Here is a 64,303-nt window from a genome sequence, read left to right as displayed (position 1 = left end):
CCTCCGGACTTGGTGCAGCATCACACTCACATCCCAGAGGCAGGGGAAGGGGTCTCCCCACATCCCCCTCGATAACCCCTTGGCCCTTTTGGAGCCTGATTTGCAATTTGTCACTATTTGAAGCTGGCCCGATGCCGCTCACGAGCATCCCAGCCCTCCCGCCTCTCTCACACCCTGTCACTGCCCTGTCCCTGTCCCCACGGGGCTGTGCTGGCTCTGGCCCCACAGCCCTGCAGCAGGCGGCAGCACCCAGCCGGTGCAGGCTCATGGGCTGTGCCAAGGGCACCCCGTGGCACACCGGGTGGCGGATGGCAGCACGAGGACCTGCGGTGCGCACATGCCTCTTCTTGCCCATCCCAGTGCACGTGCGTTCCCTCCCACCTCCCCACGTGGCACACACATGTCCCTTCACACCTCCCTGAGCCACACATCCGTGTCCCTTCACACCTCGCTGAGTGGCACATCTGCGTCCCTTCGCATGTCCCTGTGTGGCACTTCCTTGTCCCTTCGTGTGTCCCCACGTGGCACATCCGCGTCCCTTCACGTCTCCCCACGTCCCTCTGCGCCTCCCCGATGGCGTGTCCATGTCCCATCACGTCCTCGTGAGGTGCTTGCGTGCCCCTGGTCCTGCCCAGGCGGGACACAATTATTGTCAGTTACTGCGAGGATTGCTGCTACGTCACCACGGACACCAGCGGCTGGTCGGACCCCCCTCCCAGCGAGGTCGCACCCATCCTGCCCCACCATACAATCTGGCCCTTTGTTTCACTCTTTTGCAACGCGTGCTTTTTCTGGAACCAGTTCCTCGTGCTCCTGGAGCAGGACGTAGATGGGGAGAGGTTTCACCACCGCTGTCCTTCCCATCTCTCGAAATCCCTAAGGGGCATAATGGGCTCTTTGTGAGCACAGACTTGAGGTGAAAATTTTGGGCATCCTGGGGTGCAGGCTTCCCCCTAGGTAGCCTTTCCTCCAACACACGCAGGGTTCAGCTGCCTGCTGAACCAGACACTGGGAACCCCATGGGGTCTCCACGAGCTGTGGCATTTCTGTGACCCTGGAGGAGGTGGCGATTGCCAATGCTCCTGGTAATCATCAGGCAGCAATCACCTCTGCTGGGAAATGCCACCTAAGCACAGCTGGCAGGCTTCCGGCATGCCGGCAAGTCCTGATCTGCAATGTCTTCCTTGGCTGCCTGTGCTAGCTGTTAGGAAATGATGTGCCAGGGATGCTGCCTGTGATTTTGGAGAGGTGACCAGGGTGGGATGCATCCCCCAGCACCTACAGGTTGGGTCAAACACCCCATCTCCATCCAAAGCCAAACATTGGGGCAGATGTAGGAAGGAAGAACCACATTCCCATTGGGAAATATCAGCTTTGCCCCATGGAGACCCTCATTTAATGCGCTCAGGAAAAATCCCTCTTTCCTCATCTCCACCAAGAACCCCAAACCTGGGGAAACCCCTGTGCTGTCATGTATCCACTATTCTGGCTCCCCACAAATGTCTCTTTTGGCGTTTCCTTGTTTTGCACTAATGAGTTTGGTGTGTCCTCTCCCTTGTTAACCCCAGGAGCAGTTGGTTCCTGGAGACAGGCAAGAAATTGCTGCCTGGGCGTGCTGCGTGCCGAGAAGCCTTGCACAATTCCCAAGGTTATCACCCCAGAGAAGATTTGAGGGTGTCACAAATCATAGCTCAGGGAGGGTATAAAAGAGCCCTCTCCGGCACTGTGCAGCCACCGATCCTGCCCGCTCCTCTCCTCTCCATGTCGCTGTCAGAACAAGCCAACCCCAGGGCCACCCCTCGGTGAGTAGTTCTCCAAACAGGGGCTCCTGGAAGCAGACAGAGCCCACCCTGAGCTCCTGGAGGGGATGGGTATCCATCTCCTCTTTTAATGTTTTGCTGTTTTTCCTTCTTTAGCAAGATGAAGACCAACCTGGAGCTCGCGCTGGAGTGCGCCATCAACATCTACCACCAGTATGCCATCAAGAACCCCCGGGATGACTACCTGAGCAAGTCGGAGTTTACGCAGCTGATGAAGGAGACCGCCAAGACCTTCCTCACCAACACCGTGCCGGTGAGAGCCGTGCAGCTTGGGTCTCCTACTGCTGGCGAGAGCTTGCATGGGTGATGGCTTCCTTGGGGCACAGGGTGGCCGAGAGCCTCTCAGAGGGGAGGGAGGGTTGATGGGGTTTTCCTGAAGCTGTGCTGTCCCTGCATGGACCCTCCCCAAACCAAGGTTCTTTGCAGAGATTAAGGGAATTGGAGAGCTCTGTGATGTAGCTGTGGGGTGGCAGGGGACCCAGGGCCCCACTGTGCGTCGGGCTGACTTGTCCCTGTTTGTCCTCCTGCAGCCTAAAACATCCATCGACGCCTACATAAACCAGCTCTTTGCCAGAGCAGACAAAAACCGCGACGGCCGCCTGAAGTTCACTGAGTTCCTCACCACGCTGAACCTCGCAGCCATTGATGCCCATAAAAGGTCCCATGAGCCTCCCAGGGTCCATGGCCCACATCCAGCTGGTGGTCACGACCATGGACATGACCATGGACATGACCATGGACACGGTCCCCAAAACTGAGGCCGTTCCCAGGGTGGCTGTGCCCACAGAATTGTGCTCTTCCAGCAGCATCATCTCTTCCATTTGCCCACAAGCATATAACCAAAGCTGTGTTGTCTGCTTCTGCCTATGGCATTGAAATAAAATTTCTTTCTCCATGCACCAAACGCATCTGTGCTATGTTTCCTGCACTCTCTGGGGGGACGTGACATGCACCCAGCTCAGCCCGCAGCCACGGGGGGTTAAATGCAGGTTGCCCTGGGGAAACAGCAGGACAGGGAAGGCAGGGGGGAGTCAGGCCACTTGTCCCTGCTTCTGTCCCTTGGGACAGAGCGGAGCCACACGCCAGATCACATGGGGCTGTTTCACATAGCAGGCTCCCCATCCTGCAGCACTCAGTCCCCAGCAGGGTCACCACCACCTCCCCAAGGCTCACGGGCTCCTTGCTTGGGATTGCTTGGCTCAGCAGCTGGGTTTCCTGGGCAGGGGCAGCCAGGGGGGTGCACAAGAGCATCCTCACCCCTGTGCTCCCAGACCCTCCTTGCCCCAGCTCTGGGATGCTCCGTAGGTGAAGCATGGCCGGGTGCTCGCGGGGTGCTGCTGAGCCCCCCCAGCGCTGACCCCGGGTGGGGGCACTGCTTTTGCAACCTGCAGAGCAACTGATGTTTTCCTTGCAAGCCCAGCACTGGCACAATGAACAGTGCAGAGGGGCTTTGTGGATGCAGTTTTAACTCTACACGATGAAGCCTCACACTTTTGTTAGTGTTGGGTGACAGCTCCTGGGCTCCCGGCAGGTTTAGGAGCCACAGCAGGCTCTTGGGGGCCAAATACACAAGCGGAAAAGAGCTGGGGTGTTTGTGGGGAGCCATGCACTGAAGGGGAAATCCCCAGGATCGTGAGGTTCTGGTATTTCCAGCATCAACTGGAACCAGGAGCCCACGCTGTATGAAACTGAGCTGGGAGAGGAAGCACAGGGCTTTTGCGTGGTTATGTGCACTCAATGACACCAGTCGTCGCTCTCCGACGCTGCAGTTTTGCCATCAGCGAGCAGCCCTTGTCCCCCATCTGGGTGCACTTCATCCCCCTGCTCCGTGCCAGCATCCCTGGGCATCATTTGGGCATCACTGTGGGTTTTGGGGAAGAGTTGGGAACTCAGAACCACAGCTCTGCCCCCGAGGGGACAATGCAGACACACAGGACAAAACCCAGCCAGGCTAGTGGCTTGCAATGACAGCTAGGGAATGAGGATGCAATTTGGGACTGCTGACGGGCCATAATGAGAGAAGAAAAGAAACAATAAAGTGAGTCAGGGATACCAGAATAAACCTCCTGCAACAGTTCTCGTTACTGCTCCTGAGACATGCGAGGAGCACCCTCAAACAGGAGTGGTGACCCGTTTGTTTTCGTATCCTCACCCTCTTCCTGGAACCTATTGTCTTGTCTTTACACCTTTTCATAGTCTCCTCTTCATCCTTCTAGCACCTGCTCTGCTAGTGTCACGGGGGTGGCTGTTGCAAAACATCCCAGTTAATGCTCCAGACAGCAAAGACCACGACCTTGGATTTTCTCCTTGCTTTGAGCCCAGTTTCCTCCACCAGGTTTCTGGAGCAAGAAGGAAGGTCTGGTGCAAGTGATATGAAATGGAAAATAATGGAAAATAATCTGGAAAACCACCTATTGAAATGTAGACAACACTTTCATCTTTGTTAGCATTTGTCCAGTTCATAATGTAGCAAACAGTTTGCAATCACACTAAAAACATATCCACATCTCTCCGAAAATCCCATCTTTCTTCTACACCGGCATGAAAGAGGGAAACATTTTCAGCACGTTGCAAAACCTGCAAATTTTTGTCAAGTCCTGCCAAGGCGGACGGTGCATTTCCGTCAAGGTGGGGGGAGTACATCCAGTGGTTTCCCCATTCTTTGCCCAGTTGGAGCCAATGGTGGGGTGACAGGACAGCATTTGCAAAGGCCGGTGGGTGCAACCAGGAACTGTGAGCAGAGGAATGAGATGGGGAGGGGCTCAGATGTTCCCACCTTGCAATTTCCAGGTGCGGGAAATGCTAATTCAAGCTGTTGCTTGCAGCAGGTGTGTCACCATCTCTGACGAAAGAGAGTCTCAGATGCATATAAAAGGCTGCCCAGACACCTGGGTCACTTCAACAGACCCATCTTCTGCAAACCCTCTTTGGACACAAGGTGAGTAGCATTGCAATGGTTCTTGCAGCAAGTAAGGCGAGGGAGAAGTGATTTTGTATAGTACTTCATCTCTATAATACTTCGTATTGTGTCTATTTTATCCCAGTGCTTCCCACTTTGGGGAGGCTGGTTTTGGCTGCAGCAAGGCTTTGTGTTAGTATAAATTAGTAGTATTTCTGTGCCATCTTTAGTGGGGTATAGTTGTTTCTGCTTTGTGGCGGCACACAGCTGAGAGCAGGGTCTCCCTGTGTTTGGTGTCCATGGTCCAAAGGGATGACGAGGAGGAGGTCAGGCAGAGCCTGTAATGGAGCTGGTATCAGAACCTTAATGACTCAAAGCCATCCCTGCCATCGGTGGCACGGTGCTGATATATGGGTTTGTCTGTCCTGCCTGAACAATGCCTCCAGGTCAACCAGAACAAGCCGCTTCTTGGGCAAAGTTAATAATGTGGTTGGGCTGTGCTGTAAAACAGTGAGATTCCTAAAACCTCTCATTACCTGCTCAGCACTGAGGGGCTGCCGACCACCCCTGGGTGCTGCCAGCCCTGTGGGATGGGGCAGGTCCTTTGCACACACCAGTGAGGTGCAGCTCAGCCTCAGGGTGCCCAGGCGCATGGTGTGGGGTGCTTGGCTCTGTCCCCTCCAGGACCCCTCCAATGGCTTTGGGGTCTCTCGGCAGGTACCCCGAAAGCTCAGCCATGTCTGCAAGCACTGCCACCACCCTGCCTGGGCATCGGCAGTTCCCAGGAAACTGCACGCTGGAGATGGCCCTGAATGCCATCGTGGATGTCTACCACCGCTACAGCATCCGCAAGGGTGAACTCGACCTCCTCAACTTCAACGAATTCAACACGCTGCTGAAGGAGCAGGCGCCGACCTTCCTGGAGGCCTGTGTGAGTGCCGTTGGGGAAGGAATCTCCTGGGGTGCTGGGGCTGATCCTCAGGATGCTGTGGTGGGAGCAGGGTGCCCTCATCCCCCAGGGGCTGTGGTCCATCAGGCCCAGCTTGTGCACTGGGGGTGCTGCCCATGTTCATCCTGCCTGCTAGCACTAGGGTGCTGAGCAGCCAAGGGGGCTTGGGGCAAGATCCTGTCCATCTGGGGGTTTTACCCACAAAACAAAAGAGGGGCTCAATGATCCCGTGGCTTCCAAATGCTTCCTGGGGTATGCGAGAGCATAGCTGGCTTGATTTCCACCAGTGGGAGCTCTGCCTGGGGAGGGGGCACGCTAACACGCTCTGTCCCCCATTGCAGAACAGGAACCGTTCCGGCTACCTGCAGGAGCTCTTCAAGGAGACGGACTTAAACAAGGACAAAGAGCTGTCTTTTGAGGAGTTCACCATTGTCTTGTCCAAGGTGGCTGATGATGCCCATCGCATCATCCATGGGGAAAACAGATGTAAACCAGAGAGCAACTGAGATCACACATGCCGTGGTGTCTGGCCCCTGTGAAGGACCCAGAAGGGGCTGCTTGTAGGAATAGGGCTGTGTCTACTTTCTGCCTGCTTGGATTGCTCATAAGACAATAAAGCATCACTTGAAGCCCACTGAGTCCTTCCTATCTCAGCACTCACTGCCCATGGATGGACAGGGTGGGCACCAGCTGCAGAGAGCATGAGGTCCTGCAGCACCCCTGGGAGAAGAGCTTGCCTGAATGGGGAACCCCAAAAACCCCTGGGGGGAGAGATTTATGGCAGATGTGGTGGGTGGGCAGGCAAGAGCTGTATCACTCAGTGTCTGGCCCAAGCCAGTAGGGCTGGGAGGGAGTGAATGGCCTGAGGACCAGTGCAGGACACTGAGCTCTGTTCTGTTTGAACCACAAAACTTCAGCAGAGCAGCTGCTTTGGAGGCTTTTCTCCTGGGTGAGGAAAATGCATTAATACCCCTGACAGCAGCAGGACACATTCTCATAATGAGAACAAGCCAGGGAGCTCTTAGGAGAAAAAAAAAACAAACCACAGGCAGAAGTCACTATTTGTATATACAGCTCCCACCCCGTGTGGTGCTAAAATCTTGGCTCAAGCTAAAGAAAGCTTTGAAGGTCTCCAGGGAGTAGACTCCCCAGCCTCTCTGCACAAGCTGTGCCAGGGCTCTGTTACCTGCACAGCACAGATGTGCTTCCTGGTGTTCAGGGGGAGCCTCCTGTGCTCCAGGTTGTGCCCAGTACCTCTCAACCTGGCCCTGAGCGCCTGGGGATGCCCAAAGGGTCCTGCATGTGGACCTGCAAAAACCCAGCCCCGAGGGGCTGCTCCCCAGCAGGGTTTGCAGTTGTGGGCATCTCTCACACAGACCCTTACTTGCTCAGGAAGTATCTGCCTTGCTCAGAGCAAGCCCCTGATTTCCCCAAGCTAAAACCACATCTAGCAACAAGAACCTATTCCCTACCCGGATCTCAGGCTAATGCCTGTTGTAAACTGCAGTGCACCTCACAGCGACGAACCCTGCCGTGCCCTCAGCCAGCTGCCTGCCCTTTGCTTCTCCCTACTCTTAAACCTGTATTTTGAAAGCACTTTTGCAAATGCTGCCAAGTGCAGGGTGCCCGGTGAAGGCTCGGCTCCTCGAGGCACAACCAGTCCTGGTCACCTGGAACCAGATTTTCCGTGTCGTGCGATGCCTGCATCCCTCTCCTTCCCCTTCGCCGCTCCAGCAAGCGGATGCTTGCTCAACCCTGGTGGCCTTGGGGTCAGGATTGCAGCTCGCTGCAGCTGCTTTGGCATGGCCCGCGGGCACGGCCGGGCTGGAAGGCTCCTCCTGCAAGGAGAGACCTGCAGAGCCGGGTCAGGAGTTGTGCCAACACATTCCCGTGACCCTGAGTGGTACCCAGGTTCCCCTGTCGTTTTAAGGGCTGTGTTTGAATTTAAATGGTAAATGCTGCTCCTGGGGGCTCGTTGCTGCTGCCTGGTGGGCACAACCAAACATCTAGCTACTCTCCCTGCTCTGAAACCCCTGGCCCATGCCATGCCCTATGTCCATCCTTGCCCTGTCCACCTCCAGGATGATAAAATAGCCAAAAGCTCAGTTTTGTGAAATTGCTACAAAATTCTGCAACTGAGCTGATGGTCCCCAGCACCCCGTTGTGAAACACCCTGGCCCTTCCTCAGCTGTTTCGTGCATCGCGGATCTCCCCTGTTGTGAAATGCGGAGCATCCCCAGCAGTGAGGGCAGGGGCTCAGGGCTATGCCCCCCAGATGCTCCCTGCACAGTGCTGTCCCACGGCCACTCATCTTGAGCTCCTCTGTCCTGTTTTGGCCTGCACTTGGTGCCTCAGATTAGCATCACGTTCGGCAGGTTGAACAAATCCCCAAACAAACCTGCTGAATCAGCAGGGAGGGGATTTTAATAAAGCAGCACTGGAAAATCTTGTTTTGCTCCTGCTCTTCGCTGCTCTGAGCCGATGCGCCTGCGCCCAGTCTCTGCTGCACCAAGAAACAACAAAATAAAATGCCACAAAGGGAGGACATGGATTTAAAAACACAAAAATACACCTTTTAGCCCCACCCCGTCCCTGGGGCTTGGAGCATACCGCAGGTGGGGGAACCGCCTCGGGCACGGGCTCTGGTTGACCTGCAGAGCTGAAACAAAGCTCCTGGAGTCACACCAGGTTGGGAAGCCGCCCCATGTTATTTGCCTTTCAAGAATAGGTGCTTGCTGCAGGCAGGGGATGGTCCCCGGTGCTGGGGCACAGCTCTGTCCCCATGTCACACAGGCAATCCTGGTCACATTGGGGATGCTTCTGGGTGCACCAGGGCAGGGATGCTGCAAGGCTTGTTGGGAAAAGGGCAGATGTGATGCCGGGGGTCCCTTTTGCCTCATGGCACAGCAGAACAGCTCCACAGAGGGGAGCAAAACAGGTCGGAGGGAAGCAAGCAAGGGAGATGGACTTGTCAAGAGTCAATGGGAAATGACAGCCCTGATAGCCACGGGGACACGGCTTGGGGGACACGGCCGTGCCCTGGCCACCTCCCTGCCACATAGAGAACATGACACACAAACATTACAGGAAAAGCCGCAGAGCCCCCTTTTAAGGAACTACCCCGAGCCTTAAGCAACATGAGTATGTCATGACGATGGACTGGAATTGGATGAAACGGACATTTCACAATGGGGGGGGGGCAGCGCAGGCAGACAGGCTATAAGAGGTGCCTCGCTCCAGCCCGGCCACAGGTCAACCCAGGACGGTCTCGCTGCTTCGTCAACATGAGCAAGGCAAGTCTAAGGGTGTTGTGGGCTTTGAAGGTCTCCGTGCTCTTTTCCAGGTGCAGGTCGGGCCACTGGAGGTGCAGGGACCCACCACAAGTCCTGGCTGAGGGTGACAGCTTCCATCGGGGATCATCTGGGCATGACCACGAGGAGAGAAGTCTCGTGGAAAAGACTTCCTGCAGCATGGCCTGACCACCGAGGGGGCTCGTGGATGTCAGATCTCATGCTCAGCGCCTACATCTCCACAGGGGCTTTTGGGGAGCCTTGCTCCAGCAGCACCTGCCTTGCAGAGGAACATTCTGGGGAAAAAAATACAGCTTTCAGATATTCTTGGTCGCACATCCCAGAGCTGAAGCAAAGAGAGGCTGCAGCCCCCTTCAGACTCCCTCAGCTTGTGCTAGATGAGCGCAAACCCAAACAGCTCAAATTTAGCCTGAAAACAGAATGACTGCAAGCCAGGCTGCATCCTCACCTGGTGCAAGGCAGCTGGCTGTAGGGGAGCCTGCTGGTGGGCATCAGATGCATTTTGTGGCCCCTGACGTTACTCAGCTATTTGTTTCTCTTCCAGGGCTGCCAGACCCAGGGACCGCTCTCCGAGCTGGAGAAGTCCATAGATGTCATCATCGATGTCTTCCACCAGTACTCGAGACGGGAGGGGGACAAGGACACCCTGACCAGGAAGGAGCTGAAGCTCTTGATTGAGAAGCAGCTTGTGAACTACCTGAAGGTGAGCGGAGCCAAAGCAGGGCTTCTCCTGCCCAGCGTGGGGAGGAAACTGGGTTGGACCCCATTGCCCCACTGGTCTTTACCAGCCCAAATGCCCCCAGGGACCAGATTCATCCCAACAGCTCCCTCCTGCTCTCTTCTCCTGCTCCAACTCCTTCTGCCCAGACCATTCCCTTCCACCTGCCACTTCCCCGCATGCTCCATGAGATGCCGTAAAGACAGAAGGAAACCCACCTCGGCTCAGGTGTACCCGCAGCTGAACATTTATCCTCATTACCTCATCTGCAAAAATCAGAACCCCGTTGCCCAACAGCTCCTTTGCCATCTCAGGGTGGTATCAGAAATACAAACCCAAACACCCATTTTTCCATAACTCACTCTGCTAAGGCAGAAAGTAAGTGTTTCTAGTCTGACATGCTACGAAAGCAGCTAGTGGCGACAAAACTCCACCGCCTTCACTGGCCTCCTCGTTGCACAGTGTTCCTGCAGCGATGTTAGCCTCCTGCTCTCCCATTGCTTTGCTGCAGTGGGTGTCATTGCTGCACCCAAAGCAGCTCCTGATGGCACAGGGATGGAGCCAAGCACTGGGCTGGGCTGTTGGAGACCCCAGGAGAGTCCCAGCGAGGCTGGGGGGACCTCTGAACTGTGACCGGTGGGACTTTGTCCTCACCCCAGCTCCTTCCTTGCAGCACGTGAAAAACCAGGTCTCCATCGACCAAATCTTCAAGGACCTTGACACCAACAAGGACGAGCAGCTGAGTTTCGGCGAGGTGATGCTCCTGATCATCCGGGTGACTGTCGCCACCCACGAGCACCTCCACTTCTGCGAGGACAAGCTGCACCACCAGCAGCACCAGCAGCAGCACCAGCACCAGCACAACCACTGAAGCGAGCTGTGCTCTGTGGCCGAGGGCTCCCACCCCGTGCTTCTCCCCTGGATTCTCCCCTCCACCCCTCTGCTCCCCCTCTCCGTTCCTCTCTGCCTGCCTCCCTCCCTTCAAGTTGGATGGTTTTGCTGCCAAATAAAGATTTGCCCTGAGGCTGTCAAAGTTCTTCTGTTTCTGCCTGAGTTTTATCATCTTGCCCACTCCCAGTGGGGCTTCAAACCAGGAAATTTGACTTTGAGGTTTTGAAATTTGGCTTTGGCTGCAGGTTCCTAAGGCGATGTGGCCTTCTGGGGACAGCAGGGCTCACTGCAGTGGTGTACCCCTTGTGGTGTCCTCCATAGGCCCAGACAGACAGCACAATCTGTAAGATCTCTGCATTTCCACCTAAAAAGTCCATTTTGGCCTGGAAGTGCTCTGCACGTCCCCTAGAACTCAGCTGCAGTGGTGGGTGACAGAGCTGGAGGAACACCCTTGTAGGGCACTTTTGCTCTGCGTGGCCCTGGCATGGGGCTGGGTGATGGATGCATTGCATTTTCATGCCAGGGTGCCACTGACAGCAGCGAGGTCTGGGTGCTGGGTTTCACATGGACAAGAACTGAGAACAACCCCAACACGTTTCTCCGAGCATCCGGGGTTTGCATCAGGAGGTCTGCTCTGAAAAGCTGCTCTCAGGGGCTGGAAATGCCCGCGGTGCCTCCGTGCAGCTTCACATCACGAATGCACAGAGCCCCGCTACTGATTTGCATGTACCTTTTAGAGGGGAAAAAAGGAACAGTAGTGATTTCCTAAGGGTGAGTCAAACCCCTGAAATTGCCCTGCTCAGTGAAGAAACTGGCCACAAGCTTCCCAAAAGCAGCGGCACTGAAGCAAGCCCCCTGGCTAACACAAGACTGCCACAAGTTTGCTTCACTGCCGCCGGCCAGGTTGCTTCAGCTTCCTTTAGAGTTGATTTTGACATTTGAAATATGTCAAACACCTTCCTACAAGGTAAAATCTGCTGGAGTGAACACAGGTTCTGCTCAGCTCTGCCTGGGGGCCTGCATAGGGTGGCGTGTCCCAGCTGGAGCTAGATCCTGCACCCCAAAATGGGTATTGCACCCCAGGCTGGGTCATGCACCCCCATCCTACAGCATTTCTGTGTCTCCACAGCAGGGAGAGAGCAGAGCAGGTTCACTGCCACCACCCTGCAAGGGCAGAAGCACATCGTACCCGAGAGCAGAGCAGTCCCATGAGGACATGCCCATTGTGGGACAAGCTGTTAGGGTCCTAGCCTGCAGCAGCTCAACTCCCCAGGAGCTCAGCACCCTTCCAGTGGGTGCTCAGCAGCAAGGGGCTCTCCCTGTGCCGAGTCCAAGCGCACAAATCTGGGTGCTGGAGGCACCCAAGGGCCATCCTCGTCTCTTCTACCAGGAACCACTGCTGATGCAAGAGGATATTTGCCAATGCAGCGGGACTTCACGCAGCCCTGACAGCCGGGGTGCGGGACTCCTCTTGTGTCACCTGCTGGGGCTGTCGGACCATGGCAGAGGAGATGAAGCACGAGCCACATCCTGCTCTCAGCACAGTGGGACCAGGGCACCAAAGCAGGGCTGCAAGCAAGCAGAGGAGATGGCTGGCTCCTTCTGTAGTAGCTGAGCGGACCCCAAACCCGTACACATCCCATCACTCTCCAAGAGCTCCCAGGTCCCAAAAAGAGAAAAGACCAAAGCAATGCAAGGAATGTGTTGGATACACCCCGACAATCCCGTATCCCATACGGCAGGAATATGCAGTCAGGCTGAGCAGCTCAGCAGCTTTGGGTGCGCTGCTGCCCGTGGGACGTGGTCATGGTCCTTTTGGGGATGGGGACAGCACCTGAGCCCCTGCAGCCCCACTGCTCCGGGAGCAGCAGCAAGCAGCAGGAGAATGCGCGCTGGAGGGACAGCCCCTGCCTCCTCGCATCCAGCCCCAGGTTGTAGGGAAGGATTTGGCCTCCGGATACCGAGGCCGGGAGGTTTGGGACAGGCTCCGGCTGCCACCTGGTGGCAGGGCCACCGCCAACGAAGGCAGCGCTCATCGCACCCTGCTCCTACCGCACCGGCGCTGCTGCGGCGAGTACGCTTATTATTCTCCTCCACGCGTCTGAAAGAAAAACTGAATTTCTGGGCTGAGCTGGGGGGCACCGGGACGTGCAGCAGTTTGCAGCCACCCACAGCGCTCCTCTTGTGCTGCCCCTGCTCAAGTCGCTGCGCAGTGACACCAGCACGGGCTGGCTTCTTCCCCAGCACGGTCACATCAGCGATCCTCACCTGTGTCCCACGGCAGGCAGCAGCAGGAGAAGCACCGCAAGCAGCAGGTAAATGGTGGCTGCAGGTAAATGCCAACCCCAGCTCCCCCTTCCCTGCTCGGGGGCTGTACCCCACAGCCCCCTCCTTGAGTTTGCCAGTGTTTTGCATTCATATGTTGCTAAATGGCCCAGCCCAGCCCACACCTGAGGACTATCTCTCTCCTATTTGTCATACTCCCTGTCCCATAAAAATGCCCTCAAGGTATCCCAGCCGTCTCCTCATGCTGCAGACCTCTCCCAGAGCTCCCAGGCTGGAGAAAAGGGGCTGCAGCCTGCAGGGCCGGGCTTTATGAACGACCCTGTAACCAGGAGATGTGGCACAGCAGTAACATCCCCCTGCCCCCTGCTCTGCCCACCATGGACCCCTCTGCCCAACGCAGAACCGCAGCCTGGCTGAGGTGGGAAGGGGCCTCGGGTTCCCTCAGACCCTCAGTGGGAAGGGACCCCTCGGGTCCAACCCCTGCTCAAGCAGGGCCACCCAGAGCAGGGTGCTCAGCACCACGTGCAGAAGCTTTTGAAGCTCTCCAAGGAGGAGACTCCACAGCCTCTCTGGGCAACCCGTGCTCAGTCCCCAGTCAGTACAGAATTGTTTCCTGGTGCTCAAAAAACCCTCTTGTCCTGGCCCTGGATGTGGTTGAGATCTTCACCTCCAGGCTGAGCAGCCCCAGCTCTCAGCCTCTCCTCCCACCAAAGGGATGAGGGATGAGCCGTGACAGGGTAAAACTGGTTGGTCCTGGGGTGCCAGCGAGAGCTGTGGCCAGGATCTGACCCGCGCCCATAGCCCAGCGGAGCCGGCCCGGCGGGGGGCTCAGGTGCTGCTGACACTGCTCTGGGTGGGGACGTGCCACCGCGGGATGGCTCGGTGGTGGCAGCTGGCTGGGAGGGAGGAACCGGTGGAAGGGAATGGCTTGGAGTGATTCAGAGCAATTTTCCTCCTAATTCCCTCCGTTCCCAGGGCGGACGTGCGCTAATTGGGGTGGAGGGAGGAGCGCGGCAAGTGGAGGTGCCATTGCCATGCGTTGCCTCCTGTCCTCCTCCACAAACACGTCCTGCCGCACCGCAGTGTTAGGCCACCCCTCCAGCACCCCCTGCTCCGTGCCCAGCTGCGGGGCCAGCCCCGAAGCCTTGCTCCTTGCCCCATCCCGACCCAAGGCTCCTCCAAGAGCTCCAGCTCCCAGGGACCACAAGCAACCTGTGGGCTGCTCCGATTTACACCAAAATCAGCCGTGTGCCAGGCAGCCTTTGCTTTGCAGAGGGCCTGCAGCAACTTGCAGGGCAAAATTTAGCTCCAGACCATGCTCTGCATCTTGTTTCCAACCCACTTAATTGCAGAGGTGCCTTGTGCCGTGCTGGCGGTATCGGCAGCGACACGTGGGCGGCCGAGGATGGCTCCAGCAACCCCTCCTCTCCCAAACACGCCGCCTGGGAAGGCTGATGCAGAGCGTGATCTCACCTGGCTTCCGACCAGATCTGGTGATCTAGCTGAAAGCTGGCACACCCTGCACGCAGGGAGGGCTCCTGACAGCCCTGTCCCGGTGCGCAACCTGCGGGCTTCGGCTTTCCCGAGACCACACGGGGATTCAGGCGTCCTGTCCCAGCCACCTCGCTGCGTCCGTCTGTCCCCAGCCCTGTGCCATGCTCTGTCCCCAGCAGCCACCAAGTGGCTTTCTCGGGGGAGGGAGCTCATATCCAGACCCATGGGCACCCAGGAGTGGCATCACTCAGGGTGTCCCCACACTGCCATCAAGCAGACAGCGTGGTCCTCTTTCTCCTTCCTTGCAGAAGAAACCACAGCTCAGGTGCTGATGGCAAGGCTCTGAATGTAGCCTGGGCTCTCTGTCAGGCCATATCAGGCAGATGGAACAGCCTCGAAAATAAGATTAATCCCACATTTTCTGCAAAACCTTATTTTCTCTATGACTTTTTCAAGGCTTTAGCACTGCAGAACCCCATGAAGTCCCAAATCACTGTGATTCTAAAATTAAAAAAAAAACCAAAACACTTTATGGGCAGCTAAATGCAGACTTTCAAAAATGAAGAAAAAATCCCCTGTTAGAAATATTTTCGAGCAGATTCCTGCGGCCTCCTGCCACCGGCAAAGCCTATGCTTGGCGCCCTGAGCCGTGCCCGCGGCGAGCGGCTCCGCGCGCTGACCTACATTTGGCTTTCCCAGGTAAACATCCTCGGCAGGCAGGAGGACGAGGGAGGCTCCCTGGGAAGTGCAGTGATGCGGGGAGGCAGAACAGGACAGACCGGGGGAAATCCTCGCCCTCCACCCACTCCTCCCCACCAGGAGCTCGCAGCCAGCGGCTGCTGCCAGTGCGACCTGCGCCCGTCGGCTGGTGGATGCGGGTGAGTGGGGTGAGTCTGGGCCGTTCCTTTTTGTACTCAAAATGAGCTTTTTATGTTTCCAGGGCTGTTCTTCCTGCAGGGCTCGGGGCAGCAGGGACTAAAGACATAAGCACAGCATACGCTGCCCTGCCTCCCTCTGCCCTGCCCCGAGCGCAGCTTCAGGAGCTGATTCATTCCTCCCAACAAGTGCCTGGGGTGGCTGCGGGGATGCAGCTCCTTTGAATTTAAGGAAGTAGGAAAGGGAAGAAACAAAGTGAATTAAGGTGAAAGTCCTGACAGCAGCCAGGGCGAGGGGCAGCCCAGCTGCCAAGGGATGTTTCATTTTGAGTTTTGAGTTTTTGGAAGGGAAGGCCGGGGTTTTCCTGTAGGCAGAGCCACCTTACTGTGTCCTCATGCTTTTCTCCTCACCAGGACTGGCAGCAACCTTCCAACATGTCCAGGCTGATCAAAGCCATCACTGACATGATGGACAGCTACCACGGAAATGCCAGGAAGGGGAAGAAGTCTGAGTCCTTCAGCAGGAGCGAGTTCAAGAAGCTGATCCAGCAGGAGTTTGCTCCTGTCAAGGTAACTGCATGGGATCGAGGGTGCAGCGATGAGTGGGAGAGGTGCCGGGGTGACATCTGAGGGTGGCCAGGGGGTCATGGAACACCCACACCACATCCAGGATTACAGCTGGATTTCTCTGGTCATTGATTTTCCTGGGGTTTAGTGCCACGGGTGCTTTCCTCAGGGCTGTATTGCAAGGCAGCAAAGCCCCCATGCAGTTTCTGCTGTCCCCATCCTCCTGGGACGGGGAGGGCAAGGAAGGGGTGCCTGGTCCCCAGGATGTTGTGTCCCTGCTGTGCCTTCCCAAAACACCAGCCAGGTATTTCTCCCATGCTATGAAATGTTAGCTCCAGACCTTGTGCAACCTCTGCTGTGACCGCCCTTTGTGTTGCATTGCCCTCGCGACGAGGGGAGCAGCCCTCGATTCCCCCTGGGGACGCTCTGAGGGTCTCCTTTCCTCCCAGAGGTCCCCCACCAGCAAGTACCGCTACATCGGCAGCCCGCTAGATTCGGACACCGAGCCCATGAACAAGAAGGAGAGGGGCTCTGCCAAAGCCTGTGTGTACTGAGGGGCTGCTCCTGGGCCACGGAGATGAGGAGGTAAGGGAGGACAGCAAGCACACACTGATCCCAAATGGCATTTGCATTGCCTTAACCTGCACGGACAGATCCGTCCTGAGGACTGGCGTCACTCCAAGGTGCCCCATGTCTGCTTTGCCCACCCTCCTTTGCTCAGCAAACACAACCCATCGGGGAGGATGGGACGGGATGGGATGGGATAGAGCAAGGAGCCGTGCATCCAGCTCCCATGGGGAGTGTTTAATCAACTCTAATAACTCCAATAAAATCACACAGTGCTAATTGGGTGCAAGCTCCATGCAAAGCATTGCAGCTGCCCAGGGCGACTGGCAGGGAGATGGCATCTGGGGGGGCTGCCAGCTTTTAATGGGGCTTTGGGATGCTTGGGGGCAGCTGCCCCATGGCGTTTTCTCCCCTCTCCTGCAGGATCCTCGAATTCCCCTGTGGGCGAAGGACAGACCACAGTGTGATCGCACGGTGGGGGCTATGTGAGGACGGTGCCCCACTCTATGTATTACCTCCATGAGGCAAAAATAACCCTGGGTTTCCTATTTCTTTTGTCCCGATGCTCCATGGGCGTCTCTTTGGGGTGCTTTGCAAATGCAGCTTGAAGATCTGGGGGGCCGGGGACAGATTTGCTGTTTTCTTCACATAAATGCAGCAGCAAAACCAGGGCTGATGTATGAACCCTGTCCTCTGCCAGCTCCTTTGGTTTTAATGGGTAGAAAGTGAAAAATCGCTACTCAGAAAGGCTGGAATGAATTATGCAATTAGTTGACTCAGGCTGTCCAGTAATAATGAATAAAGAGAGAAAATTATTTGGGGAAAATTAAAGGTCTGTGGTTGGTAGTTCATCTCTGGCTGATTTGAAGTCAACAACAAAATTCCCACGGGTTTGAGGGAGACAGAAACGTACCTCAGCACTTCGGAGAAGTTTTGGTCCCATAAATACAGCTCAGCCAGTGTGTTGTTTTCCTTTTCCATTGAAAAAAAAAGAGAACCCTGGCATTCTTTTTTATTATTTTTATTTTTTAATTTTAGGAAAGCTTTTACCCATGTCTTTGTGTAATGAGCAGAGAGATGCACAAAGAAATGCTGCTGACAGTGAGTGATCAGAGGATGAGGAATGGAGATCTTTTCCTCATCCATTCTTGATTAAGGCTTTGCTCCTGATACAGAAACCAATAAAACAAAGCTGCTTTAATAGCAAGGAGGGGATGCTGAAAACCCCAAGCTCCAGTGGAAAAAGATATTGCAGATAGCTGTCAGGTGTGTGATATTCCTGTCCTCGTCTATAAGTTTTGGAAAGCCAGAGAGCAAAGTCAGAGATAAGGATTCACTTCATGGTCACTTAACCACGAGGATGGATGTTTGCTGCAGTGATATATTTCCCTCAAGCTGATGTGAGCAGGATCCAGTCCTTCAGCTGCTACCTGTCTGAATGAGTTGCTACATCAGCTGCCTTAACTGTACTGTAAATATCTAAAAGGGTTTCGGGCTTATTTTTGTCTTTCTCATATAAATATTGTGATACCATTAAAAAAAGTAATAAAACCTATACAACACAAAACCTGCCTGATTGCTGTGAGCCAGCCGGTGATCACCAGCTCAGGGCTGCATCTAAAAAGCTGTTGAAGTCGGTGGCCCCATGGGTTGGGAAAAGAATGCAAAGCCCTGGGGATGTGGGGGCACCAGTGGAACCCAGGGCTGGGCATTCCTGAAGGATGTGGAGAGGTTTTGGGGTTTTCTCCATCACCTGGGATCCAGTTGGTGGAGGAGAGCAGCGCTGAGTGCCCAGGGATGATCCATACCAAGTGTGGTCAGAGTATCACAAGGGTTGAAAGCGAGAGAGGCATATATCGAATAAGCATGATTGGAAAATAAGGACAAGGAGCTTAAGGAAACGCTGAGACAAGAGAAATGTGAGAATGTGATGCTTTATTGGGTTGCTGGCACCTCCTGGGGCCAAGGCAGAGCCTGGTGGCTCAGGCGGCAGGGAAGCAGGAGCGATGCCCATCCCAGGCAGCTGTAGCTGGGGGTCAGAGCTGGGGGGCTGCAGCTGGGTGCCCCGGGGCATGCAGAGCTTCGGGGAGGCCGCACGGAGCTGGTCCGTGCATGGGCTCTGCTGCCGCAGTGGGGCCGCACAGGATGCTCCATCACTTCAGCTTCTGTGAGGGCAGCTGGTGGACCTGCTGCTGCTGCTGCTGCTGGTGGTGGTACACCACCTGCGGCTTCCCGTGGCAGCCGGAGCCACCGGAGCTGTGACAGCCACCGCCACCGGAGCTGTGACAGCCGCCACCGCCGGAGCTGTGACAGCCGCCACCGCCGCCGGAGCTGTGACAGCCACCACCGCCACCAGAGCTGTGGCAGCCACCACCGCCACTGGAGCTGTGGCAGCCACCACCAGAGCTGTGGCAGCAACCGCTGCTCTGTTGGACGTAGCGCTCCTGCTTGTGGCAGTGGTCCTTCTCCTGGCGGGAGCACATCCTTATGTGCTGGGGTGGCCTGCAGGAGAGAGGGGCTGTCAGAGCTGCTACGAGTCCCAGTGCCCCTGTTGCCCTGGGGGTCCCCATGCCCGCCCTGGTTGCCATCCCACCCCTGGCACCACAGGAGCTGTGGACCCCCCAGGAAAGCTCCGGTTCTGGAGCAGTGCCCTGCATCCACCCATAAAGGATGCCATCAGCTGGCTGTCCCTTTCTTCCCTTTACTCCACCACCCTGGAGCATCCCCAAGTCCCCAGCAGCGGAGTTTGCTTTAAACCCATTCTCTGCATCCCTCGGTGGAAGACGCTTTCCCAGAGAAGGAAAATCCACGTTGCCAGACTTACCTGAGCTTGAGAAGAAGGCGAAAGGAGGAAATGAAGATCTCTGGGGCAGGGGCAGTTTTATAGGGATCTCAGATCCCTTTCCCCGGAAATGAGACAGCTCTCTGTCACAGCGATCCATTAATTTAATACTCAATCCCCACCAAACCACCCTCTGTTTACATTGCTCACCTGACTCATTAGAGGTGGCTATCATTCCTTTGTTATCTGTTTCCTGTGCCACATAAGTATCTAATTGGCAGCCTCACCTGCTCTTAATAGGGAAACCCGTGGGTGCCTGGGTTTCCAAAGTCTCATCTGTTTGGGGTTTGTTTTGTTAAACCAAATCCAGGCGTAATTATAGCCCCGTCCTATGAGGCTCTGCTCTCGGAGTCTAATCCCTGCTATTGAGCTGGCAATGGATAAACCCAGAAATAATCCAGGCACAAAGGAGTGTGGAGTTGCACACTCTTCTCCATTAGGTGCTTGAGGCAAAAAAAGCCATGAGTGTATCCAGGACAAAGTCACAGAATCATGGGATGGTTTGGGTTGGAAGGGACCCTTAAAGAATATCGAGACCAACCTCATGCTGCAGGCAGGGCCATCTTTCACCTGGACAGGTTGCTCAAAGCCCTGTCCAACCCAACTTGGGATATGTCCGATGATGGGGGAATCCATGACTTCTCTGGGCATCTTGGTCCAGGGTCTCACCGCCCTCATGCTGAAAATTTTCCTCCTTAAGTTCTATTTCTTCCTCAATCCCCCCTGGGCTTCCTCTAGAGAAGTGTCTCAGGTCTTTGTCAGGGACTTTCTAGCTTTTCTCCTTGACCTAAAGAGTGGGAATTTTCCCCAAAAGGCACCTGAGGAGCCAGAAGATGCTCTTGGGGCTGACTGAAAGCCTTGAGAGCCCTGCTGTGTAGTCACAGGTTCATGCACAGGCATCTGAAAACACAGTCCCTGAATACTTTATTGGCAAAGACTATTTCCATCATCTTAATGACAGGGTTGGGAAATACTGAGAAATGTAAAGACTTATCCGGTGTTCCGTGCTTCATCGTCTGTCTTCTGGCACAAAGGTGGAGGTCTTCAGATGGCCCTTCTGCATGTCTTGTCCTGGCTGAAAGGCCCTTCATCACCCCAAAGAGTCACTGTAAAGGCCACAGGCAGCTCCTTGTCTACAGGATGAACCCAAGAAAAAGCCTGAGGCCCAGGAGACAACGCTGGGAACCACACAAAGAGGCACCGAGGTTCCCCTTGCTGCCCCGGAGAAATGTTGCAGTGGGGATGAGGTACCAGGGCTTGGAATGCTTGTGCTGAAAGCTGATGTCCTTCCCAAAAAACACATCCACTGCTCCCATTTCATTGCATTCCACACCGTTAGTGGCACCAAAATTAACTCCTTTGTGCTCCTCCTGGGAGCTGTTGGGTGGCTCCCGTCTGTCTTCACGCAAATGCCTGCTGGTGGCCCCTGTGTCCCACACGTGGCCCTGCTGGAGCAGCATGGTGACAATGGGATGAAGCCTCCCAATGGGGCAGCAGGGCTCCATAGGATGTGAGCGGCTCATATCCAATATTTTGGGTTCCTGAGCTGTGCACCTTCTGTCTCCTGCCCTGCCATGGAGCCTGCCTCTTCTTATCTGAGGGGTCCGCGGGTGGGAGGGTTGCAAAGCTCTCCTGCAGCCTTGCCAAGCACGAAATGCAGCTGGTGTTTACTGTGCTGGCTTCCACTGATGTCATAAAAATTCATATAGAAACCGGTGGCTGAGATTGTAATTAGCAGGTGAGCTGGGCAGGCTCCCACTTAAGAGCTGAGTATGCTACAGGCAAAACCCGTGTGGCTGTTAGAGCAAGTGCCTGCATGCATGGACGGGGCTGAGCCCCATGTCCAGGGGGCTTGTGTGCATCCCTCCTACCACCCAAAGCAGCAAACCGTGACTCAGGTCTCAAGGACAAATGCATTTCTGTGCAAGGAGCCTTTGCATTGCTTGACGTAATTGTTTTTTGTCTTTTCCAGAGTATTAGGAGCAGGCTTGCCTTGCCCAGGTCACGGGTGATGCTCTGTGCAGGAGAGTTTAGTGCTTTTTGGGTGATGATCTCATTCATTCAATGGGGAAAGACACGTAAGGGTTTTCAGTTTAACTGCGTAGCAGGTTTCATAACAGTTGGTGCTTTCCTTGCATCCCCAGACTCTCAGAATAGTTAATTCAACTTTCAGTTAAAGACAGAAACCACATTAAAATGGGGGCATAGAAGCCTCTGTCCTTTTTAAAATTACAACTACAGGGAAAAAAACAAAACAAAACAAAACAACAAAAAAACCCAACATTAAAACCTTTAAACAGCCAAAAAACTGAGAGGCAAAGGAAAAGAACATCAAAGCATACAGCTAGCAGTCACTCCTAGGGTTTTCTTGGGATTCTAGGGCATTGCTTCTGTTCCTGGATGAGTGAGGCTGGCAGCGGGGTATGGTGCACCCCCAGCTCCTCGGTCAGCCTTTGCACAGTGCTGTAAGGCATCTGGGCCAGCCTGCTTGCAGCTCCCAGCTGCAAAAGCCCTCCCCTGGCTGCCCCCTGCCTGCCTTCAGCATCTCTGCCAGGTCCTGGGTGCAGAGGGAGATGCATTTGGTTTCTCTCGGTGCTAGCTCTCCTCCTGGAAGGGGGATGCTTTGCATCCCGTGATGCATCCCACAGAGGCACGTATCTGCTGATCTCATCTGACATTGGCACACGCACAACAAGCTTCAGGAAAGACACGGGGCAAAGTCTTCTGTGAATTAATTTGGTTCTTATACATGCTGTACTGTTTTACGCAGCAGTACCGTTCTCCCTGGGAGGCAACACCAAATGGTCTCGTTGTGCACATAGGCTGAAGGGCTGGGCACGTCCTCAGGGGTAACATCCCCTGGGTTAAGATATATGACAAGTTAATAACTGTATGGACACTATGTTCCACCAAACCCCAGTTGCATCCCTATAGCATGCATGGAAAATAAGGACGAGGAGCTTAAGGAAACACTGAGACGAGAGAGATGTGAGAAATGTGATGCTTTATTGGGTTGCTGGCACCTCCTGGGGCCAAGGCAGAGCCTGGTGGCTCAGGCGGCAGGGAAGCAGGAGCGATGCCCATCCCAGGCAGCTGCAGCTGGGGGTCAGAGCTGGGGGGCTGCAGCTGGGTGCCCCGGGGCGTGCAGAGCTTTGGGGAGGCCGCACGGAACTGGTCTGTGCGTGGGCTCTGCTGCCGCAGTGGGGCTGCACAGGATGCTCCATCACTTCAGCTTTTGCGAGGACAGCTGGTGGACCTGCTGCTGCTGCTGCTGCTGCTGGCACACCACCTGCGGCTTCCCGTGGCAGCCGGAGCCACCGGAGCTGTGACAGCCACCGCCACCGGAGCTGTGACAGCCACCACCGCCGGAGCTGTGACAACCGCCGCCGCCACCGGAGCTGTGACAGCCACCACCGCCGGAGCTGTGACAGCCACCACCGCCAGAGCTGTGGCAGCCACCACCAGAGCTGTGGCAGCAACCGCTGCTCTGTTGGACGTAGCGCTCCTGCTTGTGGCAATGGTCCTTCTCCTGGCGGGAGCACATCCTTATGTGCTGGGGTGGCCTGCAGGAGAGAGGGGCTGTTAGGGCTTTCCTTTCCCATTTCTGCTTTTCCATGGAAGAGGACTCTGGAAGTTACATTTATCTGCTCCTTGCCAGCTCCCACAATCACCTTTAAACTTTAGAATCACAGAATCATAGAACCATCTAGGTTGGAAAAGACCTTCAGGATCATCAAGTCCAACCATCAATCTGACCTACTGAGTCCCACTACTAAACCAGGTCCCTTAGTGCCACAAGTCCCTTCAAGCTCCTGTTGGGTTGTCCCACTGGAGCTGTCTCCAGAGTTGCTGGGAGGCAGCTGGAGCCACTGGACGGGGGAGCACGGCTGGGTTTTCCAAAAAACTCACAAAGCAGTGCCCCAGGACCTCCCTCTGGCTCTAAACCTCTCTGTCCTCTTTCAGCATCCCTCTTCCCAAGCCCTGCACTCCCTCCTCACCCCATCTCCCTTCTCTTGAGCACCCATGGAGCAAACTCCAACCCCACTGAGCCCAGAGCCCTGCAGCATTGCTGCTCTTACCCGAAGTGCTCGTGCAATGAAGGGATGAGGATTCAATGAGGCTCTCTGGGACAGCTGCGCTTTTATACCCTTTCTGCAAATGTGGTCTGGAAATGAAACACCTCCCCATTGCATAGGTCCATCTGCTCATTTAATTCACTGATGGCTTTTTTTTTTTTTTGCCTCCCCACTCTTTGGGTTGCCTGTGTGACTCACCTTGTCTGCGCTGGGTATCGCCTCTCGTTATCGGTTATCTTTCCTGTGCCGCAGAAATATTTAATTACTAGCCCTACCTGCGCTTAGCTCTGGTGGGGGAGTCGCGTGGGCGGCCCTGATTTCCACAGCTTGTTTTTGGTGTTGATTGCAGCTCAGGATTGCTTTGCCTTTGGGGGGAAGAGGAGGGGGGAATAATCATAGAGTCACAGAACCATGGGATGGTTTGGGTTGGAAGGGGGATTAAAATCCGTCTCATTCCAATGCCTGACATGGGCGCAACACCTCCTGCCTGACCAGGCTGCCCAAATCCCTCCTATCCTGGCCTTGGGCATTGCCAGGGATGGGGCGTCCACAATCTGTATGGGCAGACTGGGCAGGGGGACCTCACCGCCTTCATCGTGAAGGATTTTCTGCTAAAACCTAAGCCAAACCTGCCCTCTTTCACTTAAAAACCACTGCCCCTTGTCCCATCACTCCCGGCCCCGGTAGAAAGTGTATCCCCCTTGTTCTCATAACCCTCTTTGTGTATGGAAAGGCTGCAGTGGGGTCTCCCTGGAGCCTTCTCCAGGCCGACTCCCCCAGCTCCCAGCCTGGCCCCACAGCAGAGGTGCTGCAGGCCCCGAGCAGCCTCACGGCCTCCTCTGGCTGCGCTCCAACAGCCCCACGTCCGCATCGTGCTGGGGACCCAGAGCTGGTTGTGACGATGTCCTGGACCTGCGTCACGTACACCTGTTAAAAGGTCTAGGGGAGCTCTTAAACACCCACAAACCCAGAGATGTTTCTGGAAGTACCAGCAATGCCTTTGGCACTGTAGAGCTCTACCTTAATAGCAGATGGTTGGGTACCACTGTTGGCTGGGTTCTGCTAACCTGGCTGGAACAGGATGCAGTTGTGAAGAAAGAAGCTCCTATAAAGCTTTTTATTGGCCCAACAGTTTTCTGCCTTTGTGAGAAGGACCAAAAGCATCTGGGATTCTTATTTTTGGAAGGGGGAAGATATGCCCTAGGTAGTGATCCCGGATGAGCAAGGTGCATAATTATGTGGTTAACTTTCAGCCTGTGATTAATGCTGGAGTGGCAGCACCGGTGGCTGCTTTGAGGTCACAAGAGGAGGAGAAGGGCTCCCATGGGTGCTGCCCTTGGTGACGTGCGGCGGCCTGTGGTGGGCGCTGTGCCTTGGTGAGCTGGCAGACCCCAGGGACTTTCTCCAAGCTGGTAGCAACGTCATTTTTTGAGCCCTTTTCTCCCCAGTTAGTTCATAATTGGCCAACAAATCCAAGTGTTATTTTGACTAATGCACAAACCCACAGGAGCCTTGAGGCCAGGCACCGTGTTTGCAATGAGAGCTAATTACAAGCAGTAATTTGGGATAGTCCTTGTACCTTCCCTCTACCTCCTCTGCTTGGGCTCTGGGGATGTGCCGAGGACCATAGGTCTCATTTTGCCATTTTCTGCAACTACTCGTGGAAGATATTTCAGTTATTGCATAGACAGTGAACAAAAGACTAAAATCAGTACTGTGAACAGTCAGCCGAAATAAGGAACTGCTGAGATTTTGCCAGAGCTTGGCAAACACTTGCTGACCACCAGCAAGGTTGAAGTATTTCGCCTGCCTGCAGAGATGCTCAAATCATGGCTACCGAAGGGCTCCTCGTCCTCCACCATGTTCATTGCACTCGAGGGCTGTGTAGTATTCTTGGTCAAACTCTGCTGCCTTTTATTTTTTTCCTCCATGCATTAAATTTCTCCGTTTAAGCTTTTATGCTACTCCCAGACCCCCACAACAGCCATAGACCCATCCCCTCTTTGCTCACACTATTATGAGACGTGGCGTGCTTTGGGGAATGGCTATAAAACCAAGAAAACCCAGGCGTGGAAGTATCTCTCCAGCCCAGTGTCAGCTCCTGCTTTGACACCTGGTGCTTGAGCCTTTTGTTAAGGTGCTGCCCATCCTGAGCAGTTCCTCATCCGGAAAACATCTGACACATTTGCTGCTGCCTAAACGCAGAGGATTTTTAGAAAGGTGGGAGGGCAGGGCAGAGTTAATGAATCAGGCACGTAATCTAAATGCTTCTTTTGTATTGCTTAATTGCTGTTACGAGCTAGAACAGTGCCAGGGCAAACTGTCCTCAGGTTTCATTGCTTCTTTTTAATTGTATTTTGTTCTGGCTTTAGAAGAAATATAGTAAGTGTTTTCCATGAATAAAAGGTTAAGTGTAATTTTTAGCTCTGGACATTGTGCTGTGTTCAGTTCCTCACATTTTTGTTGAACTGAGTTTGTTAAAGATCAGCAGCCCTGGGCACCTCTAGGTTTTGTGCATGTCCTCCTTAGCACGCCTTGAGAATGGGACTTGTAATTGGGGCGTAAGGCACAAACCCACAGAACCGGCTTTTTCAATCGATTCAGAGCTCCTGCGCCAAGCACAGCCTGCCCAGGGAGTTTGTTTCTGTCTGCACCCTTTTCAGCAATGCCAGATATTTCTGATCATCGTGACACACTCAGGAATCATCTTACAAGGGCAACAACCATTTCATGAACGGCAACAGCAGACCAATAAATTACACAATTCCATTTAATTACGTGCTGAGAAGAAATTTATCAGTTCATCATGTACCACTAGCATCGTGCTACACCCCTGGCTCGACCCAGGGCTCTCCAAGCACTGGGCAGGGGGCTTCTGGAAAGGCTGGCTGGGGGGATTGTCACTGGCACGTGGAGACGCCTGCCCTGGGGATGGTGCCTCGGGGGGGCAGATGGCGATGGAAGGGGTTTCTGCCACCATCCCCTCACCCCAGAGGACTTTTTCTGTGTCACTGCTTTGTGTGTCCGGAGCTGCTCCCAAAGTTTTGAGCAACACATCCTATGGGGTCTCAGTAGGAAGATGGTGTGGAGGAGAGCAGCCTGCACTGTGGATGTCTGAGCCAGCCTCTGAAAATACCAGCATTTAAAAATATTTATTTTCCTTTTTTCATTAGGAGCCCATAAAGGAGACAGTAGCAGTGCCCACCCCATTGCTTGGACCTGGGCAGGGCTAATTCAGGGCCGTTAAACAAGCACAAGGTGTTGTAGCATCGTGATATGAAATGAAAGGGGAAAGAAAAACCATGAACACAAAACTGTCAATGCACTCCAAACGGTTATGGCTCATTTATTGTCAAAGACCGATACAGAGAAAACCGTGTCAGACTGAATATGTACAGTGCATTTCTGGCACCCACAGATAAGCTCATCAGAGGTACAAGACTGGCCAGGAGAGGGAGAAGAGACATCGCATTTTATGATTGCTGGGAGACATGCAAGGATTTTGGAACACGTGCACAACATGCAGGCACTGACCCAATCACTTCATCTTTGACATCTGATAAATTTGCTGCTGGCAATCTTGTGGCTTTCCGTGGCATGATCCCCCCCTGCTCCTGTGGCATCCGGATCCCTCACTGCTCCCGTGGCACCCAGATCCCCCTGTGCTCCCATGGCACCCGGATCCTCTGCTCCTGTGGCATCCGGAACCCCCGCTGCTCCCATGGCATCCGGATCCCCCGCTGCTCCCGTGGCACCCTTCACTGCTGTGGCAGGAGGATCGCTCTTGCCGGTGGCACTGGTCCTTGTCTTGGCGGGAGCACATCTTTGCAGGGCTGTTAGAAAGACCGTCGCCTTGGAGTGGGTGCAAAGGCAAGAGGCACTGCTGTGTCTGCCAGCCAGCAGCAGCAGTCCCATTACGTGGGATTACATATCAAGAATAAATTCTCATTATAAACCAGGTTCTTGAAGAATAGAGAAAAATTAGTGAGGCATACCCCTAACCCTAACCCTTCTACTTCCATGCTTAGCGAAGATGTAAGATAGATGTTAAAGCACTCAGGGATTAGTGAGAAGTGGTGTCCAGAGTACAGCACTTGAGTTGAAGAGTCCTGACCTCAACAGTCTGAAGCAGAAAGTTTTAAGCTTTTTCTAGTTGCTTTCTGTTATTCACGTACAGAAATAGAAGACAACGTAGCCAGAAGGACTGAGCTACTGCGAGCAGAGACAGGCACAGAGATGAGAAGTGTAGGAGAAGTGGCCAAGGACAAAGCTGGCGGTCGTCTTTTGACACAGGAGTTTGAGCTGGACTTACTGTGTTCAGCAGGAGCTCGAGAGGAGACGTGAAGCTGAGAGAACGAGGAGAAATGGGGTGCGAGATCTTTTATAGGGTGCTCCGGATTTTTCCTCCGGAAACAAGAGGAGCTCCCACCGGAGGGACTTGACTGTTCACCACCGCGAGCACTTCACTAATTGGAGTTTTTACTCTCCTGTTTTGACTCACGGTGTTGCAAACAGATCAATATCCTGCCTTTGGGATCGCCATTCCTCTTGTTACTCCATAAAAATGTTAATTGCCCACCACACCTGGTGTTGTTCATGTGCAGGGATGGGGAGGTTTCTGGATAGTTGTGCTGCATTTACCTGAAATATTTGCCTGCTGCATGTGCCTCACATGAAGCAGCCAAGAGCCCAAGTCAGCAATGTGAACATGTTGTAGGAAGGTGGGATAGTGGGGTGGCATGTTGGACTTGGGGTTTTATGGGTTGCCAAGGGATCTAGCAGATAAAATTGGCTTAAAAATAAACTAACAAGGCCATGGTGGTGTGTAGGATAAATGAGTGTGTTTGGGCAGCTTGTGAAAAAAAATCTAGGTTGTGAGTGGGCGAAGGAGACAAAGGGAATTAAGGATGCAGGTATGAGCACATGATGGGTCGGCAGGAGGTGAGCGCAGAGCTCGGGGCTGGTGCCCTGAAATAAGGAGTGTGAGCATCCTCCACCGGCCCCAGGGTGATGGGGCTTGGTCCTGTTGGGGTACAGAAGAAGCGGAGAGGCCTCTGGGGTCTGAACCCATCCCTGAGTTTTGGGTTTGTGGTTTTGGGGTGGGAGACTTTGGAGCAAACTCCTGCTGGATGCATACAGTTGGAGCGGTGGGAATGGGGAATGCAGGCTGGACATGGACTGGGAGGCAGGGGAGCAGCATTGAAGATAAACCTATTTCTGACTAAAACAGCAAAGAAGCACTAAAAGGAGTGATGTAATATTTTAAGTCAGTCCTTCTTAACTGAAGGAGAGACATTTAACCCAAACAGAAGGAATTTAAGACCCTGCAAGGAAATAGAGCGCATCCCAACAGGAGGCTCACAAGGCCATCTGTCCCATCCCCCTGACATTTGCTCCCAGTGTCTGATACTGGTCTCCTTTCTGACACTCTGATAGGAGAAAAAAGACGGAAAAAAGCACTGTAACTTTTTGAGCTCTTCCCTCCCTCTCTGCCTCTGTCCTCACGTGTAAATTGGGATTCATGTCTCTGGCCTTTAGTGCTCTGCTTTGGGGAGGCAAGTGGCTTTCTGCCTGCGGGGCACACTCAGCCTGATCCCAGCCAGGACTCTAGAGGCCACTGTAATATTAATAATAGCACGGACAGAACTGAAATAAAATAGTGTCCAGGAAATTCACTGCTAGCCTGTGGAGCTGAATCACTTGATTGAAGAGGTCCGAGAGGAAACCGGAACGTGTCTGGGGATATTTCACAAATGACAGAAGAATGAAGATTCTTGTGAAACTATTATTCACGATGAAGCACTAATTGCACCCCGGATCACCCAGATGGTGACAAACATGTTTATCACTTCTCTCAGCGATAGAGACATCTACCTGAACACGGTCTGGCAAGGAGGACGCTCACACATGTTGGAGACCCAGACCTGAGTATGTACTGACCCTATAGCTGGTGCCTGAGACTCACGGATCTTCTGCAAAGCACCTAGACTTTGGGAAATGCTTTCCTGAGTCCCTTGGTCCTATGTGGAGTAGATGGCAGATTTGTTCTGTGTGTAATTTGTTGGTTTTATGGAGGGAACTGCATTTGCAGTTGTCCTAATATAAGGAGCTGGTCCATATTTCAGTTATTGGTTTTCTATTTACAGAGGGGATAAGTGAAGCACAGAAAAAAATACTAGACCTTAGAAGGATCTGTGGGACAATCCTAGCACAAGTGCAAACTTCCAAATCCCTCTTTGTTTTCAGGCAGGTTTTGCTCATGTGAAATCCCTCTCATTAGAGATTGGACAAACCTATGTCAAAATGGCTTAGGCAAAACGATTCCTGTCCTGGGGAGTGGGAAGCAGGAGCTACCCTCCTGAGGTCTCCCCCATCCCTCCTTTCCCCAGCCCAGCAGGCTCTAGAGGGGATCTGGAAGTGGATTTGGATGTCTTTGCCACAGCCCCATCCTTTGCTGTGAAGGTTTTGCCGGCACCATCCTTCCCACAGAGGTCACCGAGGTGCTCACAAGTGACATTGCATGACATGGGGTGGCCAAGCCATTGCAGCCTGAGCCCTTGAGGCCCGTGGGCTGTGCTGTTGGGCTGCACAGGGCTGGGACAGCCCAAGGAGCCATGCTTGGGATGGGGGCTGTGTGATCCTCAATGTGTCACGGCACCAGCCTCTGCGCCTGGGCAAGGAAGAGCCCAGCGAGGAAGGCTGGTATGTCGAGAGCCCCACGCGTGCACTGACAAAGCCTCCATTCCAGTAAGGGGCACCTTACACCTGCATTGTCTCCTTTTCCTCTCCAGGTTGTGCTGCAGGAGAAATCTCCACCTCTAACACTGCCAGGCAGCTGACTGCGGTGTGTCACATCCTGCAGGCTGGGCCGGGCAGGACGCTGGGCGATGGGGACATTGGAGGCTCTCACCTGGGCTGGGTGAGGTGTGAGGAGCCTCCTGGGACATGAGGCTGTGAGTCACTGGCTGCAGGTCCCTGCTTTGCTGCCAGCAATCCCCCTGGGGAGCTCCTCTAACCCCCATGACATGGCCCTACAGGGGGCTGGGGGCCTTTTGCCCTGCTAAAGAGAGCGGGTCCAGCCAACTCCTCCCCTGCCTACAGCCACGCTTCCGATCCCCATTTGGCTTGAATTCTTGGCTAAACGGTCCCCATTCCTCCCCCATCTCAAAGGCTCCATCCCTAAGAGGCCTCACCCCTCCCTGACCTTGTGCAGTACCCATCAGAGTGGCACTGAACTTTGCTGAGCTCCAGCTGCCCAGGATGCAGAGGGCAATGAATGAAATGATGTGCCAAGCAGAACTCTTCTTTTTACATCTCTGATGAAGTGTGTGCAGTGATTTTTTTTTCATGTTAATATATTAGTATTTAATTGCTGGGTTGCACACAGAGTCTGTGATGAAAACTGTTAGCTTCTTCTCAATAGGGAAGGTGTGCCTGGAGGAGGAATAATGTGAAACCTGTCTGAATCAACCAGGAGCCTTGAAGTCAGGGTGAAAGGGGAAGCTGCAGACATCAGCTTCCACCACAGGAAGGGTCAGAAGCAATTCAAAGGGATGAAGTAGAAAACACAGATACAAGGGGGTCAAGAGCTATACTTTTTATTGCCTCTGCATCTGCTGTGAAAGAAGTGTGGGAGGTGAATCGATCACAGTGCAGGATGTTTCATTACATGACCCACCAAGATGAGGAAGAGCACTTAATATTTCACACTGAGACAGTGGGTTACATCTTCAAAGCACGTTACAAGCAAAATGACAAGAAGAGTGGAAATCCTTGAGCGACACAGGACATGCCGAAAACTGGGGCAATGTTGCGAGGATGAGAAGTTTCCCGTTCATCCCCACTCCTCGCATCTCCTATTTTATTTTCCGGGCCGGCACTTTGCAGACCTGCTGCTTCTGCTGGCTGGGGACACACTTTGCCATGGGCACACAGCCTTGCTGCACTGGGACGGGGCAGGGGGGCAGTGGGCAGATCTGTGGGACCCGCTGCACTGGCTTGCTGCAGCACGGCTGGTACCCCGAGCTCTGGCGGGTCTCGTGGCATCCTCCTCCGGAGGACGTGTGGCACCTCTCAGAGCACACCGACCTCCCGTAGCCGTGGCATCCCCCGGTTGAGCCGTAGCTGTAGGTGGGTCTCCTGACGCAGCTGGAGCCACCACCTCCATGGCATGAACCCGAGGACGTGTGGCACCTCTCAGAGCACACCGACCGCCCGTAGCCGTGGCATCCCCCTGTGGAGCCGTAGCTGTACGTGGGTCTCCTGACGCAGCCCCCACCTTCGTGGCACGAATCAGCTGCTGTGTAGCCATGGCACCGCTCGGAGCAGACCGGCTGCCGGTAGCCGTAGTGCCGGTAGTTGTGTCCCCTCATTCCTTCCACGCCTTCGCCGTCGCACCCCAAGGAGCAGGTCTCGTAGCCGTAGCGAAAGGGCGTGCGCCGCGTGTCCAGCCAGGACCCCGAGGGGTCGTACCAGGTCGAGTTCAAGTTGAAGTAGGATTCCCTTCCAGAGGAGTATATCATGGTGGAGTTGTAGGGAAAATCTGAAAAACACATGGAGAAGCTTGCATTTTCATCTCTATTTTCATTTAACTTCCCATAAGCCGCTTTGGTGTCCCATACACAGGCCAGCCTTGCTTATCTTGAAAGCCAGGATCTAAAGAAAGTCCTTGCTGTCACCCAGTATGTCCAAACCCTATTTCTGAGCTTACCCTTATTTTTTTTCCTGTCTCCAAGAACAGAAGCAGCCATATGGCACTGCAGCACATAGTGGCATTGCTGAAAATCCTGAACCCAAGTTCCCCAAAGGCTTCTTTTGTGGCTTAGCCCACCATCCTCTAGCCCTTGTGTGAGGAGCACAGTCTAAAGGAAGGTGCTAGTATGCCCAGTCTGTGACCTCTTGAATCCAGACACCCATCCAAAAATGAACCCAGGTGCTCTGAGCTGTCTTACCCAATTCACAAGGAGAAGGCAGACGCTGAGCAGGGGAGCAGATTGTGAGAGGCAAACAGACCGAGCCCTTTTATACAGTTCCCAGTCTTCTCCTTGTAAATGAAACACACTGCAGGAACGAGGACTAAATTATTTATTGACAAAACATCCCCTCCATTTGGATGCTGTTCCCAGGACTTGGCATGTTCTGCTTGACTCATGATTCTTGATAAGTATCTCTTAATTATACCATAGTTACTGTGTAGTGCACATAAAGGACTCACAGAGTTTAAGCCACACATAGGCTATATGAGGCAGGTAATATCGTACTTATTCACCAACTCCAGAGGACCAAGACACCGCGTGGAGGCTAATGGGTGACCTATGAGTCAGGAGCCTCCATGTGCGCGGTGTTATCACCCTGGTGTTTCCACTCTGCTGCCCACGGGGAGCATTTCCAGGTGCCTGAAGCACAAACAGGGGACTGGGAAAAGCCAGCACAGAGCCACCGAGGGCAAATCATGCTGATGGGTTTCGGTGATGATGATGATGATGATGTCGGTTCTGTGGATGGGGAGTGCAATGGATGGCACTGCCTTGACTTTTGCAAGGCTTTCGGCACAGTCTGCCACAGCAGCCTTGTGGTTAAACTTGTGGAGGTATGGCCTGGAATGGGTAAACTACACGGTAGGTTCAACATTGGCTGATGCTGGCTGACATCTTCATTAATGCCCTGGATGATGAGATGGACTCAGCAAGTCCACAGGTGGCACCAAATTAGGGTGAGCGCCCCAAACTGCTGGATGACAGGACCTGGGCAGGCTGGAGAGAGTCCTGTGGCTGGGATGGGTGAAAAGCAGCTTCGAAGACAAGAGGGAGCAGAGCCAAGCTGGAGATGTGAGGGCTGAGCTGGCCTGCAGGCTTGCCGTGGCAGGTTTTCTGCCTTAAGTAAATATGAATTATTTTTTTCCCCCCGATTTTCCTTGGGGATTGCTAGTGGGGATCCTTGGGGCTATACTAAGGCAATACAAAGAAAAAACACTGGGTATTTTAATGCACATAGTGAAAGGCTTTTCTGCTAAAGTGAGGGAGAAGCAGCACATTAGCAGCGTGTCCGTGGGGGGAGAGCCTGACCCACACCTTCCTGCACCTAGGGAGAACATTCCTGGCATGTTCAGACACACCTCACGTGCTGAGGCACACGCTTCATTATCCTGATTAGCACTTATATGAGGGACAGCCTCCCAGTGCGGTGTTACTGCCTAACTAATGGAGGTGATGGAACACATTGTGGGGCAAACAGTTTGTGCTGAGATCACTTACTGGAAGGGTGCGTGATGGGCAATAGTGAAGTCCACTCATCGGTCCTCTGGTGGGTAACCACCATGGGGAAAATTTCACAGCACACAGCTGAGGTCAGCCTGGTGAAACTTCCATAGCCAGAGCTGAAGTTGTCATGTGTGAACTCGAATTTTGTTTTTAACTTCATAGATATCCTCGTGAGAATTATAATGACCTTTAATATCTACTCATTGTAATGTCACTGATATTTTTGGTGAAAAAGAAAAAGGAACCAAGTGTCAACTAATTTTTGTCAATTTTATTCTTGAATACACAGGGAGAAAGTAAAATTGCAGGAGTCCCTGGTGCTCCTGATGTCACAGTGCACAGTGTGTGCCTTTTCCCAGTACAGTCCTGTCCCTGTTTAGGAACAGCCTTGAAATCACAGTCCGCTGAAGCTGCGAGAGAAGGAACATCTGTCGCAGGCTGCTTGCACCTCCTTGTTCTGGCTTTTCTTGCTCAGTTCATCCATCCCCTCAGCTTGCCTTCTCACCAGAGGGGAGAACCAGCAACTCCCAGCAAAGGAGGAGCAAAATAGGCTTTGGGTGATTAAAGCCTATTCCCTGGTGGGGGAAGACCCTGGGAATTTCACAGAATCACTAAGCGGTTGGGGTTGGAAGGGACCTTAAAGCCCACCTTGCTCCAACCCCCCTGCAGTGGGCAGGGACGCCTGCCCCCAGCCCAGGCAGCCCCCAGCCCCATCCAGCCTGGCCTTGGGCACTGCCAGGGATGGGGCACCCACGGGCAGCCTGTGCCAGGGCCTTGATTTAAAGTGTCGGTGCTGGGGTCAAGCAGGGGACCACAGTCCCTGAATCCAGGGCGCGCAGAGCAGCAGGCAGAAAGCAGAGCTGAGAACACCAGCAGTTTGAGCAAAAAGCGGGGCATCTCCACGCCGAGCAGCGGCATAGGGGGAACACGCTGGGGAGGGCCCCCTCCTCATTTCTTCTGCAGGCAGGGGGGCAAGAGAGGGACCTGTTTGTGCTGGTGCTGGCCGGGATGCTGCACAGCAGGGGGGCAGCAGTGCTGGATGGGTGGGCGGCAGTGCTGGGTGGGTGGGCAGCAGCGCTGGATGGGTGGGCAGCAGCACGGGACGGAGGGGCAGCGGCTCTGCAGTGGCCGGGGACGCAGTGGGACGGGCAAGCAGGGCTCTTGCACGGGGCACTGCTCCACTCTCCTGCGGGGCTTGCCGCAGCTCCCTGGCTCCTCGCTCTGCAGCGGCGGCCGATACTGCTGCAGAGGCCGGCGGTGGATTTTAACGGGGGGGCGGCAGGGTTGCACGGGGCTCAGCTCTACCCGCCGACGGGGTTTGCCAAAACTGCAGCGTTGCTGTGGCGGGCAGCAGTTCTGGGGCGGGCAGGGCTCCGGCAGCTGGCAGGCTTGCGGCACGCTCTGGCAGGACCCCTCAACGTCGCGGCTGAGGCTGCCGGGGTCATGGCAGGGGGACAGGTCCGTGACGCCCATGGGGCTTTCGTGGCAGCCGCAGATGGAGTCGTCGTGGCACGAATCCTGGTCATCCTCGCCTTTACGGTAGTGCATCTTGTGGCAGAGATGTCCAAGCCCTCGGGGATAAAGTCTGAGAAAAAGAAAACGATTGAGTTTTTATTTATTTATTTATATATTTTTTAATTGGCTGTTTCTATGAAAAAAATGTTAGTAATCAATCTGAGGCAGTGGAGGGAATCCAACTCACCCTGCGACTGGTGACAGACGGGCTGAGCAGGGTGTCCGAGTCCTGAGGACTGCGCTGGAGCCAAAAGCTTTTATATGCAGCCGTGCTCTCTTGGCAATGAGGCATGCCATGGGAATTAATAGCTGAGCAGTGAGTGCCACTTCTGCATGTATATTTTTTCTGGCACTTGCTATTGGATTAATCAGCTGCAATTAGCATCTCCCTCGCTGTAACGTCAGCTTAGCTCTTTGCATATGCATTGGCCATTAACTAATTTGTTCTCCCATCGGTCATGTTCAAATAGGCTGTTACCCAATGTCAGTCAGATGGGATCCTGGGATAAGGATACCTGGAATGCCGTGATGCTGACTGGTGTGTGCAAAAAGAGCCTCTCGTGGCAGTGGGAAAGACACCTACAGGTCCAGGGCTCCTGGTGTCCATTCCCATGTCCCAGCACCCTACTGCTGAGGCTATGAAATGGGGTGTCAGAGCAGAGGTGGGCAGAGATGGGTTTTGATGGGATTCAAAGAAAGTAGAGAGAAATCTAGCATACAAATAAGCTTCCTGCAAAGTAAAGTTTTTTTTTTTTTAAAGGAAAATTTGGAATAAGAAATAAATTATTTTTTCATTAATAAGTGATTGGTTTTTCAACTCCATTTCAGCCTAACACCACCCTGGCCAACCGTAAACCAGGAGTCTTTGTGTTCATGGAGCTGGGGTTTAACCCCAAGCCACTCTTTGGCCTTTTCACCCACAGCTGGAAGTCAAACCTGGTGCTTCAATAACATACTTGAGGCAGACAAGAGGAATTTTCTGACTCTCCATGCTTTGTGCCATGGCACTGTGGTCTGCAGCTGGCACAGGGGCTACACTCAGCTATCATTCCTGCTTGAGTAAAACTATAGTGGGAAAATCTCTTTTTTTAATGCTTTGTGAAACTGCCATGTCACTGCCGTGCCAAACACACTGGCCTGCGGAAATAATAGGAAATTTCCTGGGGGATTCCCACAGCTCTCCCCTCTCTCACCCCTGGTGTCCTTCCTGTTCGTCTGGGTGACTTTGGACCTCTCCCACGTGCATGGTCCTGGAGTACCATCACCTAATTGTTTGTGCTCAGAGAGCCTTTGGCAGGCACCTGGGCATGGGGTCAGGCTGTGGTGGGGATGTCCTTTCCCCCATTTTAAGGAGTTAATTCCTTTCCAAGTGAGAATTGGCTCAGCCAAGTGAGCAGGTACAACACCAAAAGCCCTTTTATGCTCTGCAAATCTGGAATGAGGACAACCCAGGGCGCTGCTGACCTCACAAACTAACAACGCCAGGCTTTGTCAAGTGCCACATCCGCCTTCTGACAGTTCTGCTTTGACTCACTGTCCGTGGAGCTCCTCCTCTGTGCATTTCTGTGGATGGTCAAGGCATTTTTTAAATGCCAGCAATGTATCTCGCACAGCAGCCCAGGGCTGTCAGTGCAAAAGGAATTTCCATGCACTCACTCCGCAGCAGAGCTCTGGAAGAGATGCTCAGAGATTTGTCCAAGTGGTGGTTGGGTTTGAATCACGGGGAAAAGCATGTGCAGAATTCGGGGGTGTGACTGCAGGGCGCGTGCTCCGCTGCTGCTGAGATAATTTATTCTTCAGCTACAGGAAAAATGTAATTGCCTTGCAGGAAGGCACAGGACTTGCATGTAGAGGTGGAAAAAACCTTGGTTAGGGGCCAACTAGGACTTTTGATTTATAGCTCATTACTGCATTCTCACGATTATGCTGTTTCTACAGAACTTGGATTTTTTACATTAACAAAGATGTTTTGGAGTCACTTCTGTTCCCAAGGGCTTTGCAAATCATGAAGTGCAAATATTTCACTTCTGAATCTCACCTCTTAAAATGTGCCACATTTTAATAGAACCCCAGATGGAATTAGATAGCATTTCTGAATCCTTCAGGCCAGACTTAGATCTTTACATCTTTCAATGTCTCTCTCCCTGCACCATCTGTCTTCAGATGAGACACTTGCTGGTCTATTTAACCTCATTGATAAGACATTGGGTCTTTAAGAAGCTTGCTTTAAAGCTCAGCAAATTTACTGGGAAAGATTCCATTAACAAAAAATACCCTCAGCTCTAGCCTTAGGATGATACAGATGCTTCTATTGCAGACTGTACATCTTATAAGCAGGGGGAAGATAACACAACACTGCATGGCCTGTCACTTAATGCTCTGACACCAGCAAGTGCTGCTTTTCCTCAGGTGAGAGGCTGACCCAGGTTCACTGCATATCCTGGGGTGCTGCCATCAGCAGCAGGCTGAATAGTTGAAAAATTCCCCGTAATCAGAAACTAAGCAGGTGCTAAAGAAGTCCCAGATCAGAGCTACAGCTTAAAAGGAAAAGATAAATGAATGGACAGAGACCAGAAGCTTGCAGTGTCATAAGCCACAGCTTTTATTGTCTTTCATGAGTAATTGGAGATTAAAGCAAGAAAGAAGAACATGATATATCAACAACATTAAGGATACTACACACCAAGAGGAAAAACTAACAGCAGGACTAACGCTTACAAAGGAAAATCACACTGATCAGCGTGTAGAAACTTCAAAGCACATTACAGGCATTTGGTGATTAAAGGCAAGTAAAGAAAAGGAGAGATCTGCAGTCTAGCAGAGGAGGAAGAGCATTTAGGGCCATATCCATATCCATATCTATTTCCAAGGTAGAGCGAGCCAGGTGGGAAGCAGCAGGCATTTCTGCAGCAGAGGAGGTGAGCACAACCCTGCCTGCCTCATGCCCAGGGATTTAGTTGCCACAGCAGCCACCACCACTGCCACCGCAGCAGCCTCCGTTGTTCATGGTGTAGCAGCAGGTCTGCATGGGCATGCAGCAGGTCATGGGGCAGCAGCACTGCGAGGGGTAGCAGCACGGCGTCTTGCAGCACTTCGGGCTGCTGTAGCAGCAGACGGTGTAGTTATTTCCACCGCAGCATCCACCGCAACCTCCGTTGGGCATGTTGTTGGTAGTGTAGGCAAAGCTGGAAAGCAACAAAAAGAGTCAGGCTGTGACCAGGAGCAGGATATTCGGAAATGTGAAATCATTCAGTGCTCTGCTTATGCTAAACTCAGAGATTCTAGGAGCTGAAGCCCACTGTTATCTTTATTTATTTTTTTTTTTGGTAAATCTTGCTTATAACTCCTGTCTTTTTGCTGCCATGTAGATGCTCACCTACTTGCACCAGAGCATCCCTAGTACATTAGCAGTGCTACCAACACGGTGCAGACAGTCCTGGGCCAGAAACACTCTCAGACCCTTTGCTCTGCATGGCCCTGCTGGTACACCTGCAGCCTCTCCATCCTAAGGCTTTGAATTTGTCCCCATAATTCCCAGTACACTCTTCATAAAGCCCAGCTTTAGCCAAATACCCAGTCCAGAGACCCATCTATATTTGCTATTGTTATAAGATATCCATAGCGTTTTCCTTTAGTGAAGGGGAAGGAAGATCGAGATGTTCTCACTTACCCTGTTGAACGGTGAGGAGAAATGAAGGGAAGAGAAGATGAACGAATGAAGTGAGCTGGGCCTGGAGACCTTTTATAGTCCTGGGCACCATCCTCCTGGAAATGAGACAGCCATTGACCATTCAGACTTCCCTGTTTACTAACACAGACCCATACTTTTTAGCTATACGTGTCTTCTGCTATTTACTCTTTGCCTTATTATTTGTGATAACTACCTTTGTTTTGCCTCATAACTATTTAGCCTGCAGATAATCAGAGGGCTCCTATGAATACTAATGAATTTGTCCTCTCTGCAGCCTTGCATGGGAGCTAAAAAATGCATCCTTGCATCCGTTTGACGAATGCAGATGGTGACGGCCAGAGATGCTAAGGGACTTACTCAGCAGCGGCTAGTGCTGAATCAGTGTAAGAGCCCAAAAGAAGCCCCCAGGTCATGTATTTTGGGCACATGATGGGTTGCTTCACCGGACTGGTGTTTGAGAGAAATATTTGGCAGATGTCAAAAAATGAAAATAGGTATGCTTGTTACTGGTCACAGGACGTGCATGTGAGGAGGGAGCGAGAAGACCACGTGCTTGGGACATGTCAGGAGTCACGCCAGTTCCTGGGTCTGTCACCCGCACATGACTCCGCACAAGATCGTCATCCCCTCCTGCATGCCGAGAGCATCTTGGTGTTGTCCTTTGGCTTGCCCAAACTTCTGCAAATCCTCCAGCCTGCAGGTTCAGGTTTGCATGTGGGCATTACCAACACAGGCTGGGCAAGAGTCCTTCAGTTCCTGCTGTGCTTTGCCAGTTCTGCTTCCCTAGGAACATTTTCTAAGACTCTAAAGTGAATTGGCCTCACTTCAGAATATTTTGCATTTTAATTAAAAAGTCAAGGGACTGCCTGTGCAAATGGTAATGCAGGGAGGCATGGCTCTGGGGCCAGGTGTAATGCATAATAGCCTCAGGAAGTCCAGTAAGGCCAAGTGCATGCTCCTGCACCCGGTGGGGGTAATCTGACTGGGTGGTGGATGGATTGAGAGCAGCCCCATTGGAACAGCAGATTGGAACAGCAGGGCGAGGGAGGGGATTGTCCCCCTCTGCCCCGCTCTCATGAGACCCCCTGCAGCACCATGTCCAGCTCTGGGTCCCCAGCACGATGCGGACGTGGGGCTGTTGGAGCGCAGCCAGAGGAGGCCGTGAGGCTGCTTGGGGGCTGCAGCACCTCTGCTGTGGGGCCAGGATGGGAGCTGGGGGAGTCGGCCTGGAGAAGGCTCCAGGGAGACCCCACTGCAGCCTTTCCATACACAAAGGGGGTTATGAGAAAGAGGGGGATACACTTTCTACCGGGACCTGGAGTGATGGGACAAGGGGCATTGGTTTTTAAGTGAAAGGGTGCAAGTTTGGCTTAGGTATTAGCAGGAAATCCTTCACGATGAAGGCAGTGAGATCTCATTGTGCAGGCTGCCCATACAGGTTGTAGATGCCCTGGCAATGGGAGTGTTCAAATCTGGGCTGGATGGGGCTGCCACAGCCTGATCTACAGGAAGGTCTCTGCCAGCGGCGGTGTGGTTGGACTAGGTGATCTTTAAAAGTCCCTTCCAACCCAAACCTTTCATGATTCCGTCATTTCAAGAAAAAATTTCCCTCCCCACTTCTTCCCTTGCATCTGGCTAAACTGCCCTCGTGTGCTGGAGCCCTGGCACTGATCTGCCCCGGCTCTGCCCCAGCTCATTGGTCCTCACAGGGGTCATGGATCTACGTGGAAGGCAGAGACTCAGAAGCGATGCAGGAAGGGATGTTGCTCAGGTGGAATCATTTTCTGGGAGGGAGAGAGGGAGGCAGGAACGTCAAGGTAAGGCAGAACCATGGAACACTCAGCCAGGGTGAATAAATGCTTATTTAACACCAGCCATGGCCTCCCATGCACTTTGCTGTGGGGCTGAATGCTGGCAGGAACACAGGGTATTTGGGAGGAATTTTTTACACGGCTGAAAATTGCAGCTCTCGTCTGAAGGCTTGGGAACATTACCCTGAGAGAAGCGCTGCCTAATGAGAGGATGGTGGAGCCTGCCTGGTGAGTTCCCTGCTGCTGCCCAACATCCTCCAGCATCCCCAGGGCATTCTGGAGCTGGTTGCTTCTGGCTTAGCTGCTGCCAGCCCCAAGGATGCTAGCAGGGACCCTGGTTTGCTTTCTGCACAGCGCAAAAGAACAGGCTGTGGTTTTAGTGCTGCTTCACCCCTGCAATAAATCCAGCCAGCTCCTTTCCATGCTTTCCTGAATGAGAGTAATTCCTTGAGCAAAACGCTGGAGAAGTAACTTGTAATTGCAAGTCCTCCAGCCAGGGTAGAAGAATATGCATGGCATTTCCTCTCCAGCAGATCCCCTCTGAGGAGGCATACATTGCCTGCCCATGAGAACTGACTAATTTACAGGGAACTAGTGGGGCAAAAGAAAAGGGGCACATTTCACTTGTGCCTTCAGCAGGGAAGTTCTCATTTGCAAATCCTGCAGCTGCAAGAAGGGAGGATCTAGGTGGGCACTTCCCATCTGTGTCCAGCCATGCGGGTAAACTGGATACTCATGGACTTTGGTGAGTGGGCTGCAGATCCTAATGCAGTGAAGGGACTGACATGGGGTGGAAACAGAACCGGTAAAGGGCATTAGACACAGACTGAGGACTGTAGCACATCTTGCATGCTGTGTTTTAATAAAATTCTTACTGATCCAGTCACTGCTTGAAGATGGTAGAGGCTTCTCACCGTTTCTTCTGACCACTCAGCTCCCAATCTGGCAACCCAGACATTTTAGCAAAGGCAAGGCCTCCTTCTCGTAAATGTTAAACTGCTTATAGGAACTCTCTATAGGTACTTAATTAGACCTATAGGTGGTTTAAATACATGGATCTTTCCAAGTTGTGATGTGCCTGTGCCAGTGTTCCAGAAGAAATTCACATCCTTGTAAGTTTATGTATTATTTTCATCCTATTTCTTTGTAGTTTTACAGTGAGAGTAGAAATGCTGATTGCACAGGTGCCAGACACCCAGCTTATATTAGAATAGACTCATGCATAAGCTCAGAGCTGCATCAGGGATGCATTGATTCTCTTTATGTGGTCAAAGCCCCCTTAGTCAACACCTTCTAGAGAGTAGTATCCCATTGCCAGAAGAAAATGCAAAGAGAATGCGACAGATGTGGTGATACACTCCAGGTGCACCAGCTAGTAAACAGATAACCACCAGACGTTTTGCAGTGTCATGAATTATAGGTTTTATTTTATTTTTTTCAGGCAGACTGAAGCAAAACAGTGATGAAAATAACATCCCACACACCAAGAGGAAAAACTAACAGCAGGACTAATGCTTACAAAGGAAAATCACACTGATCAGTGTGTAGAAACTTCAAAGCACATTACAAGCATTTGGTGATTAAAGGCAAGTAAAGAAAAGGAGAGATCTGCAGTCTCCAAGCAGAGGAGGAAGAGCATTTAGGGCCATATCCATATCCACATCCATATCCATATCCAAGGTGGAGTGAGCCAGGTGGGAAGCAGCAGGCAGTGCCACAGCAGAGAAGGAGAGCGCAGCCCTGCCTGCCTCATGCCCAGGGATTTAGTTGCCACAGCAGCCACCACCACTGCCACCGCAGCAGCCTCCGTTGTTCATGGTGTAGCAGCAGGTCTGCATGGGCATGCAGCAGGTCATGGGGCAGCAGCACTGCGAGGGGTAGCAGCACGGCGTCTTGCAGCACTTCCGACTGCTGTAGCAGCAGACGGAGTAGTTATTTCCACCACAGCATCCACAACCTCCGTAGGGCATGTTGTTGGTAGTGTAGGCAAAGCTGGAAAGCAACAGAAAGAGTTTCTTTTTCTCTGCCCGAATTTCACCACTGATTAAACCTTGCTTATCCCCAGGTTTATCCCATACTGGATGGATGGTGTAGTCCTTTCTGTCCAGAATCCCAAGATAGCCTGTCCCTGAGATCTCCACATTCTGGCTTTGGCCAGCAGTGTAATTGGCATAGTGGCCAGCACTGGTTCCATCAGAAAGAAGCCACCCAGATGGATCCCCAAACCAATCCCTCCAAATTGGCCCCAAACAAGACAGTGTAGGAAATCATGGATGACTTCCTACAAAGCACACAGAAATACAGTAGAGTGCAAAAGAGAAGGCAAGCAATAAACTCCAACTTACCCTGTTGACCAGTGAGGACAAGTGAGGGGAACACAAGGAGTGAATGAAGAGCTCTGTGATGGGCAGCCTTTTATATGGTTCAAAACCACCACCCCCCTGGAAATGAGGCATTTTTCAGCAATTCTGACTTCACTGTTTACCACCCAGTATATGCCTCTCACGTGTCTTCCGGTACTTAACCTTTACCTCTTTCTGTTTGCTCACCACCTCAATTCTGCACCATAATTAGTTGTACATATGAACAACAGGTGCAAATTTTCTAATGAATTTACATTAATGGGAATTGGAGGTAGCTACAAAGTATTCCCATCCACTTCCTAAGGAATGACCTTGAGACACAGAAGCACCTAACAATTTGCCCGGGGGAGGCGGGTGCTGAAGCAGTGGGAGAACTGTGTCTGGAACTAGGAAATGTCATCGCTCACGTGTCCCCTCTGAACTTGGCTGTGATTCTGGGGGACCAGTGGAAACTATTGATAAATGTGAATCATTTTTTCCTGCCTCGAGAGGTGGCTGTGTGTCCAAGTTGACTGAAAAAATTATCTTTTTTTCAGACTTGTGCTTAGGTCTCTCACCATGGTGCTTTGTCCTCACACCTCCACTTTTTATTTCTTGCATAGTATTAAAGATTTTTTTTCATTTTCACTCATAAAGGGCTCTGTTGAGTCTATATTAAGCAGCTTTCAAAGCCACAGTGCACACATTTTAGCTTTCCTCTGTGTTGTTTCTGTATACTTCATTTTCTGAGATTATTTCTAAGGCCTGTGAGACTGAGATAACTTGTCTTTCATGATATTCACGCTGATTAAATTTGAGGGTTTCATACTAAGAATTTGATTCTACATCCTTGTTCGCAAGTATGATATTCAACTCCCCTGTACCCCTGATGCTCACCTGGTATCTCACAGGTGCTCTGGGCTCAGGCATCTATCAGCACCTTTTCAGCGATTGCCTCTAGCTGTTATGGATGCAACGAGCTAAGGCCAAGGCTGCTGTGCATGCAGAGTTCTGCCAAACAGTCAGGAGGGGACAGATAAGATGGGCAGAATGTGGCCACAGAGAGTCTGCAGACGACAAAACTGGGGGAATTGGCAGATACACCAGAGGATCATGCTGCCATCCAGAGGGACCTGGACAGGGTGGAGAAACGGGCTGGCAGGAACCTGACGAAGTTCAATAAGAAGTGCAAAGTCCTGGCCCTGGGGAAGATCAGCCCCAGCACCAGGACATGCTGGGGGCGCCTAGCTGGGAAGTGGCCTGGAAGAAAGGCCCTGGGGCGAACACAAGCCAGCAGCGTGCCCTTGGGCAAAGAAGGCTGATGGTGTCCTGGGCTGTGTCTGGCCCCACATTGCAGCAGGTCGAGGCAGGGGATCCTGTCCCTCTGCTCAGCACTGTTGAGGCCCCAGCAGGAGTGCTGGGACCCCAGTCCAGGAGAGGCTTGGGGAGAGTCCCATGGAAAGGCTTGGGGAGAGTACCATGGAAAGGCCTGGGCCTACTGGGGAGAGTACCATGAAGGCCACCATAGTGCTGAAGGGCCTGGAGCCCCTCTGCTGGGAAAGGCTGAAAGCTGGGGCTGATCAGCCTGGAGGAGAGGCCGCTCAGGGGGATCCCATCCATGTCCATGCCAGGGCCAGGCTCCTGCCAGTGCTGCCCAAGGCCCAGACAAGAGGTCCTGGGCACAACCTGGAGCACAGGTTTTGTTCGAGCACCAAGAAACAATTCTGTACTGATTGGGGACTGAACATGGGTTGCCCAGAGAGGCTGTGGAGTCTCCTCCTTGGAGATCTTCAAAAGCTTCTGCACATAGTCCTGAACGGCCTGCTCTGGGTGTCCCTGCTTGAGCTGGGGTAGGACCAGATGGACCCAGAGGTCTCTTCCCACCTAGACAATTCCCTGATTTTGTGATTGTGTTGGAATGAATGAAGATGTTATGAAACAGTCTTGAGGATGAGGAATGGAGCTGTGGTCACGTGCAGAGTCAGGACAGCTCCATGTGAGAAGAAGCTGCAGATAGTTTTCATATGAGGAGAGGGAATAACAATGTAAGATTGGAGTCCCAAGATGCTGAGGCAGCACCTCAATTAAAGGCTGCCATCATGTCCAGCAGACTCTGAATGTGTGGCTGGAGTGACAGCAGGAGATCCATGCTGGCTGGGACATGTAGTTTCTTCCCAAGTTGCGAACATGATCTATGATGTTGGGTGTCCCTGCTGGAATTTTCCCCCCGGGACCATTGGTCACACAATAACAGGCGGATACCTGCCTGCAGGAGGTAATGCCCCGTTGTGGAAACCCTCAAACATGCCATCAACTGAATAAATCATTCATTGCCTTTTTATCAGCCATTATTGCTGTCATGTTGGCCAAGACATTCCTTGTATAGAAATGGATGTGAACCCTGCAGGACTGTTGCTAAACAGGGTTTTATACAGGTATTGAGGAGATACTGGGATTTAATGCTTATTTGGTCAGAAATATCTTCTACACTAAATCCCTGTTACATACCATGCCATGTCTTTGTAAACGTCCATGATGGTTATGTGAGTTTGGGAGTGGCAGCACCTTTGTGAACTGGGAGGAATCTGTGATGGCAACTTTTCCAGCATGTGCTAAAATTAATATTCACAAGATTTTCTTAACAGAATGCACTTCTGATATGGTATTCTATAATATGGTATAGGATATCCTTCTGCCGGTGTATTGGAAATGATTTATCTATTAATCAAAAACTCCTGAAGACTTGAATAATCTTTTCAGGAGAGTCTAAAGTGGTAAAGATTATTCTAATGCAAACTTGTGTATACCTTCATAGTGTATACTATGAAGGTTTGGTTGAGAGAAGCAATCAAGACAGTGCTCAAGGCATTTTTCTGAGACATGCAATTCAGAGCTGTGTCCTGAATTTTAATAGTAAAGGAAGTCCCAGCCAGGTAGAGAAGGCATTGTTGACTCATGTGTGTGCTATTTGAGGAATGGAGCTTTTAAGTTCTATGCTAGCACTTGGGTTTCATTCCAGTGCTTGTAATCCAGGAATGCCACACAGGAAAATCTTTGCTAATACAAAACTAATCCACCAATTAAAGGTGCTCTCTAAATTTTGTTTTCAAAGGTGTTAGTGGAAGAAGATGCTGTCTCCTATTCAGTGAGTAGTGAATTCCTCTCAGTGCCTATCAAAATGTTCATTAAAATATCAGGGATGGGGTGGTGTGTTTTCAGTGTTGGAATTATGCATACTTCTTTCAGTCCTTTGAGTTTTATTAACCTTAACCACTTAGTTTTACAGTTAAAATTTAGCTGAATATCTGAGGCAGAGGTGCAGCAATTGCAAGAAGTATCACAATGCTCTGCTGTCTTTAGACATGGCAAAATTCATGCCAACAGGAAGCAAATCTGAGCGGTTATTTGTTTTCTAAATGTTCTTCCCCTCTATGGGAGCATATTTGTAACCCTTGGGAGTCTGATGATGATGTAGAAAATGGCACCAGAACAAGGATCCATTCTAGGCAAAGTGATGTAAGAACAAGCAAACAAGGTATTTTGCGTTTTGCTTAATGCCAAGTTTTATTGTCTACAAGTCAAGAGAGAAAATGAAGAATGATGACATTAACAGCAAAAGTATCCCATGTCCCATATACCAAGAAGAGAACTAGCAGCCACAATAATATGTAAGATCTCTTTGCCTTGCACCGTGGGTGACATATTCAAGTGCATTGCAGATCTTCGATAATTAAAGGAAAGAAGAAAGAAGAAAACCAGAAGAAAATTGCTAGGCAGTTACTCCATCATCATGTGAAACAGAAGTGAACGATGGTCAGGTTTTCATCCCCTTGTGCCTGTTCTTGTTGTGCACCAGAGATGGGAGCCAGCAGACTGCTTTTCCTACCCGGAGTTGGCTCAGCAGCACTTCTTGATTGTGGTGCAGCACTGCTGGATGGGAATGCAATACTTTCTCATAGGGGAGCAGTAATTCACAGGGCTGCAGCACACCACAACAGGCTTCTTCTTCACCACATAGGAGCAGCAAGACAGACATCCAGAGCAGCAGCAGGGGCGGCAGCCACAGCAGCAAGTCCGCACGCATTGCTGGCCACAGCAGCAGCAGCAGGGCTTCTGGCAAGGGTCACAGCAGGACTGCTGGCAAGGGTCACAGCAGGGCTTCTGGCACGGGTCACAGCAGGGCTTCTGGCAAGGGTCACAGCAAGACTGCTGGCATGGGTCACAGCAGGGCTTCTGGCACGGGTCACAGCAGGACTGCTGGCAAGGGTCACAGCAGGGCTTCTGGCAAGGGTCACAGCAGGACTGCTGGCATGGGTCACAGCAAGACTGCTGGCATGGGTCACAGCAGGGCTTCTGGCACGGGTCACAGCAGGACTGCTGGCAAGGGTCACAGCAGGGCTTCTGGCAAGGGTCACAGCAAGACTGCTGGCATGGGTCACAGCAGACGGTCTTCTGGCAAGGGTCACAGCAGGACTGCTGGCATGGGTCACAGCAGGGCTTCTGGCATGGGTCACAGCAGATGGACTGCTGGCATGGGTCACAGCAGGGCTTCTGGCAAGGGTCACAGCAGATGGACTGCTGGCATGGGTCACAGCAGGGCTTCTGGCAAGGGTCACAGCAGATGGACTGCTGGCATGGGTCACAGCAGGGCTTCTGGCATGGGTCACAGCAAGACTGCTGGCACGGGTCACAGCAGGGCTTCTGGCATGGGTCACAGCAAGACTGCTGGCATGGGTCACAGCAGCAGGACTGCTGGCATGGGCTGCAGCAGACAGTCTTCTGGCATGGGTCACAGCAGACGGTCTTCTGGCAGGGACTGCAGCACACCGTTTTGCTCTTCACAACAGAGCAGCATCCAGTAGAGCAACATCCACTGTGGCACATGTTGTTTGTAGTGTAGTCCAAGCTGGAGGGAGTGAGGATCTGAAATACAGTTTACATACAGATACAATCCATCTTTACAAGTTTATAGATGTGTTTTATTTTGGTATACAAATGCTGCTGTCTAGCCTCATGGGTGACAGCCATACCACACTTCACTTCCTATTTAATTGTATTGGGTTGCCCAAAAAAGACCCTTATAGAAATTGAGCTATCTGGCACTATCCCAGTGATATTTCTGCATCTTTTGAACTATCCTGGGTGTTACCTTCCCTGTGCTGATCATTGAACATCACCTGCTGAATTCTCATCTCAAGAAGCCTGTTTTCCACTCGCAAGGCCTGAGCTCTCTCCATCAACTGTCTTTTGCAGTAAGCAATAGACCAACAGACTTGGAAAGTCTGGATTTCAGACAGAGTTGTAGAGCAGATGCAAAAGCACATTTACATCCATTGCTTGACCAAAGCCAAATGAGAACCGTTGTCAGCAAAGAACACTAGGTAACACTTACCTTGCTAACTGAGTGGTTCAGTTGAGTGAGGAGCAAAGGGACGGGGAGACCTTTTATTTAGCTCGACATGGCCCTGACGGAAATGAGGTACCCCAAAGCAATTCGTGATTTACCCACTAAGCCTATACTTATTTGTTGAATGTGCCTTCATCTATTTAGTCTTTGCCTCATTATTTTTGACCAACCCTCAATTTTGTATTATTATCAATTTGTTCAGTAAATTTTTTACAATTTTTTAATGTCAAATTAATTCTTGTGTGATGCTTATGAACTGCTTAAAATGTATGTTTCTGCTCATTTTGCATATCGTAATGCTGTTACACCAAGTGGCTAGGAGGCTAGTTCAGAGCTAGCGAGTGCTAAATTAACATACAAATCATAATTCAGATTGAGGAGCGTTGGATTCCAGAGGTACGCAAAGGCCTTTTGGACATCAGTCGCTCCTTGGTATGTCTTTTTTACATAGAATTCCAGCGTGTATAATTCCATGGCCCCGTGCTTTGTTTATGAGTGCAGAAATGGTAAGGCCTCATGGCTTTCTTTGGGGTCTCTGGTCATCAGAAGAGCAAATACGGAACAGAAAGCTCTTGACGTCTCCTCCCTTGATCAGGATAAACAGAAAGCTCTTGACATCTCCTCCGTTGATCAGGATATGGGAAAATGCATGCTTTGGTCTTACCAATATCAGAAATTTTAGATGAAAGAACTCTGCAAATTCATCATGAAAATCTGAAATAGAGTTTGGATCAAATCAGAGTTTTACAATTCCTTTTGGACATCTTTACATAAAAGCAAAACACAAAAGTTTCTTGGAAGTTTTACATGCTTAGCATATGCTTAGCATGACTTGATCTGCAAAATTCCTACTCCATTTCTACTCCAAGTCCTAGTATGCCCTCGAGTAATGAAATATCCACCTACGGATGTTATTTTTGGAGTAGCTCTATGCTCAGTTCTCAGTCACCCATTGGCAGTCATTAGTGCTGATGTTAATGATCATGTTGCAATTATTCATTAATGATGTTAATATTTATTTTGCTTGAAAGCCTGAAGGCATCACATGATGCACTGAGCATCTTTAAGATTTCAAATTTAACTACATCTTTTGAAAAAAATGTCTCTGGTCACAGGGAATTCACGGGACCCAGGCCCATGACTGATGTGGTTGAGTGCTTTGTTTCTGAGATCACCCTGGGGCAAACGCCTGCTCATGCCACCGTGGGTCTGGGCATCTGAAGGACCCTGGACCACCCTCCCCTACAGCTCCACTGGAGATATACTGATTTCTGCCAAGACGAAGGTGAGAAGAATCAGGCTTTTTTGTGTTCTCTGAAACTTCCCTGAACACAGTGAAATCCAGAATCACAGATGCTGAGATCAGAAGAGGTCTTCTGATCATTTTGACTTCTGGTGGCATGAAGCACATTTCTACTCAATTTCTGTCAGGTAGCTGCTGATTCTGTTTGGCTAGATCCCAGCTTTTAGAAAGCAACCCAGTTTTGCTTTGAAGAATTCAAAGGACCATGAAGTCTCCATTTCTCTAGGCAAGCTCTTCCCAAGGTCAATGTTCCTGTCCGCTAAAACACAGGCTTCATCTCCTACTGAATTTGTCTAGCTTTATGGTAATGACTCGGTTAGGCTTGGTTGTGGCCACACATTATCATCTAATTGGTGATACAATCAGATAATGACAGGACAAGGGGGAATGGTTTTAGACTAAAACAAGGGAGATTTAGATTAGAGATTAGGAGGAAAGTATTCACTCGGAGGGTGGTGAGGCACTGAAACAGGCTGCCCAGAGAGGTTGTGGATGCCCCATCCCTGGAGGTGTTTGAGACCAGGTTAGATGAGGCACTGGGTGATCTGATCTAGTGGGTGGTATCCCTGCCCATGGCAGGGGGTAGGAACTGGATGATCTTTGAGGTCCCTTCCAACCCACCCATTCTATAATTGAATTCTATGATACAGATTGACAACAGCTGAGTCTGTGCATCTCAGCTGACAATAAGGAGGCTGATGGCAACCAGAGGAGATGGCCAGGAGGGTATTTCTGAGAAATGAGAGGGGACCTCAGCATTAGAAATGTGGGAGACTAAGCAGTGAGATAAAAGAAGAGATGTTGGTTGAAGTGAGGCAGTTTTCTACGTGTCTTTGTATGGATCCAGTGCAGGGCTTCATCCGTTGACCTGCTAGGTTGGAAATTGCACTGTTGCTTTTAGAGCTGGATGTGCACATCAGAGATGGCTAAAGCCATGTGAGACAGTCAGATTGGCTGCCTGGTGACCTATAACCGATCTTACAAGAGGAATTTTACAAAGGAAAAATTGTGATTAGATTAAAAAAAATTAAAAAAAAAATCTCGCTTATATTTCAGACTGAGTGAATGAACACAGAAGGCTCAGAAAGATGCCCAGAGTAAGAAAGTGTTGTTTATTTTGTTTAGAGAATTACAAATGCGGTGAAGCAATCCTTGCCATGAACCAGCTAACACAAATTCCTCCTCATTAAACCTTAGGGGTTTTCTAATGGTTTATCCTGCTTGTGGAAATCTGCTATTATGTTATTTGACACAGGGGAGCAGAAATGTTCCTCTAAGCTACCTAAAACATTAGGTATGGAGAACTTCTTCATTTCTGAGATTTTCTGGTCTCTGATTTTTTTACAAGTATTCTAGTGAAGTAAAACTTCCATAAAGGCTTCGATCCATGCTGTTGCAGCTGGTGAATCTTTCCAGGGCTGACAAAAACTTCATTCTTGTTTCCTTATTTCTGCAATTTCTCATCCTGAAGCTAGTGGGAACTTCAAGCTCAAGCGCAGCAGTAAGCATAACCAGCTCGGAGGCTTCGTGCCTTTTGTGGGACTAAAGGAAACGAAATATGCTGTGATTAGTCACAGAATAGAAACTTCAAGGCCTGGGGCAGGAAAGGAAAGTGAACATATGTATACTTGAAGGCAAAACTACTCCTGTGCACTGAAAGCTTTATTGATCTGAAGCCCAATTGGAGAGAGGTGAAAAATGAATAGGGAAAAGAGTTTTTAATGTAGTTCCCAATGGTTGCATGAAAATGACCCATCTTGTAGTAAAGGCAACAACAACTTAGGTGTGTAATTAATTGTCCTCTGTCTCCCATTTGCAACTTTTCCTCTTTAATAGGCTGTTCCTCTATAATGACAAATTTCTCCGTAACTTATAAATAACTAATTCCAATTACTTATGTACCAACTGGTTATTTACTAGGGAATTCCAGTGCCCAGCTCATCCAGCCTATTTCACACGCCTGCCCTAGGATGGATGAATCATGCTTGGGAAACCTTTGCTCATTTTACACTGTAGAAAATGTTTAATTAAGGGTGTTCCGAGGCAGGTTAAGGTCCCTGCAGGATTTGCTTTGTTTTGTTTCCAGATATAGCAGCAGATCCCATCTAGAGTGAAAACATGAATGTGCAGGCAAGGCCCCTAGCTGTAACTCTTAAACCCTCATTACATATGCTGAGCTCAGTGCAAGTAGTCAGTTTTCATCAAGAATTAAACCAATGTGTTTCTTCCAGCCCTCTGCCTGTGGTGCTGCAGGCATTTCCCTCAACTTTTGTGTTTCCTTAGCATTCCTCCTACTTAGGCTGATTTCACCAGTGATTAAAATATGGATGAAAAGCCACAAAGCAAAAGAGATGCCATAAGAAAACAGACATGATGGAGTGATGACGGAAAACACCCAGAACTGTTGAAATGCAACTTTTATTTTCTTGCTGAAGATCGAAGGAACAAAGCATGAAGGAAAATCCCAGCAGAAATCATTGTGATTTACATTGGCTGAAAGAACTTAAACAGCTCTAGGATAATTAAAGCCAGATGTTAGTCCCAATTTTGCATGACCCTCCAACTGTTTTAAAAGCATTTGATTGCAGAGAAGTGGTACGGCTGGTGAGCGATGAAAACTGGAGACGAATTCAACGCCTTGAGCAAGGAGGCATCCAGTGGTTGTGGTCGTGGATGCATGCTTGGATCTTCCTCCTAGTACTTGGGGTACGTTGGCGGCAGCTTGCAGATGTTCTTGGTGTACTGGGGGCAGTAGGGCTGCACGGGGGGGCAGTAGCGCTGCACAGGGGGGCAATAGGTCTGCACGGGGGGGCAGTAGCGCTGCACGGGGGGGCAGCACGGCGTCACGCAGGGGAACTGGGGCACAGGTTCCCTCTGGAATGTATAGTGGCAGGAGGACCCTGAGTCATGGCAGGAGGAGCGGGAGCCGTGGCAGGAGGACCCTGAGCTGTGGCAGGAAGACTCGCGGCTGTGGCAGGATCCACGGGAGCACATCTTTCCGGGGAGTTGGCAAAGCTGTCAGGAGCAAGAGATCATCCTGGTGAGAGGAGACCCAGGCGCACTTCTCATGTAGCCTCAGCCCCTCCTTTCTTTCATTATACCTTTTCCCCAGCTCTCCCCTTTGCCTCTTTCTTTCTCTCCATCTTCCCAGCCCAACCCGAATGTACCCTGAGCCCTGCCTCACCCGTGGGGCTTGCTCCAGCCCCTCCTGCATGCAGCTTAGTCCCCCAAGTTGATGCAAGGAGCCTTGCCAGCCTCTCCTGAAGACCATTTCCCATCCCAGGGCCCAGGGCCACCTGCAGGGAGCTCAAGCTGCCAGAGCATCCCTTGCCATTGCCTCACTGCCCCCCCTCCTGCCCCAGCCATCCCCATCCCCACGCCTGCTGCTTCTGGAGCAACACTCGGCTGCTGGGAGATGACACCAAGCTATGTGCCCACACCCAGGAGGACACCACGGCCCCCAGTGCCAGCTTATTCTCTAGCAGCAGCAGCAACAGCAGCAGGAGGAAGAGGAGGAGGAGAACATGTCTTACCTCTGGAGCTGCAGGGAGAAGTGTCTGGATGCGATGGTGAGCGAGTGAGGAGCACTGGGCTGAGCCGCCTTTTATACAGCTCCCAAAGGTCACGTCGGGTATGAGACGCCAGTGCACAAGGGCGGTGGGGTTGTTCACGCGCTCAGTGAGGCACGTGCTGGCGCTACCCTATTCTTAGTGCTTCCTCCTTGACGCACGGTGTTCTCTCCCATCTTTCAATGCCAGAGATTTCCCTAGGAGGACGGGGAAGCGATCTCTGTCCCGTTTCCTGGAGACTGACACTAAGCTCATTGGTATTCCCTAGGGTGCCGATGGGCAGCCGGGGTTGCATCAGGGGGAGAAATGTCGTTATGGCTCTGAAATGCTGACTCCTGCAGCAGGCACACCGTTGTGTGCAAGAGACAGCTCAGGACGTTAATTGAGGTGTTGTTTTATGACAAGGGGAAATGGGATTAGCAGGCCCTGGCTCGATGTTGGGCAGTCTGCTGGGATTTCCTTGGAGCCGTGCCATGACATAAAAGGAAACTCTTTGTGATTCTCCACCTGCCCCTGCACTTCCCAGGGGAATGGGCCCCTCTCCTTCCTCCCCCCTCTATCAAAGGTTCATTGGTGCTGAAGTTCAGAGAACCTGTGCAGGGTCTGTGGCCATTCAGGTTTCCTTTCCTTGACTTTTTTCTTTCCCTTCACCTGTTTCTTATCCTCTTATCACCTGACGTCATGAGCAGGGAAGTGTGGAAGGCAAAGGATTCTGAGCAAGGGAGGTTTTCAGCTGAACTTTCAGGAAGGTTTTCATGCTGTCCCCATTGGCAACACGATGGGCATTAAGGCTGGATTTGTAATCCCACCTGAGTCAGCCTGTAAAGTGTAAAGCCAGGAAGGTCACAGCTCATCCCCCTTGGGAAATGTTACCCCTCCGACTAACTGGATACCTGCTCCCAGAATCTCTTCTCCCCTCTCTCCAGAATCCGTGAGTCCCACAGCCCAAGGAATACCTTAGGCTAGAGGCGATGCAGTGACTTGCACTGAGCTTTGTGCAGTAAGGGAGGATTGCGTGAATTGCTGAGGGGTGTTTGGTCACTCTGCTGTGGATCCCAAACCCCAGGAGGCTGCAAGTGCCCAGGCGGTGACCCTGGTGCTTGCCCTCTGTGGGTGCCCATCCTGTGCTTAGGCTTCTCCTGGCTGGCCTCCAGGCTTCAGCCTGCAGCGTCCCACTGGCATTCCCCCTCGCTCTCTCCACCACCTGCAAGGACTTCCCCAAGTGGGGCGTCCTTGTTTTACACCCGCTCACCGATGTTTCTGAGCTCACATTCAGGTCCCGCTAAGGGAAATATGACTGTGTGGAGCTGCCACTGATGGCGTGCTGTTCTTTGAGGGGAGTACAAGAGGAAAGGGCAACGTGGAGTGATGAAATGCAGTTTTTGAGTGATGTGGGTGTTGGTAGCGGCTCGGTTGCATTCAGCAGGGATTGGCTGATGGTTTCTCCATCCTAAGGAATTGCAGGGGTTGGATTGGTGCTACACTACTGCACCTGGATCTAACGTGAGGTTGACATTCACATGCTAGGCCATTTCTCCACTCCAAAGCATACACCAGTGACAAGCAGTGGTGGCACAGGTAGGAGGAGTGCATGGCTTCTGTTTTTTTCCGAGGCATTAAAAAAAGCTGAAGGCAGTGACGTGGCGAGGCTGTGGGTCTGAGCTTGGAGTACTTCATTGCATGGACTGCCTAAGGGACGGACAGCTGTGAATTCCTTCGTGCCCTTCCAGGGAACAATCTCTGCATGTGCCCCAAAGCCAGAGTTTGCAGGCAGTGGTGTTTGGTGTTGTTTTTTTTTGCAGAGCCTGGGACAAAGAAGGTGTGTGGGGCAGCTGATGGTCTGAGTCAGGAGGGGGACTTTTGTGCTGCTCAGCCCCTGGGATGCACATGGAGATTTGTGAGCTGAGAGCTTTTTCCTCTGCTAATCTGTCTGATATCCCCTGATGTCCCCGTTTGTCCCCTGATGTCCCCAGGAATAGTTGCTGCTGGACAGGGACAATGGGGCCCATGTCAAGTAGAAGAACCTTGGAGAGAAAAATCTAGAAGACCTCCAAGGCCCTGGAAAGTGAGAAAAGAAACGGAAAGAGAATGTGGGTTTCATGAATTGTAAGCTTTATTGTTTTCCCCATCCAGAGGAGCCTGAAACAGAAGCGTGCAGCATCAAAGGCTTCCCGGTGGTAACTGTGCCCGGCACACCTGGAAGGGCCATCTCCTGCGTCGTTGGAAAGAAGGACTGCTTGTGGGATGCTTTGGGTCCGATTTCATGTGGGGTAATGGTGAGGCACAGGGCAGAGTCCCCGGGACAGCTGTAAGAATGGGCGCTGCGTGGTCTGGGCATGCAGGAGGAGGCAGCCAGCGTTGGGTGCCCGGATCCTGGTGCTAGTACTTGGGGTACGTTGGCGGCAGCTTGCAGATGTTCTTGGTGTACTGGGGGCAGTAGGGCTGCACGGGGGGGCAGTAGCGCTGCACAGGGGGGCAATAGATCTGCACGGGGGGGCAGTAGCGCTGCACAGGGGGGCAGCACGGCGTCACGCAGGGGAACTGGGGCACGGGTTCCCTCTGGAAAGTGGAATGGCATGAGGGTCCTGAGTCATGGCAGGAGGAGCGGGAGCTGTGGCAGGAGGTCTCGCGACTGTGGCAGGATCCACGGGAGCACATCTTTCCGGGGAGTTGGCAAAGCTGTCAGGAGCAAGAGATCATCCTGGTGAGAGGAGACCCAGGCGCACTTCTCACGTAGCCTCAGCCCCTCCTTTCTTTCATTATACCTTTTCCCCAGCTCTTCCCTTTGCCCTCTTTCTTTCTCTCCATCTTCCCAGCCCAACCCGAATGTACCCTGAGCCCTGCCTCACCCTTGGGGCTTGCTCTGGCCCCTCCTGCATGCAGCTTAGTCCCCCAAGTCGATGCAAGGAGCCTTGCCAGCCTCTCCTGAAGACCTTTTCCCATCCCAGGGCCCAGGGCCACCTGCAGGGAGCTCAAGCTGCCAGAGCATCCCTTGCCATTGCCTCACTTCCCCCCCTCCTGCCCCAGCCATCCCCATCCCCACGCCTGCTGCTCCTGGAGCAACACTCGGCTGCTGGCAGATGACACCAAGCTATGTGCCCACACCCAGGAGGACACCACGGCCCCCAGTGCCAGCTTATTCTCTAGCAGCAGCAGCAACAGCAGCAGGAGGAAGAGGAGGAGGAGAACATGTCTTACCTCTGGAGCTGCAGGGAGAAGTGTCTGGATGCGATGGTGAGCGAGTGAGGAGCACTGGGCTGAGCTGCCTTTTATACAGCTCCCAAAGGTCACGTCGGGTATGAGACGCCAGTGCACAAGGGCGGTGGGGTTCTTCACGCGCTCAGTGAGGAACGTGCTGGCGCTACCCTATTCTTAGTGCTTCCTCCTTGACGCACGGTGTTCTCTCCCATCTTTCAATGCCAGAGATTTCCCTAGGAGGACGGGGAAGCGATCTCTGTCCCGTTTCCTGGAGACTGACACTAAGCTCATCGGTATTCCCTAGGGTGCCGATGGGCAGCCGGGGTTGCATCAGGGGGAGAAATGTCGTTATGGCTCTGAAATGCTGACTCCTGCAGCAGGCACACCGTTGTGTGCAAGAGACAGCTCAGGACGTTAATTGAGGTGTTGTTTTATGACAAGGGGAAATGGGATTAGCAGGCCCTGGCTCGATGCTGGGCAGTCTGCTGGGATTTCCTTGGAGCCGTGCCATGACAAAAAAGGAAACTCTTCGTGATTCTCCACCTGCCCCTGCACTTCCCAGGGGAATGGGCCCCTCTCCTTCCTCCCCCTCTATCAAAGGTTCGTTGGTGCTGAAGTTCAGAGAACCTGTGCAGGGTCTGTGGCCATTCAGGTTTCCTTTCCTTGACTTTTTTTTCTCTGCATCTGTTTCTTACCATTTTGTCACCTGACGTCATGAGCAGGGAAGTGTGGAAGGCAAAGGATTCTGAGCAAGGGAGGTTTTCAGCTGAACTTTCAGGAAGGTTTTCATGCTGTCCCCATTGGCAACACGATGGGCATTAAGGCTGGATTTGTAATCCCACCTGAGTCAGCCTGTAAAGTGTAAAGCCAGGAAGGTCACAGCTCATCCCCCTTGGGAAATGTTACCCCTCCGACTAACTGGATACCTGCTCCCAGAATCTCTTCTCCCCTCTCTCCAGAATCCGTGAGTCCCACAGCCCAAGGAATACCTTAGGTTAGAGGCGATGCAGTGACTTGCACTGAGCTCTGTGCAGTAAGGGAGGATTGCGTGAATTGCTGAGGGGTGTTTGGTCACTCTGCTGTGGATCCCAAACCCCAGGAGGCTGCAAGTGCCCAGGCGGTGACCCTGGTGCTTGCCCACTCTGGGTGCCCATCCTGTGCTTAGGCTTCTCCTGGCTGGCCTCCAGGCTTCAGCCTGCAGCGTCCCACTGGCATTCCCCCTTGCTCTCTCCACCTCCTCCAAGGACTTCCCCAAGTGGGGCGTCCTCGTTTTACACCCGCTCACCGATGTTTCTGAGCTCTCACATTCAGGTCCCGCTAAGGGAAATATGACTGTGTGGAGCTGCCACTGATGGCGTGCTGTTCTTTGAGGGGAGTACAAGAGGAAAGGGCAACGTGGAGTGATGAAATGCAGTTTTTGAGTGATGTGGGTGTTGGTACCGGCTCAGTTGCATTCAGCAGGGATTGGCTGATGGTTTCTCCATCCTAAGGAATTGCAGGGGTTGGATTGGTGCTACACTACTGCACCTGGATCTAACGTGAGGTTGACATTCACATGCTAGGCCATTTCTCCACTCCAAAGCATACACCAGTGACAAGCAGTGGTGGCACAGGTAGGAGGAGTGCATGGCTTCTGTTTTTTTCCGAGGCATTAAAAAAAGCTGAAGGCAGTGACGTGGCGAGGCTGTGGGTCTGAGCTTGGAGTACCTCACTGCATGGACTGCCTAAGGGACGGACAGCTGTGAAGTCCTTTGTGCCCTTCCAGGGAACAATCTCTGCTTGTGCCCCAAAGCCAGAGTTTGCAGGCAGTGGTGTTTGGTGTTGTTTTTTTTTTGCAGAGCCTGGGACAAAGAAGGTGTGTGGGGCAGCTGATGGTCTGAGTCAGGAGGGGGAGTTTTGTGCTGCTCAGCCCCTGGGATGCACATGGAGATTTGTGAGCTGAGAGCTTTTTCCTCTGCTAATCTGTCTGATATCCCCTGATGTCCCCGTTTGTCCCCTGATGTCCCCAGGAATAGTTGCTGCTGGACAGGGACAATGGGGCCCATGTCAAGTAGGAGAACCTTGGAGAGAAAAATCTAGAAGACCTCCAAGGCCCTGGAAAGTGAGAAAAGAAACGGAAAGAGAATGTGGGTTTCATGAATTGTAAGCTTTATTGTTTTCCCCATCCAGAGGAGCCTGAAACAGAAGCGTGCAGCATCAAAGGCTTCCCGGTGGTAACTGTGCCCGGCACACCTGGAAGGGCCATCTCCTGCGTCGTTGAAAAGAAGGACTGCTTGCGGGATGCTTTGGGTCTGATTTCATGTGGGGTAATGGTGAGGCACAGGGCAGAGTCCCCGGGACAGCTGTAAGAATGGGCGCTGCGTGGTCTGGGCGTGCAGGTGGAGGCAGCCGGCGTTGGGTGCCCGGATCCTGGTGCTAGTACTTGGGGTACGTTGGCGGCAGCTTGCAGATGTTCTTGGTGTACTGGGGGCAGTAGGGCTGCACGGGGGGGCAGTAGCGCTGCACAGGGGGGCAATAGATCTGCACGGGGGGGCAGTAGCGCTGCACAGGGGGGCAGCACGGCGTCACGCAGGGGAACTGGGGCACGGGTTCCCTCTGGAAGGTGGAATGGCATGAGGGTCCTGAGTCATGGCAGGAGGAGCGGGAGCTGTGGCAGGAGGTCTCGCGACTGTGGCAGGATCCACGGGAGCACATCTTTCCGGGGAGTTGGCAAAGCTGTCAGGAGCAAGAGATCATCCTGGTGAGAGGAGACCCAGGCGCACTTCTCACGTAGCCTCAGCCCCTCCTTTCTTTCATTATACCTTTTCCCCAGCTCTTCCCTTTGCCCTCTTTCTTTCTCTCCATCTTCCCAGCCCAACCCGAATGTACCCTGAGCCCTGCCCCACCCTTGGGGCTTGCTCCGGCCCCTCCTGCATGCAGCTTAGTCCCCCAAGTCGATGCAAGGAGCCTTGCCAGCCTCTCCTGAAGACCATTTCCCATCCCAGGGCCCAGGGCCACCTGCAGGGAGCTCAAGCTGCCAGAGCATCCCTTGCCATTGCCTCACTGCCCCCCCTCCTGCCCCAGCCATCCCCATCCCCACGCCTGCTGCTCCTGGAGCAACACTCGGCTGCTGGCAGATGACACCAAGCTATGTGCCCACACCCAGGAGGACACCACGGCCCCCAGTGCCAGCTTATTCTCTAGCAGCAGCAGCAGCAGCAGGAGGAAGAGGAGGAGGAGAACATGTCTTACCTGTGGAGCTACAGGGAGAAGTGTCTGGATGCGATGGTGAGCGAGTGAGGAGCACTGGGCTGAGCCGCCTTTTATACAGCTCCCAAAGGTCACGTCGGGTATGAGACACCAGTGCACAAGGGCGGTGGGGTTGTTCACGCGCTCAGTGAGGCACGTGCTGGCGCTGCCCTATTCTTAGTGCTTCCTCCTTGACGCACGGTGTTCTCTCCCATCTTTCAATGCCAGAGATTTCCCTAGGAGGAGGGGGGAAGCGATCTCTGTCCCGTTTCCTGGAGACTGACACTAAGCTCATCGGTATTCCCTAGGGTGCCGATGGGCAGCCGGGGTTGCATCAGGGGGAGAAATGTCGTTATGGCTCTGAAATGCTGACTCCTGCAGCAGGCACACCGTTGTGTGCAAGAGACAGCTCAGGACGTTAATTGAGGTGTTGTTTTATGACAAGGGGAAATGGGATTAGCAGGCCCTGGCTCGATGCTGGGCAGTCTGCTGGGATTTCCTTGGAGCCGTGCCATGACATAAAAGGAAACTCTTTGTGATTCTCCACCTGCCCCTGCACTTCCCAGGGGAATGGGCCCCCCTCCTTCCTCCCCCTCTATCAAAGGTTCGTTGGTGCTGAAGGTCAGAGAACCTGTGCAGGGTCTGTGGCCATTCAGGTTTCCTTTCCTTGACTTTTTTTTCTCTGCATCTGTTTCTTACCGTTTTGTCACCTGACCTCATGAGCAGGGAAGTGTGGAAGACAAAGGATTCTGAGCAAGGGAGGTTTTCAGCTGAACTTTCAGGAAGGTTTTCATGCTGTCCCCATTGGCAACACGATGGGCATTAAGGCTGGATTTGTAATCCCACCTGAGTCAGCCTGTAAAGTGTAAAGCCAGGAAGGTGACAGCTCATCCCCCTTGGGAAATGTTACCCATCCGACTAACTGGATACCTGCTCCCAGAACCTCTTCTCCCCTCTCTCCAGAATCCGTGAGTCCCACAGCCCAAGGAATACCTTAGGTTAGAGGCGATGCAGTGACTTGCACTGAGCTTTGTGCAGTAAGGGAGGATTGCGTGAATTGCTGAGGGGTGTTTGGTCACTCTGCTGTGGATCCCAAACCCCAGGAGGCTGCAAGTGCCCAGGCGGTGACCCTGGTGCTTGCCCTCTGTGGGTGCCCATCCTGTGCTTAGGCTTCTCCTGGCTGGCCTCCAGGCTTCAGCCTGCAGCGTCCCACTGGCATTCCCCCTCGCTCTCTCCACCACCTGCAAGGACTTCCCCAAGTGGGGCGTCCTTGTTTTACACCCGCTCACCGATGTTTCTGAGCTCTCACATTCAGGTCCCGCTAAGGGAAATATGACTGTGTGGAGCTGCCACTGATGGCGTGCTGTTCTTTGAGGGGAGTACAAGAGGAAAGGGCAACGTGGAGTGATGAAATGCAGTTTTTGAGTGATGTGGGTGTTGGTAGCGGCTCGGTTGCATTCAGCAGGGATTGGCTGATGGTTTCTCCATCCTAAGGAATTGCAGGGGTTGGATTGGTGCTACACTACTGCACCTGGATCTAACGTGAGGTTGACATTCACATGCTAGGCCATTTCTCCACTCCAAAGCATACACCAGTGACAAGCAGTGGTGGCACAGGTAGGAGGAGTGCATGGCTTCTGTTTTTTTCCGAGGCATTAAAAAAAGCTGAAGGCAGTGACGTGGCGAGGCTGTGGGTCTGAGCTTGGAGTACTTCATTGCATGGACTGCCTAAGGGACGGACAGCTGTGAAGTCCTTCGTGCCCTTCCAGGGAACAATCTCTGCTTGTGCCCCAAAGCCAGAGTTTGCAGGCAGTGGTGTTTGGTGTTGTTTTTTTTTGCAGAGCCTGGGACAAAGAAGGTGTGTGGGGCAGCTGATGGTCTGAGTCAGGAGGGGGACTTTTGTGCTGCTCAGCCCCTGGGATGCACATGGAGATTTGTGAGCTGAGAGCTTTTTCCTCTGCTAATGAGCCTATTTTGTCCCCTGATGTCCCCAGGAATAGTTGCTGCTGGACAGGGACAATGGGGCCCATGTCAAGTAGGAGAACCTTGGAGAGAAAAATCTAGAAGACCTCCAAGGCCCTGGAAAGTGAGAAAAGAAACGGAAGGAGAATGTGGGTTTCATGAATTGTAAGCTTTATTGTTTTCCCCATCCAGAGGAGCCTGAAACAGAAGCGTGCAGCATCAAAGGCTTCCCGGTGGTAACTGTGCCCGGCACACCTGGAAGGGCCATCTCCTGCGTCGTTGGAAAGAAGGACTGCTTGCGGGATGCTTTGGGTCCGATTTTATGTGGGGTAGCGGTGAGGCACAGGGCAGAGTCCCCAGGACAGCTGTAAGAATGGGCGCTGCGTGGTCTGGGCGTGCAGGAGGAGGCAGCCGGCGTTGGGTGCCCGGATCCTGGTGCTAGTACTTGGGGTACGTTGGTGGCAGCTTGCAGATGTTCTTGGTGTACTGGGGGCAGTAGGGCTGCACGGGGGGGCAGTAGCGCTGCACAGGGGGGCAATAGATCTGCACGGGGGGGCAGTAGCGCTGCACAGGGGGGCAGCACGGCGTCACGCAGGGGAACTGGGGCACGGGTTCCCTCTGGAAGGTGGAATGGCATGAGGGTCCTGAGTCATGGCAGGAGGAGCGGGAGCTGTGGCAGGAGGTCTCGCGACTGTGGCAGGATCCACGGGAGCACATCTTTCCGGGGAGTTGGCAAAGCTGTCAGGAGCAAGAGATCATCCTGGTGAGAGGAGACCCAGGCGCACTTCTCACGTAGCCTCAGCCCCTCCTTTCTTTCATTATACCTTTTCCCCAGCTCTCCCCTTTGCCCTCTTTCTTTCTCTCCATCTTCCCAGCCCAACCCGAATGTACCCTGAGCCCTGCCTCACCCTTGGGGCTTGCTCCGGCCCCTCCTGCATGCAGCTTAGTCCCCCAAGTCGATGCAAGGAGCCTTGCCAGCCTCTCCTGAAGACCTTTTCCCATCCCAGGGCCCAGGGCCACCTGCAGGGAGCTCAAGCTGCCAGAGCATCCCTTGCCATTGCCTCACTGCCCCCCCTCCTGCCCCAGCCATCCCCATCCCCACGCCTGCTGCTCCTGGAGCAACACTCGGCTGCTGGCAGATGACACCAAGCTATGTGCCCACACCCAGGAGGACACAATGGCCCCCAGTGCCAGCTTCTCCTCTAGCAGCAGGAGCAGCAGCAGCAGCAGGAGGAAGAGGAGGAGGAGAACATGTCTTACCTCTGGAGCTGCAGGGAGAAGTGTCTGGATGCGATGGTGAGCGAGTGAGGAGCATTGGGCTGAGCCGCCTTTTATACAGCTCCCAAAGGTCACGTCGGGTATGAGACACCAGTGCACAAGGGCGGTGGGGTTGTTCACGCGCTCAGTGAGGAACGTGCTGGCGCTACCCTATTCTTAGTGCTTCCTCCTTGACGCACGGTGTTCTCTCCCATCTTTCAATGCCAGAGATTTCCCTAGGAGGAGGGGGGAAGCGATCTCTGTCCCGTTTCCTGGAGACTGACACTAAGCTCATCGGTATTCCCTAGGGTGCCGATGGGCAGCCGGGGTTGCATCAGGGGGAGAAATGTCGTTATGGCTCTGAAATGCTGACTCCTGCAGCAGGCACACCGTTGTGTGCAAGAGACAGCTCAGGACGTTAATTGAGGTGTTGTTTTATGACAAGGGGAAATGGGATTAGCAGGCCCTGGCTCGATGTTGGGCAGTCTGCTGGGATTTCCTTGGAGCCGTGCCATGACATAAAAGGAAACTCTTTGTGATTCTCCACCTGCCCCTGCACTTCCCAGGGGAATGGGCCCCTCTCCTTCCTCCCCCCTCTATCAAAGGTTCATTGGTGCTGAAGTTCAGAGAACCTGTGCAGGGTCTGTGGCCATTCAGGTTTCCTTTCCTTGACTTTTTTCTTTCCCTTCACCTGTTTCTTATCCTCTTATCACCTGACGTCATGAGCAGGGAAGTGTGGAAGGCAAAGGATTCTGAGCAAGGGAGGTTTTCAGCTGAACTTTCAGGAAGGTTTTCATGCTGTCCCCATTGGCAACACGATGGGCATTAAGGCTGGATTTGTAATCCCACCTGAGTCAGCCTGTAAAGTGTAAAGCCAGGAAGGTGACAGCTCATCCCCCTTGGGAAATGTTACCCATCCGACTAACTGGATACCTGCTCCCAGAACCTCTTCTCCCTTCTCTCCAGAACCCGGGTGTCCCACAGCCCAAGGAATACCTTAGGTTAGAGGCGATGCAGTGACTTGCACTGAGCTTTGTGCAGTAAGGGAGGATTGCGTGAATTGCTGAGGGGTGTTTGGTCACTCTGCTGTGGATCCCAAACCCCAGGAGGCTGCAAGTGCCCAGGCGGTGACCCTGGTGCTTGCCCACTCTGGGTGCCCATCCTGTGCTTAGGCTTCTCCTGGCTGGCCTCCAGGCTTCAGCCTGCAGCGTCCCACTGGCATTCCCCCTTGCTCTCTCCACCTCCTCCAAGGACTTCCCCAAGTGGGGCGTCCTCGTTTTACACCCACTCACCGATGTTTCTGAGCTCTCACATTCAGGTCCCGCTAAGGGAAATATGACTGTGTGGAGCTGCCACTGATGGCGTGCTGTTCTTTGAGGGGAGTACAAGAGGAAAGGGCAACGTGGAGTGATGAAATGCAGTTTTTGAGTGATGTGGGTGTTGGTACCGGCTCAGTTGCATTCAGC

The 64,303-nt window shown here is 52.5% G+C and overlaps 12 protein-coding genes and 1 long non-coding RNA gene across 14 annotated transcripts; 3 read left to right on the top strand and 10 right to left on the bottom strand.

Annotated features, from left to right (window-relative positions):
- Positions 1–1,643: 1,643 nt before the first annotated feature.
- On the top strand, positions 1,644–2,724 carry LOC106049125 (protein S100-A12-like). The gene is made up of 3 exons (XM_013201302.3): positions 1,644–1,802; positions 1,917–2,073; positions 2,351–2,724. Exons 1-3 carry the CDS (start codon positions 1,762–1,764, stop codon positions 2,576–2,578), a joined length of 426 nt encoding a protein of 141 aa, XP_013056756.3. The 5' UTR covers positions 1,644–1,761; the 3' UTR covers positions 2,579–2,724.
- A 1,904-nt stretch (positions 2,725–4,628) lies between these two features.
- LOC106049127 (protein S100-A8-like) lies at positions 4,629–6,302 on the top strand. The gene is made up of 3 exons (XM_013201305.3): positions 4,629–4,758; positions 5,437–5,650; positions 6,010–6,302. The coding sequence occupies exons 2-3, from the start codon at positions 5,456–5,458 to the stop codon at positions 6,172–6,174; spliced, it is 360 nt and encodes a 119-aa protein (XP_013056759.2). The 5' UTR covers positions 4,629–4,758; positions 5,437–5,455; the 3' UTR covers positions 6,175–6,302.
- A 2,508-nt stretch (positions 6,303–8,810) lies between these two features.
- LOC106049124 (protein MRP-126) lies at positions 8,811–10,733 on the top strand. Its single transcript, XM_013201301.3, has 3 exons — positions 8,811–8,961; positions 9,524–9,682; positions 10,371–10,733. Exons 1-3 carry the CDS (start codon positions 8,857–8,859, stop codon positions 10,566–10,568), a joined length of 462 nt encoding a protein of 153 aa, XP_013056755.3. The 5' UTR covers positions 8,811–8,856; the 3' UTR covers positions 10,569–10,733.
- A 7,562-nt stretch (positions 10,734–18,295) lies between these two features.
- On the bottom strand, positions 18,296–19,357 carry LOC125180204 (loricrin-like). Its single transcript, XM_048049144.2, has 2 exons — positions 19,202–19,357; positions 18,296–18,879 (listed from the first exon to the last, which is right to left on the bottom strand). The coding sequence occupies exon 2, from the start codon at positions 18,858–18,860 to the stop codon at positions 18,531–18,533; it is 330 nt and encodes a 109-aa protein (XP_047905101.2). The 5' UTR covers positions 18,861–18,879; positions 19,202–19,357; the 3' UTR covers positions 18,296–18,530.
- Positions 19,358–26,610: 7,253 nt separating this feature from the next.
- On the bottom strand, positions 26,611–27,765 carry LOC125180200 (keratin-associated protein 17-1-like). 2 transcript variants are annotated; one of them, XM_048049131.2, is made up of 2 exons: positions 27,608–27,765; positions 26,611–27,128 (listed from the first exon to the last, which is right to left on the bottom strand). In XM_048049131.2, exon 2 carries the CDS (start codon positions 27,116–27,118, stop codon positions 26,834–26,836), a length of 285 nt encoding a protein of 94 aa, XP_047905088.1. In that variant the 5' UTR covers positions 27,119–27,128; positions 27,608–27,765; the 3' UTR covers positions 26,611–26,833. The 2 variants fall into 2 exon arrangements, with proteins under 2 accessions (XP_047905088.1, XP_047905089.1); XM_048049132.2 differs by having other exon boundaries at positions 26,611–27,147; positions 27,608–27,735.
- A 3,112-nt stretch (positions 27,766–30,877) lies between these two features.
- LOC106049120 (uncharacterized) lies at positions 30,878–32,369 on the bottom strand. Its single transcript, XM_013201294.3, has 2 exons — positions 32,247–32,369; positions 30,878–31,837 (listed from the first exon to the last, which is right to left on the bottom strand). The coding sequence occupies exon 2, from the start codon at positions 31,815–31,817 to the stop codon at positions 31,152–31,154; it is 666 nt and encodes a 221-aa protein (XP_013056748.3). The 5' UTR covers positions 31,818–31,837; positions 32,247–32,369; the 3' UTR covers positions 30,878–31,151.
- A 1,441-nt stretch (positions 32,370–33,810) lies between these two features.
- Positions 33,811–35,376, bottom strand: LOC106049112 (uncharacterized). The gene is made up of 2 exons (XM_048049130.2): positions 35,257–35,376; positions 33,811–35,139 (listed from the first exon to the last, which is right to left on the bottom strand). Exons 1-2 carry the CDS (start codon positions 35,364–35,366, stop codon positions 34,503–34,505), a joined length of 747 nt encoding a protein of 248 aa, XP_047905087.2. The 5' UTR covers positions 35,367–35,376; the 3' UTR covers positions 33,811–34,502.
- Positions 35,377–41,976: 6,600 nt separating this feature from the next.
- LOC136788168 (uncharacterized) lies at positions 41,977–43,054 on the bottom strand. The gene is made up of 2 exons (XR_010827121.1): positions 42,917–43,054; positions 41,977–42,563 (listed from the first exon to the last, which is right to left on the bottom strand). It is a non-coding gene; the product is annotated as an uncharacterized lncRNA (long non-coding RNA).
- A 3,404-nt stretch (positions 43,055–46,458) lies between these two features.
- Positions 46,459–48,390, bottom strand: LOC125180202 (keratin-associated protein 5-4-like). Its single transcript, XM_066986106.1, has 2 exons — positions 48,306–48,390; positions 46,459–47,836 (listed from the first exon to the last, which is right to left on the bottom strand). The coding sequence occupies exon 2, from the start codon at positions 47,795–47,797 to the stop codon at positions 46,811–46,813; it is 987 nt and encodes a 328-aa protein (XP_066842207.1). The 5' UTR covers positions 47,798–47,836; positions 48,306–48,390; the 3' UTR covers positions 46,459–46,810.
- Positions 48,391–52,022: 3,632 nt separating this feature from the next.
- On the bottom strand, positions 52,023–53,315 carry LOC125180199 (putative small proline-rich protein 5). The gene is made up of 2 exons (XM_048049129.2): positions 53,157–53,315; positions 52,023–52,638 (listed from the first exon to the last, which is right to left on the bottom strand). Exon 2 carries the CDS (start codon positions 52,615–52,617, stop codon positions 52,318–52,320), a length of 300 nt encoding a protein of 99 aa, XP_047905086.2. The 5' UTR covers positions 52,618–52,638; positions 53,157–53,315; the 3' UTR covers positions 52,023–52,317.
- Positions 53,316–55,281: 1,966 nt separating this feature from the next.
- LOC136788159 (putative small proline-rich protein 5) lies at positions 55,282–56,549 on the bottom strand. Its single transcript, XM_066986192.1, has 2 exons — positions 56,391–56,549; positions 55,282–55,871 (listed from the first exon to the last, which is right to left on the bottom strand). Exon 2 carries the CDS (start codon positions 55,848–55,850, stop codon positions 55,572–55,574), a length of 279 nt encoding a protein of 92 aa, XP_066842293.1. The 5' UTR covers positions 55,851–55,871; positions 56,391–56,549; the 3' UTR covers positions 55,282–55,571.
- Positions 56,550–58,517: 1,968 nt separating this feature from the next.
- On the bottom strand, positions 58,518–59,760 carry LOC136788174 (putative small proline-rich protein 5). The gene is made up of 2 exons (XM_066986256.1): positions 59,622–59,760; positions 58,518–59,105 (listed from the first exon to the last, which is right to left on the bottom strand). The coding sequence occupies exon 2, from the start codon at positions 59,082–59,084 to the stop codon at positions 58,806–58,808; it is 279 nt and encodes a 92-aa protein (XP_066842357.1). The 5' UTR covers positions 59,085–59,105; positions 59,622–59,760; the 3' UTR covers positions 58,518–58,805.
- A 1,974-nt stretch (positions 59,761–61,734) lies between these two features.
- Positions 61,735–62,994, bottom strand: LOC136788172 (putative small proline-rich protein 5). Its single transcript, XM_066986254.1, has 2 exons — positions 62,841–62,994; positions 61,735–62,318 (listed from the first exon to the last, which is right to left on the bottom strand). The coding sequence occupies exon 2, from the start codon at positions 62,295–62,297 to the stop codon at positions 62,019–62,021; it is 279 nt and encodes a 92-aa protein (XP_066842355.1). The 5' UTR covers positions 62,298–62,318; positions 62,841–62,994; the 3' UTR covers positions 61,735–62,018.
- Between the last annotated feature and the right edge of the window lie 1,309 nt (positions 62,995–64,303).

Source organism: Anser cygnoides, chromosome 33 (assembly GCF_040182565.1).
Source record: "Anser cygnoides isolate HZ-2024a breed goose chromosome 33, Taihu_goose_T2T_genome, whole genome shotgun sequence".
Lineage (NCBI taxonomy): Eukaryota > Metazoa > Chordata > Aves > Anseriformes > Anatidae > Anser > Anser cygnoides.
Note: the sequence above shows the minus strand (reverse complement) of the source record. Positions and strands in the feature narration are given on the sequence as shown.

Excerpts from the sequence above, each read along its gene's own strand:
- LOC136788174 (XM_066986256.1), bottom strand. The coding sequence starts at position 59,084 with ATGTGCTCCCGTGGATCCTGCCACAGTCGCGAGACCTCCTGCCACAGC.
- LOC136788159 (XM_066986192.1), bottom strand. The coding sequence starts at position 55,850 with ATGTGCTCCCGTGGATCCTGCCACAGTCGCGAGACCTCCTGCCACAGC.
- LOC106049112 (XM_048049130.2), bottom strand. The coding sequence starts at position 35,366 with ATGGCATGCCTCATTGCCAAGAGAGCACGGCTGCATATAAAAGCTTTT. Across the intron at positions 35,140-35,256 it reads CGTCTGTCACCAGTCGCAGG|ACTTTATCCCCGAGGGCTTG; the intron begins GTGAGTTGGATT and ends TCTTTTTCTCAG.
- LOC125180204 (XM_048049144.2), bottom strand. The coding sequence starts at position 18,860 with ATGTGCTCCCGCCAGGAGAAGGACCACTGCCACAAGCAGGAGCGCTAC.
- LOC106049125 (XM_013201302.3), top strand. The coding sequence starts at position 1,762 with ATGTCGCTGTCAGAACAAGCCAACCCCAGGGCCACCCCTCG. Across the intron at positions 1,803-1,916 it reads AACCCCAGGGCCACCCCTCG|CAAGATGAAGACCAACCTGG; the intron begins GTGAGTAGTTCT and ends TTCCTTCTTTAG. Across the intron at positions 2,074-2,350 it reads TCCTCACCAACACCGTGCCG|CCTAAAACATCCATCGACGC; the intron begins GTGAGAGCCGTG and ends GTCCTCCTGCAG.
- LOC125180200 (XM_048049131.2), bottom strand. The coding sequence starts at position 27,118 with ATGTGCTCCCGCCAAGACAAGGACCAGTGCCACCGGCAAGAGCGATCC.
- LOC106049120 (XM_013201294.3), bottom strand. The coding sequence starts at position 31,817 with ATGATATACTCCTCTGGAAGGGAATCCTACTTCAACTTGAACTCGACC.
- LOC106049127 (XM_013201305.3), top strand. The coding sequence starts at position 5,456 with ATGTCTGCAAGCACTGCCACCACCCTGCCTGGGCATCGGCAGTTCCCA. Across the intron at positions 5,651-6,009 it reads CGACCTTCCTGGAGGCCTGT|AACAGGAACCGTTCCGGCTA; the intron begins GTGAGTGCCGTT and ends CCCCCATTGCAG.
- LOC125180199 (XM_048049129.2), bottom strand. The coding sequence starts at position 52,617 with ATGTGCTCCCGTGGATCCTGCCACAGCCGCGAGTCTTCCTGCCACAGC.
- LOC125180202 (XM_066986106.1), bottom strand. The coding sequence starts at position 47,797 with ATGTGCCACAGTGGATGTTGCTCTACTGGATGCTGCTCTGTTGTGAAG.
- LOC106049124 (XM_013201301.3), top strand. The coding sequence starts at position 8,857 with ATGGGGGGGGGGCAGCGCAGGCAGACAGGCTATAAGAGGTGCCTCGCT. Across the intron at positions 8,962-9,523 it reads GCTTCGTCAACATGAGCAAG|GGCTGCCAGACCCAGGGACC; the intron begins GCAAGTCTAAGG and ends TTTCTCTTCCAG. Across the intron at positions 9,683-10,370 it reads AGCTTGTGAACTACCTGAAG|CACGTGAAAAACCAGGTCTC; the intron begins GTGAGCGGAGCC and ends CCTTCCTTGCAG.
- LOC136788172 (XM_066986254.1), bottom strand. The coding sequence starts at position 62,297 with ATGTGCTCCCGTGGATCCTGCCACAGTCGCGAGACCTCCTGCCACAGC.